This window comes from Bombina bombina, chromosome 1, assembly GCF_027579735.1.
Source record: "Bombina bombina isolate aBomBom1 chromosome 1, aBomBom1.pri, whole genome shotgun sequence".
NCBI classification, from domain to species: Eukaryota; Metazoa; Chordata; class Amphibia; order Anura; family Bombinatoridae; genus Bombina; species Bombina bombina.
The window spans coordinates 488392532-488464620 of record NC_069499.1 but is presented as its reverse complement, the minus strand read 5'-3'; the positions used below and the strand labels follow the sequence as shown (position 1 = coordinate 488464620).

At 37.9% G+C, this 72089-nt stretch overlaps 1 protein-coding gene across 1 annotated transcript; it reads right to left on the bottom strand.

Annotated features, from left to right (window-relative positions):
• Positions 1-17001: 17001 nt before the first annotated feature.
• Positions 17002-62888, bottom strand: CRYGS (crystallin gamma S). The gene is made up of 3 exons (XM_053690235.1): positions 62822-62888; positions 19575-19817; positions 17002-17352 (listed from the first exon to the last, which is right to left on the bottom strand). The coding sequence occupies exons 1-3, from the start codon at positions 62837-62839 to the stop codon at positions 17080-17082; spliced, it is 534 nt and encodes a 177-aa protein (XP_053546210.1). The 5' UTR covers positions 62840-62888; the 3' UTR covers positions 17002-17079.
• Between the last annotated feature and the right edge of the window lie 9201 nt (positions 62889-72089).

Sequence of the window (72089 nt, the reverse complement as noted above, 5' to 3'; positions counted from 1 at the left end):
AGTTCAATCCGATTGGCTGATCCAATCAGCCAATCAGATTGAGCTCGCATTCTATTGGCTGTTCCGATCAGCCAATAGAATGCGAGCTCAATCTGATTGGCTGATTGGATCAGCCAATCGGATTGAACTTGATTCTGATTGGCTGATTCCATCAGCCAATCAGAATATTCCTACCTTAATTCCGATTGGCTGATAGAATCCTATCAGCCAATTGGAATTCGAGGGACGCCATCTTGGATGACGTCCCTTAAAGGAACCGTCATTCGTCGGGAGACGCCGGAAGAAGAGGATGGATCCGCGTCGGCTGATTCAAGATGGACCCGCTCCGCACCGGATGGAAGAAGATCGAAGATGCCGCTTGGAGAAGATGTTTGCCGGTCCGGATGTCCTCTTCTTGCCGGATAGGAGGAAGACTTTGGACCCTCTTCTGGACCTCTTCAGCACCGGATGCCAGGACGGATCGGTGATACCTGGATGGTGAAGACAAGGTAGGAAGATCTTCAGGGGCTTAGTGTTAGATTTATTTAAGGGGGGGTTTGGGTTAGATTAGGGGTATGTGGGTGGTGGGTTGTAATGTTGGGGGGGGGTATTGTATGTTTTTTTTTACAGGCAAAAGAGCCGAACTTCTTGGGGCATGCCCCGCAAAGGGCCCTGTTCAGGGCTGGTAAGGTAAAAGAGCTTTTACATTTATTAATTTAGAATAGGGTAGGGAATTTTTTATTTTGGGGGTCTTTGTTATTTTATTAGGGGGCTTAGAGTAGGTGTAATTAGTTTAAAATTGTTGTAATATTTTTCTTATGTTTGTAAATATTTTTTTATTTTTTGTAACTTAGTTCTTTTTTATTTTTTGTACTTTAGTTAGTTTATGTAATTGTAGTTATTTGTAGCAATTGTATTTAATTTATTTATTGATAGTGTAGTGTTAGGTTAATTGTAGGTAATTGTAGGTATTTTATTTAATTAATTTATTGATAGGGTAGTGTTAGGTTTAATTATAACTTAGGTTAGGACTTATTTTACAGGTAATTTTGTTATTATTTTAACTAGGTAACTATTAAATAGTTCTTAACTATTTAATAGCTATTGTACCTGGTTAAAATAATTACCAAGTTGCCTGTAAAATAAATATTAATCCTAAAATAGCTACAATATAATTATAATTTATATTGTAGCTATATTAGGATGTATTTTACAGGTAAGTATTTATCTTTAAATAGGAATAATTTATTTAATAAGAGTTAATTAATTTCGTTAGATTTAAATTATATTTAAGTTAGGGGGGTGTTAGTGTTAGGGTTAGACTTAGCTTTAGGGGTTAATCCATTTATTAGAGTAGCGGTGAGCTCCGGTCGTCAGATTAGGGGTTAATAATTGAAGTTAGGTGTCGGCGATGTTAGGGAGGGCAGATTAGGGGTTAATACTATTTATGATAGGGTTAGTGAGGTGGATTAGGGGTTAATAACTTTATTATAGTAGCGCTCAGGTCCGCTCGGCAGATTAGGGGTTAATAAGTGTAGGCAGGTGTCGGCGACGTTGAGGGGGGCAGATTAGGGGTTAATAAATATAATATAGGGGTTGGCGGTGTTAGGGGCAGCAGATTAGGGGTACATAAGGATAACGTAGGTGGCGGCGCTTTGCGGTCGGCAGATTAGGGGTTAATTATTGTAAGTAGCTGGCGGCGACGTTGTGGGGGGCAGGTTAGGGGTTAATAAATGTAATACAGGGGTCGGCGGGGTTAGGGGCAGCAGATTAGGGGTACATAAGTATAACGTAGGTGGCGGTCGGCAGATTAGGGGTTAAAAAATTTTAATCGAGTGGCGGCGATGTGGGGGGACCTCGGTTTAGGGGTACATAGGTAGTTTATGGGTGTTAGTGTACTTTAGGGTACAGTAGTTAAGAGCTTTATGAACCGGCGTTAGCCCAGAAAGCTCTTAACTCCTGCTTTTTTACGGCGGCTGGAGTTTTTGTCGTTAGAGCTCTAACGCTCACTTCAGAAACGACTCTAAATACCGGCGTTAGAAAGATCCCATTGAAAAGATAGGATACGCAATTGACGTAAGGGGATCTGCGGTATGGAAAAGTCGCGGCTGAAAAGTGAGCGTTAGACCCTTTATTCACTGATTCCAAATACCGGCGGTAGCCTAAAACCAGCGTTAGGAGCCTCTAACGCTGGTTTTCACGGCTACCGCCAAACTCTAAATCTAGCCGTAAGAGAATCTCACATGAGGCTTATGAATAGATCATACTTGACGCCAAGGACAATGGCTAAATGGTCTGGGGGGGAGGTGAAAGTATGCCCGAAGTGTAGAGCTCCTGCAGCGGACCTTATACACGTATTCTGGTCCTGTCCAAGACTTCAGAAGTTCTGGCACCAAGTTGTATTTTGGTTAAATAAGTTTTTAGTATCCAAATTAAATTTAAAGGATTTTCATATTTTCTTTCTGGTTACAGAGAGTTCAGTGCAGAATAAATCTCTAATCAATACAGCTATTCTTATAGCCAGACAATTGATCTTAAGGAAATGGAAAGATAGAAGGTCACCGGGTTGAGCTAAATTTATTCAGAATATGCTATACCAAATAACTATTGATCAATACGACCCATTTATTAATACGGAAGGGAAAATGAGAGCTTTTCTTACAAAATGGAAAGGGTATCATGTCACTTTATCTACTCAAGAACAGATTCTCTCACCCTTTCGTTCCTCTCCTCTCTTTTTGTTGCTTATTCAATCAGATTCTTACCCTCTACATTGGAGACAAATAGTATACTAAAAGTATAAGGATGGGTTTTTTTTTCGTTTTTTTTCTTTTCTGTTGTTGTCGTTCTTGTTTTGGTTGTTGTCTGTCATGTTTTATTTAAAAATATACCCCAATAGCGTATAAGTATAAATTACAGGTATTGGCTCTTTACAGAGATCCCTTGTGAATAGCCTTTTAGGTATTTTTTGGTGATAAATGGTTAATCAAGGATTTATTTGATTAGTGTGCATTTGTATTTTGCTCTTTGATTCTGTATCAAATATGCTTGATTCTTGCTGTACCTGTATAATGATATGCATAATTTCTGCTTACATTTTTGTTTTTATTGTGAATGACACCCTGTGTGGTGTGGGGGAAAAAGAAAAAGGCATATGCTTTTTTTCTCTTCTGTTCATTTCTTTATGCTGTTGGATTATCAATAAAAATATATTATAAAAAAAAGAAAATATTTTGGATTCTTTTAGAAGAATGGACTATTTCCCTTGATTATTATGTTCTACCTGTCTGTTATAAGCGCACTAAGGATAATATATTTTTGGTGAAAATAAGAAATTATTAGGATTTCTAAGGAATTTTTTTGTATTTTTTTTGCAATTATATATATGATCAATTATATATATTTTTTTGTATATACCACCTTAAGTATATAAGTATATAAGAAATTTGATTATACCACCTTAAGAAGGATTTGAAAAATACCTAAGTAGGTTTATAATCCCAAGGACTCAGAAGCTGCATTTGTTTGAGAATACTACCTACAACATTCAACCAATGAAATATCAGCAGCAGGTTTTTAAACTTGTTTCCAGGAACAGCTGCTATCTTGAAAAAGCCCACCATTACAGGTGAAACGCGTAGAAGCTGAGCTGTTGTCCTGCATTTATTTATTTCCACTAGGTACCTAGTGACCTGCGCATGACACACGCTAAGAGCGGGCTGTTTCGTTTTATCAAGTATTGGACTGCAAACATTATAGCTGCTGGGTCCTCTTTCGGCAATCACATGCACCGGAACTGTGAGTTTCAACCTAGAATCAGAAGCCGTTACTTGGAGGAAGAGGGGTGAGTGAGATTGCTCCAACTGTCTCCAGAAAGCGAGCAGTGTTCCAATTTCTATCAAGTTGCTAACCAGAGAGCACTTGGATCCGGTGTGGTGTAATATAAGACTGTCTCAAGAAGGATATATTTATCTCCCTAATGGAGTTATTCTGTATCACGTAAAACTAGGCACATACGATACAATCTTCACTCAGCTGATTATTTGCTACCTTGTGGCCATATTAACACTCTGATGATATTCGTGGTAATATCTCTTGTCTCAAGTTACGGACATTTTTTGTTTTGGAAGTTATCTTTACTCAGCGTAATATATCTGCTACATTGTGGCCATATTAACATTCTTGATATTTGTGATAATATCTCCTGTCTGGATTTAGGGACATTTTTTTATTTTGAAGCTTAAATTGTCTCCTTGGAACAAAAGTTGAGGACACGTTTATTACAGAAAGTATTCTGGCATTTTTCATCTATTTTTGCCATCTATTTTTCTCTTAAGGTGGTATATTTAATAATGAATTTTAAATAATTTTTGAAAACATTTTTTTCTATATTTTTACTTACTCGTTTTTTCATATTTGCTACGCTTGTTTTTGTATATTTTGCGTATGTATATTCTGTAATTTGTATTTTAGAACATAGGGAGACGTCCCTTATATTAAATATTGTATGATCAGATAAACATTCGAATATTGGGAATTTTATTTTGCAAGTAATCCTCTTACATTTTATTATATACATGTTGACTAGATGTGCAAAGAATAAATGTGTTTGTTACTTCTAGCTTTTTGGCGCCCTCTTGTTTAACTCTTTTTTGTAATTTTCTCCATGTTACACTTTTATGGAGATGGTTTAGGAGTGGCAATTTGTAACTTTAGGCTCAGCGCTTCGTTTAAATCTCTTTCGCCTAGATTACGAGTCTTGCGTTAGCCTTAAAAAGCAGCATTGAGAGGTCCCAACGCTGCTTTTTAACACCCGCTGGTATTACGAGTCTTGCAGATACAATTGTACCGCTCACTTTTTTTCCGCGACTCGAGCATACCGCAAATCCATTTACGTAAATTGCGTATCCTATCTTTTTAATGGGATTTGCCTAATGCCAGTATTACGAGCCTTGGAAAAAGTGAGCGGTACACCCTCTCCTGTTAAGACTCCTACCGCATTTAAAAGTCAGTAGTAAAGAGTTTTATGGGCTAACGCCGTAACATAAAACTCTTAACTAAAGTGCTAAAAAGTACACTAACACCCATAAACTACCTATTAACCCCTAAACCGAGGCCCCCCACATCGCAAACACTTAAATACATTTTTTAACCCCTAATCTGCCAACCGGACATCACCCTCACTTTAATAAATGTATTAACCCCTAAACCGCCACACTCCAGCCTCGCAAACACTAGTTAAATTTTATTAACCCCTAATCTGACTTTCCTAACATCGCCGACACCTACCTACATTTATTAACCCCTAATCTGCCGCCCCCAACGTCGCCGCAACTATGCAACTATATTAAATTTATTAACCCCAAAATCTAAGTCTAACCCTAACCCTAACACCCGCCTTTACTTAAATATAATTTAAATAAATCAAAATAAAATTACTACAATTAAATAAATTATTCCTATTTAAAACTAAATACTTACCTATAAAATAAACCCTAAAATAGCTACAATATAACTAATAGTTGCATTGTAGCCATCTTAGGATTTATTTTTATTTTACAGGCAAGTTTGTATTTATTTTAACTAGGTACAATAGTTATTAAATAGTTATTAACTATTTAATAACTTCCTAGCTAAAATAAGTACAAATTTACTTGTGAAATAAACCCTAACCTAAGTTACAATTACACCTAACACTACACTATAATTAAATTAATTACCTAAACTAACTACAATTAATTACAATTAAATTAAATAAACTAAAGTACGAAACCCCCCCCCCCACTAAATTACAGAAAATAATAAAAGAATTACAATTTTTTTAAACTAATTACACCTTATCCCCCTAATAAAATAAAAAAGCCCCCCAAAATAAAAAAAATCCCTTCCCTATACTAAATTACAAATAGCCCTTAAAAGGGCCTTTTGCAGGGCATTGCCCCAAAGTAATCAGCTCTTTTACCTGTAAAAAATAATACAATACCCCCCAACATTACAACCCACCACCCACACACCCAACCCTACCCTAAAACCCACCCAATCCCCCCTTAATAAAACCTAACACTAACCCCTTGAAGATCACCCTACCTTGAGATGTCTTCACCCAACCGGGCAAAAGTGGTCCTCCAGACGGGCAGAAGTCTTCATCCAGGCGGCATCTTCTATCTTCATCCATCCGGAGCGGGTCCATCTTCAAGCCATCCGACGCGGCGCATCCTCTTCCATCCGACGACTAACACTAAATGACGGTACCTTTAAGTGACGTCATCCAAGATGGCGTTCCTTCAATTCCGATTGGCTGATAGAATTCTATCAGCCAATCAGAATTAAGGTAGAAAAAATCCTATTGGCTGATGCAATCAGCCAATAGGATTGAAGTTCAATCCTATTGGCTGATCCAATCAGCCAATAGGATTGAGTTCGCATTCTATTGGCTGATTGGAACAGCCAATAGAATGCGAGCTCAATCCTATTGGCTGATTGGATCAGCCAATAGGATTTTTTCTACCTTAATTCCGATTGGCTGATAGAATTCTATCAGCCAATCAGAATTGAAGGGACGCCATCTTGGATGACATCACTTAAAGGTACCGTCATTTAGTGTTAGTCTTCGGATGGAAGAGGATGCTCTGCGTCGGATGGCTTGAAGATGGACCCACTCCGGATGGATGAAGACAGAAGATGCCGCCTGGATGAAGACTTCTGTCCATCTGGAGATCCTCTTCTGCCCGGATCGGATGAAGACTTCTGGCCGTCTGGAGGACCACTTCAGCCCGGTTGGGTGAAGACGTCTCAAGGTAGAGTGATCTTCAAGAGGTTAGTGTTAGGTTTTATTAAGTGTGGATTGGGTGGGTTTTAGAGTAGGGTTGGGTGTTTGGGTGGTGGGTTGTAATGTTGAGGGGGGTATTGTATTTTTTTTACAGGTAAAAGAGCTAATTACTTTGGGGCAATGCCCCGCAAAAGGCCCTTTTAAGGGCTATTTGTAATTTAGTATAGGGTAGGGATTTTTTTTTATTTTGGGGGGCTTTTTTATTTTATTAGGGGGATTAGATTAGGTGTAATTAGTTTAATTCTGTAATTTAGTGTTTGTTTTCGTACTTTTGTTTATTTAACATAGAAACATAGAAACATAGATATTGACGGCAGATAAGAGCCATAGGCCCAGCAAGTCTGCCCGACCTTACCTAACAGTATAAACTTATCTAGTTCGTAGGATAGCCCTATGCTTGTCCCATGCATTTAATTTAATTGTAGTTAGTTTAGGTAATTAATTTAATTATAGTGTAGTGTTAGGTGTAATTTTAACTTAGGTTAGGGTTTATTTTACAGGTAAATTTGTACTTATTTTTACTAGGAAGTTATTAAATAGTTAATAACTATTTAATAACTATTTTACCTAGTTAAAATAAATACAAACTTGCCTGTAAAATAAAAATAAATCCTAAGATGGCTACAATGTAACTATTAGTTATATTTTAGCTATTTTGGGGTTTATTTTATAGGTAAGTATTTAGTTTTAAATATGAATAATTTAGTTAATAATAGTAATTTTATTTAGATGTATTTAAATTATATTTAAGTTAGGGGGGTGTTAAGGTTAGGGTTAGACTTAGATTTAGGGGTTAATAACTTTATTATAGTGGTGGCGGTGTCCAGAGCGGCAGATTAGGGGTTAATAATATTATGCAAGTGGCGACAATGTCGGGGACGGCAGATTAGGGGTTAATAAGTGTAAGATTAGGGTTGTTTAGACTCGGGGTTCATGTTAGAGTGTTAGGTGTAGACATAAAAAGTATTTTCCCATAGGAATCAATGGAGCTGCGTTAGAAGCTGAACGCTGCTTTTTTGCAGGTGTTAGACTTTTTTTCAGCCGATTCTCCCCCATTGATTCCTATGGGGAAATCGTGCACGAGCACGTTTAGCCAGCTCACCGCTACCGTAAGCAGCGCTGGTATTGAGGTGAGATGTGGAGCTAAATGTTGCTCTCCACTCACTTTTTTACGGCTAACGCCGGGTTTGTAAAAGCCTGTAATACCAGCGTTGTCTTAAATGAGCGGTGAGAAAAAAATGCTTGTTAGCACCGCACACCATTACCGACAAAAACTTGTAATCTAGCCTTTTGTCTCTAATAACAGAGGTAAAACAGTGTTGGTTGTGCAAAACTGGGGAATGGGTAATAAAGGAATTATCTATCTTTTTAAACAATAACAATTTTGGAGTTGACTGTCCCTTTAAAATTTCTTATAATCTCTCATCTGTCCCTTCTCTAACGTCCCTTCTCTAACACTCTCCTCTTTTACTCTGCATTCTTTACTCTTTCTCTCCCCTCTCTTTTCTCTCTTTTCCTATTTCTCTCCTCCTGTATTGTCCCCTCATTTATATCTTTACTATTTCCCTCCCTTCTCTTTTTTCCCTCTTACTCTCTCCCTTGTCTTCTCTCTTTTCCTAGTCTCTACCTCTCCTCTCTCTCTCTTTCAACTCTATTTCTCCTTCCTTTTTTTCTCCCTTTTCTCACTGTTTATCTTTTTTTTTTCTTGTGCTTCCTTCTATTTTTCTCTCCACTCTCTCTGCATTTTGTCTCCAAGACTAAACTCTGTCTTCTCTCTCTCCCTATACAACAAAGTGTACAGTACAGGGACATTCTTAGCTCCAGATTACAAGTGGAGCGCTAATTAGCACTCCTGATTGAGTTAATTGTGTTAGAAGTAAGATTCTTGCACTTGGCGGGTTGCACTCCTATTATAAGTTGAAAGTAAACTGTTTTCACTTGCGCGCTAACCCGACAAGTGCAAAAAGCCAAAATTAGAATATCGAGTGCATATTCAACTATTCCCCCATAGAAGTCAATGGAGAAAAAAGTGAAAACACCCCACTCTCTCGCAAACCCGATCGCATATTCTCATGTGCACTAACCTGACATAAAAATATGAATATTTCACATTCCAAGGTTCTGCACATAACATAGTATGTTCTATTTATTCATAAACAGCAAAGGGATTCAATGCGCTGCAGAATCTGTTGGCGCTCTACAAATAACCGATAATTCTAAGAATAATAATGCACTTATATATATATACATACGTATTTATGTGTTTATATGTGTATATATGTCTGTAAATATATCAGTTAGGTACCGAAACGTCATGGGACTTTTTACTATTTGATATGCTCCAATAAAAGCTAAGTTTTATACAGAATATCCAGTGAGTGCTGTTTTTCTATGCAAGACTTTCTGTAAATATATATATACATACATACGTATTTATGTGTTTATATGTGTATATATGTCTGTAAATACATATATACACATATAAATACATAGGTACACATATACATACAGCTTTAGACATGTATATGTATGTATCTAAATGTTTGAGCCCTTTGCCTGCCTTTTTGTTTTCTAACACCTGAGATCTCATATCTTTGAGCCCTTATAACTTTTGTGTGCAGTATTTTTTTTAAAATAATTGTTATTAGATAGTGTTATTATGAATGTAACTATACTTTGTAGTGTATTTTTGATGTGTTCTGTGCAACCTTTAGGTTTCACGAAAGTGACAAAACAGTTAACTAGCGCTCTGAAGTCGGGGTAATTATTCTAGCATAAATCGCGACTGCGCTCAAGCGATCATGTTTACTTTCAACTCATAATACAGGCGGTAAAGCCTGACAAGCACAAGCTACACGATAATCCCCTTATCGCATGTGTGCAAATGTTTGTGCTCCACTCGTAATCTGGCTCTTAATAGATAATACAAATTAAACATACGAGAAGCCTCACATTTAAATTTTGCCTCACCAACTCTAGAGCCGACTCTGCTTCAAATTATGCATATGTCTATTAAGTTTCATTGTACATTCACTAGATTAGTTACACTGGGAAATATCACCACTGAAAGCAGGCGAGACTGGAGGACAGTGTTTTGAATATTAGAAACCCACAGCGATGTTTCCCCATTCAAATAGAGTTTACTTCCATAGAACACCCTTGAAACTCCTATGAAACGCCTATATTTTCATCATGTCTGTGATCTACTTTGTCAATAAAGATAAAACTTTCTATTAAACTATAGGAGCTGGTGATGTGGTGTATAAAATATGTATATGCATTGTTTAATGTATATGTATTGTTTAGAATAGTGTTAGAATATGTATGTAAACTTTAGGCATAATTGTAAAAACTTGTATTTAGTTTTTTTACTTATTTTAAGAATTCGATTACGCGTTAGGAGTATTCATATTTCATAATATTGAGATTGCACAATTGTGTTTTACTTATAATATTACAATCGCACTGTAGCAAACATGTTCTATATTAATATTAATATATATCTATATCTCAAACTATAAATACAATACACATTCAGTGAAGAGCTCCAAGTACACTATCTTAATAATCGACACATTATACACATTATAAAGAATATAAATACTAATCCCCAACTTGGACAAAAATCTCAGTCTCTTTCATGCTGTGCAGCTCCTAAACAAGAATCTTTTCGAAAAAAAATAATAATATGGAGTGCACCAAGCACCAATCTGAGTGTAGTATTAAAGGTACATTTATTTATTAATAAAAAACAAATAAATGTGTCCCCGTAAGTCTGAAGGAATCCTCCTCTTGTACCATCTCCCTGAGTATCTGTGTACTGTGTGTTGGAAAAACACAATCTCAACCCTTGAAAAACCAGCACAGTAAAACTTCTAGTGGGATCTTTAAACTCCCAGATGGTCTCTTGGGTGAAACGATTCTTCCAGCACAGCGTCTCTGTAAAGCAGAGTTTCCGCTTCGGCAATCGTGTCTACGTCACTGTGACACAACGTGGTCATTTTCCAACACACAATACACAGATACTCAGGGAGACGGTACAAGAGGAGGGATTCCTTCAGACTTACGAGGACACCTGTAACACGAACCTGTTATATACCTCGTAACATTGAGGTTAATATTGTGAGTGTAAATGTATTTGTTTTTTATTATTAAACAAACAGGGTCAAGTCCTACAAAAAAAGTGTGGTAACTCACCAAGACTTCCACCCCCCCTCACAATTAATATTGTTTTATATATACAAACACACACATACACACACTGTATTTATATGTCTATCTATACACTTGAGTTAATGAAAACAAATTAAATCCAAAAAGGGTTGAATGGTTGCCTCTGGGCCTAAGAATCCTCTTCTGTCACAGAGTCTCACACGTAAGGTGCAATAGTCCTATTTCTGCTGAGGGGAGCTAAATAACCCCAGAACAAGCCACACAGAAATGTAATCACAATGTGTTCCACACAGTGCAGGGGATCACACAGCAGGACCACTGACAGGCTTGCATTTAGTGTATTGTAGGAAATGTTACTGTCCATTACTAGAGGATCTCACTATCCCTCTAACCCACTGGTTTTCAAACCTGTCCTCAGGCCTCCTTGAATGAGATTACCTTCAATGAGAGCAAGTAAAATAACCAGGTTTCCTAATCAGCTGATTATTTTACCTGTGCTGTAGTACAGGGATCCACAAAATGTGGCCGGTTAGGGAGGCCTGAGGACAGGTTGGAAAACCAGGGCTCTAACCAAACTTCTTCTAGCACCTCCCATCAGCAGCAGCAGTGTTTACTGAAGCATTCCTGTTATCTGTCCAAAGGGAACTTAGTTCCTTAAGCAAAAATAGTGCAGGAACTACATTCCCATGCGTTCCTGCTTGACTTGACCCCTGTAAACAAATGTACCTTTAATACTACACTCAGATTGGTGCTTGGTGCGCTCCATATTTTCTTTTTTGAATATATCGATCTATATATAGATATATATTAATATTAATTTAAAACACGTTTGCTAGAGTGCGATAGCAAATAAAGTAAAACACTATCGTGCAATCTCAATATTATGAAACTAGTACTAAAGCCCGTGTACACGGGCCATTTTTTGCAGTACAGCGGTCCTACCCCTTGCTCTCTCCCCCCTCTCTTTTGCTCTCTCCCCCCCCCCCTCTCTTTTGCTTTCTCTCCCCCCTCTCTTTTGTGCTCTCTCTCCCCTCTTTTGCTCTCTCTCTCCCCTCTTTGGTTCTCTCCCCCCCTCTTTGGCTCTCTCCCCCTCTATTTGGCTCTCCCCCCCCCCTCTATTTGGCTCTCTCCCTCCCTCTTTGGCCCTTCCCCCCCCTCTCTCTTGCTCCCTCTCTGGCTCTGTCTTTCAAACCCTTTGCCTCTCTGGCCACGCCCCCATCGAGGCACCCCGCCCGGCCATGCCCCATCGCGATGACACCCACCCGGCCATGCCCCTTGTCGCGCCCGGCCACGCCCCTCGCCGCACCCGGTCACATCTCCATTGCGACGCTCCCGTCGGCCACGCCCCCAGACACTCCACTTCAGCCTTGCTCTGTGCTGAGTGTCAGGATCCAAATGGCCAGGTATGTTTGTCATGTGCAGTCTCTACTGCGCATGACTGCATCTGACAAACATACTTGGCCATTTATTATATAGGATATGAATATTGCTAATGCGCTATCACATTATTATGAAATATTGCGAATGCATAATCGCATTCTTAAAAAAAGGAAAAAAACTTGCTTAAAGTAAATGTCAACTTTCACGAATGAAAGCCCTGTTTTTAAAAATACTATTAAAAACAGGGGCACTTTAATTCATGAAAGTTTACATTGAAGCCGTTCTTTTAAAATACTTACCTTTTATTCCTAGCAAGCATGGAACACCGGAGCAGTGATTCCTCCGCACCAGGACGTCTCTTCTTACTTCAGAAATGATGAATCCGGCTTCCTCCAATCACAGCGTGGCCTCAGGCAATGTTTACTCTGGGGAGGAAGCCAGATTCATCATTTCTGATGTAAGAAGAGACGATCTGGAGGCGGGGGAATCGCTGCTCTGGTGTTCCACGCTTGGTAGGAATTAAAGGTAAGCATTTTAAAAGAACGGCTTCAATGTAAACTTTCATGAATGAAAGTGCCTCTGTTTTTAATAGTATTTTTAAAAACAGGACTTTCATTCGTGGAAGTTGACATTCACTTTAAGGACTATCAATGCACTATTTTAAACTTCACAAACTCTCCTTTTCCTCTTTCTGACCATCATCTCCTCACTTGCAACATCTCATCCCTCCCTACAACTCTCCCTCCTTCTACCCCTCACACCAAACTTCATAGAAGTATTATGTCATTAGATTAGCAACAGCTTGATAATTCCCTCGAACCTTTCCTCTCATCCATCTCCTCCTTTTCCTGCCCTGACCAATCTTTCTGCCACTATAATTCCACCCTTACATCGGTCCTTGTCAATCTGGCCCCTCTTACCATATCTCGGAAATCACACACTCATCCTCAGCCCCGGCATACTCCTCTGACACGGTACCTACACAGATGTTCCCATACTGCTGAGCGGCACTGGAGAAAATCTCGGAGTTCAGCTGATTTTCTTCATTAGTTCGTCTTGAACTCCTACTATTCTACCCTTAATCTCTATAAGCAACATTACTTCTCTACTCTTATCTCTACTCTTTCTTCAATCCCAAAACGTCTGTTCTCCATTTTCAATACTCTTCCCTGCCCATCCCCACCTCCTAATACAACTTCTCTGTCAGCTCAAGACTTTGCCAGCCACTTCAATAACAAAATTGACTCCATTCGAAACTAAATCATCTCTCAACATACTTCCATTATCTCACCCCCTCAAACACTCGCAATCAACCACAACCCACATAGCCATAAATTTAGCTCTTTCTCCCCTCTTACTGAGCAAGAAGTTTTTGCACTTATACTGTGCTCTCACCTCACTACCTGTCCCCTTCACCCTATCCCCTCACAGCTACTCCCCTCCCTCTCTTCCTCCCTTACCCATATAAATACACACATTTTCAACCTCATCTTTAGCACTGGTATATTTCCCTTATCTCTGAAACATGCACTGGTCACACCTATCCTCAAAAAACCTTCTCTCGATCCAACCTCCCCATCCAACTACCGCCCTATTCCCTACTCCCTCTTGCCTAAAAGCTTCTCGAAAAACTAGTATATGCACGCCTATCCCATTTCCTTACATTAAACTCCCTCCTTGACCCACTGCAATCTAAATTTCGTCCCCATCACTCCACAGAGACAGCAATCGTTAAGGTTACCTACGACCCACTTACAGCAAAATCAAAAGGCCACTTCTCTCTGCTTATCCTCCTTGATCTGTCCACAGCCTTTGATACTGTTGACCACCCTCTTGTGCTCCAAACTCTCCAATCCTTCTGCATTTGTGACACAGCCCTCTCGTGGTTCTCTTCCTACCTGTCAAACCGTACCTTTAGTGTAGCCTTCTCTGGGGCCTCCTCTGCCCCGTAACCACTTTCTCTCAGGGTACTGCAAGGCTCTGTCCTCGGTCCCCTTCTCTTCTCAATCTACATGTCATCATTAGGTTTCCTAATAAAGTCCCACTGGTTCCAATATCATTTGTATGCCGACAACACCCAACTCTACTTCTCTGCACCAGATCTATCTCCTTCCTTGCTAACCCGTGTCACTTACTGTCTTTCTCACATCTCTTCCTGGATGTCCTCTTACTACCTCAAGCTAAATCTCTCCAAAACTGATCTCCTTATTTCCCCCCCCCCCCTTCCAAAATCTCCACCCCCAATCTCTCTATAACTGTTGACAACTCCATCATTACCCCTACCCCGCATGCCCAATGTCTTGGGGTCACACTTGACTCAGATCTTTCTTTCATTCCTCCCATTCAGTCCTTGACTAAATCCTGCTGCTTCCACCTTAAAAACATCTCTAAAATTAGACATTTCCTTACACAAGACAAAACTAAGATTTTTATCTACTCTCTCATCCATTCTTTTCAGCCTCGATTACTGCAACTCTGTCCTCTCTGGTCTCCCCAGCTGCCTGCCTAGCTCCTTTACAATCCATAAAGAATGCCTCAGCCAGGCTCATCTTCCTTACACGTTGCTCTTCATCAGCTGCACCTCTCTGCCAATCCCTTCACTGGCTTCCTTTTGCCTCCAGGATTAAACACAAAAGTCTCATTCTGACATACAAAGCCCTCAAATTCACTGCTCCTTCCCTATATCTCAAACTTTATTTCCAGATACTCTCCTCCTCTCTTGTTACCTCCTCACATTCCCATTTACATGACTTCTCCAGACTGGCTCCCATCTTGTGGAAGTCTCTGCCTTGCTCCACAAGACTCTCCACTAGTTTTGAAAGCTTCAAGCGTTCCCTAAAGACTCTATTGTTCAGGGATGCATACAATCTACACTAACCTTTCTTTATACCAGTTCCTCTCCTCCATTGCTATACCCTTGAACCCCCTTTGCATGTAAGCCTAAGAGTCCAGCTGTTTGTAGATCACCTTCTTAAGAGCTGACTACAACAGTGCGACTCATGGCAGGGCCCTCTATCTGTTTGATCCCTATAAATGTCTCCTTGTATTCCCCCTATGTTTACAGCGCTGTGGAATCTGTTGGCGCTCTACAAATAATCGATAATAATAATAAGGACAAAATAAAAGTTTTTCACATTCACGCTTAAAGTTTACATAAATATTCTTCACTATACTATACATATACATTAAACATTGTAGATAAATATATCATATACCCCCAATCCCACTGCTCCTATAGGTATATTATTGATATCACTATTGTATTATAAGAACATGGGCTGAGTTTCTGTTGACACATGTAAATTGTATTGTCATACAGTACTGTGTAAAGGAATAATTTACATTACATCTTTTATGTAGGTGGCAATGCTGCTTTGAAAATGTTGTCAGTATCATTGAAGCATTGGTACCCACTGAAATGTATGGTAAAACACCTCTTTGTGATGCTGCCTTTAAACAGTACTGTCAGCCCCTTTTGAATATTTCACTGGCTTTCGGAAAATCACAACAGATCCCTTTTAACGATTTCGCTGCCTTGTGGCACTTTTGATCATCAGGGCCTCAGAAAGATGCATGCAGTTTTGAATTTTTTTTCCAATTTACTTCTATTATCTCATTTGTTTTGTTCTCTTGGTATCTGTTGTTGAAAAGCATACCTAAGTAGGCTCAGGAGCTGCTGATTGGTGGCTGCACATATATGTCTCATGTTATTAGCTCACCCATGTGCATTGCTGTTTCTTCAACAGATACCAAGAGAATGAGGAAAATTAGATAATAGAATTTAGGCATTTGTTATGATCCAAATGCGGAACAATCCACAAGAGCTGTATTCCTTCTTGTGAATGTGCAACACACTATGATCTGTGCAAATCCAGATCCTAGTGTGTAGCACTTTCACGGCTGCCACCTTCTTCCATATTCGGATCATTCAGATCATCACAAATTATTTGAATGCACTTACCTAACAAAAGTAAATTGCAATTGATTCTCTATCTTAGGGAGTTTAAAAGTCTTAAGAGGTTGGCCTCTCCTCTGACAAAATTTATAAGACAGTGCCCCCCCCCTCGCTGCTTCCCGGTGGTACTGAAGCTTCACCTGTCTGCACTACACCACTATGCCCTGGCATCCATTTCAGTTATTCCCAGACACAGATAACAGCCTTGGCTGCAGCATCAAGAACACCATGGCTTTTGAGTGTGAGTGCCCACAGTCATGTTCACCGAAGGCTGGGCTGGGCAGAGTGGGCAGGGACATCATGTGGGGAGGTGATTGCGGACTGCACAGGACGTGTCAGTTCTCAAATAAATTACAGGAACCTGTGTATGCTTTGGTCACCCTGGGCACCAATACTGGGTAAACACACAGTACCCATGCACCAATACAGGGCAACACTTATCCTTTTCACATTATATAATAATGCCTAATAATATGCAGGAAACAGATAATATTATAGATGAATGGATAGATAGATGAATGGGTAAGAATGGGTAAGCTTGTTGGTAGGCAGGGTATTCAATAAATAGTCTCAAATCCAATGAGGGCCAAACAGCTCTAGCATAGAGAAATAGTTAAACACATTTTTATTAGATGCCTATGTTTACTAAACAAAAACGTGAAAAAATACCAGACAAAGATGCAAATTATTTTTACCACACAAGTTTTTATTGTTATCGTGCCATTTACAATAAATAAATTACACCAGCTTGGATATTTTTTTCTTACTCCACAATGCGACGAAGAGATTGAACCCCTGGGCAGACTGCTCCCCATTCAGCTGGTTTATGGAATTCTCTTTTTTCTATAAGGTACTGTCTACCTTTGTAGTTTGGGTGCTCATAAAATACCCACACCCCATCCAACACTTTGCAGGAGTGAATCTCTCTGATATGGAATTTTTGCATTACAGCTGGACAGTCTTCTGTACATTCAAACATCTGGCCTTCAAAGTCATTCCTATCAAATATTTGTATCTTGTACTGTGCTCCTGCAGGCTAGAAAAGATTGAAAGCAGATTACATTTTTACATTCTTTTAAGTAAATTACAGTAAAAGATTAAAAAAACAATTGTTTTTATGAAAATGCAGGTTTTATATTTACATTTTATTCAAAGATGTTAAAGACACATGCAACTGAAAATAGGAATAGAGCAATTTGGTTCCAACAAAATGTCTATATAAAAAATATGCTTTATATTATAACCCCATATTCTGTCGCTTTGCAATGTAGTTGGTTTTGGAGGTAGCATACAGAGACTCAGATTGGTAAACATGTATCATGCACATATTTCATTAAACTTAAAATAAAACAAAAATCAAAATCAAAATTTCTTTTGAGGATCTTGAATACAAGTTTAATTTGGTAAATACAGACTTTGCTTATCTACAAGTTAGACACTAGTTTCTAAAAGTTACTAAAATTTTTAATTTTGAATGGGAGCATATAGGGATCAAAACAGGTCTTATAAGATATAAGGCAGGTAACCACTTAAATTTTGGTATAACTTGCGTCTACAATCATCAATTTTTTTGCAAAAAATAGTAGACAATTGGCAACAAGACGTAGAAACTCTGGATACTAAAGATCTTATGCAGAGTATGCAAAAGCGACAATTGCAACCGCTAGCCGGGATTCACATCTTAAACTAATTAATCGTTTCTACATCACCTAAATGCTAAAATTAATAGTTTTTATATGCAGCAAGTTATTAATTGTCCACAATGTAATTCTCCCATGGCTGATCTCAGTCAAGTTTTGGAACTGTCCAAAAATATAGAAGTTCTGGCATAGAGATAGTTATTGGGAAATAAGATCTTAAAAGACAGAATTATCCTTGAGAAAATTTTATTTTTCTTCTTTTTGGAGACAAATGTAGACAAGATAAGGGGGTCTATTTATGAAGCTGCGGATGCTGCTTCCGACCCTCTCCGTTTCAGTACCGACTGAAGCGGAAGTTAAGAAGCAGCGGTCCTAAGACCGCTGCCCCTTAACTTGTCCACCACCTCTGAGATGGCGGACAGCAATCAGCCCGATCGAATACAATTGGGTTACTTGACACCCCCCGCTAGCAGACGATTGGCCGCAAATCTTCAGGGGGCGATATTGCACCAGCAGTTTACCAGAACTGCTGGTACAATGATAAATGCAGACAGCGTATGCTGTCTGCATTTATTAATGTGCGGTGGACATGTTTCTCTATAGCGGATCATGTCTGTCTGCACCTACATAAATAGACCCCTATGAGTAGAGAATTAAGTCTTACAAATGGAAATGTCATAGAGAAGCAAGTACTACACAACTTATACAACTAATGCATAAACTGGCTATTATAGAACAATATGATGCTAGTATGTCTACAGAAAATAATCTTAAGAAATTCTGTAAAAAATGGTTTTCCTTTATTAAAAAACCATCAAAAGCATTTTTTGGCCCTGTTATATAAGTCTCAGTTTATTAACCATATTTTTTAACACAGTATAAAATATATTTTAAGTGTAAATGGGTGGAGGAAAAGAGAGAGAGTATTTAGTTTGGGGTCACATCCCCTTCCTTTTTCCCCCTCTTGTGCTCTCCTCGAAGGAGTGTTAACCAGTGAGAGGTTGGGTTTTTTACCTTAATGAAAGTTAAGGTATATCTCATTTTCGTTAAGAATAATTTTTGGAAGAAATTTTAAGTTAGTATATATTATTTTGTGATACATGTAATATTAAGACATATTACACTGTACTATCACAAAAGTTTAAATATATAAAGCAATTAGAATAATGTGATTGCTTTTTTATAATTCCAAGGTCTCTGTTATAATGTTGCCTCTCTTTTGTTATATTATTTCATTGGTAGTTAGTATTGGATATGTTTCACTGTTTTGTAATTTTATCTTTTCACAATTAGAGTTGTACTATCAATGTTATGTATTGCAAATGCTACAAAATGGATATACCATGTTGAATTCAACTATGTATGCGAAGACCCAAACTTTGTTTGCTTGTCATAATGTAATTTTTCTGATATTGCAATAAAATAAAAAAAATAAAAAACAGAGAGTGCAGCGTTTTCCTCTTTTTCTATAGCCATAATTATGATTTACCTCTTGTGTGCCTAAATATTTTATGATCTAAATATTACTAGTTTACTGCTTTTTCTTCTATACCTTGTAAATACACTTATTTGTATCACATAAAAAGATAAATTATAAAACTAATATTTGAATACTTACTACATGGATAGCCTTGCAGGAACTGATGCGATCATTAAGACCCATCCATTTCTGGTAGTTTGGATAATCCCCCGAAGTCAACACATACATGATGCCACTATAATTGGGGCGCTCATATATAACCCATGGTCCACCTTCCACTTTGACAGAGTTGCAACCAGTTAAATAAGTGTGAAAGTCAGGGCATTCACCATTACACTCATAGTGACGACCTTGAAAATTCTTATCTTCATAGAAAGTGATCTAAAATATAAACTCAACATTAACATAAAACTTGAATATGACAGTGAAAATTAAATGGCTTGCTTTGGAACAATAGCATTTCACAAATATAAGCATTTTTATAACTTTTTTCATTTTGATTTTTATAAATCAAAATGAAATAGTGAATCATTTTTTTTAACATTTCAAGAAAATTATTTAATAATTCTTAAAATGTGTTGTGGGGAGTACATACAAACCCAATGTACAACAGTTTTTGGACTTCAATTGATTTAGCATCAGAATAAAATATGATAATTTTTTTAAATCACTCACAACACTCACCATATTAAAACATACTTACTACTGGACTTGACTACTGGATCATGGGTTTATTTAATGGGATTGAAAGACAACTTGTAAATGCATAGTTAAATTACTTTGTGGCCTTTTCTAATATCCAAGACAAAATAATCAAGATCCAAGGAGCGCCTAATAAACAAGGCTAAGGATATATACTTAAAATTGTGACATTTATTTAACCAACAAATAGACACAGTTAAAAATAGATACAATTAAAAATACATTAGTAAATGAATACAATTAAATAAAATTAAAAACATGGATCCATGTAATTAATAACTAGTTGGGACAATACAATATGTTAATCCTGTATGTTCAAATGTTAAATTAGTAGTCCAATTGAGACTGTCCGATTAAAGATTTTCTTCCTAATCCAATGTGAAGGGATAGATGACAATAAATCCTTGAGGGATAGTGAGTTCCTTTCCAAAGTTAGTGAAAAATTTGAAAACATGTGGGATAGTTGTGGATAAATAAAAAATAAAAAAAATAAAAATTATTAATGGTGTGAAAAATATATCCATAAAAAATTATCCATAAAAAACTGTAATACGTGAAGGAAAAAATTGTGTATTGAAAAATTGTGTTTTTGAAAATATCTATATAAGGGGGTATTCTGTCAGTAAAAACCAAAAGTTAATCAATCGATAATGTAGTAGTCCTTTGTTGTGATGAATCCTCAAAGTGTGATTGTTTAAAAAGCTGGGAAACACAATTGGAGAGAAGATCCGGTTTTATCCAAAATCTATCCCCTAAGGTATTTATAGTATTAATCCTGTGACTAGATAAGACACAACATAGTACAATAAGCTAAAATAATGTGGAAATAATTAATACTATAAATACCTTAGGGGATAGATTTTGGATAAAACCGGATCTTCTCTCCAATTGTGTTTCCCAGCTTTTTAAACAATCACACTTTGAGGATTCATCACCAAGAAGGACTACTACATTATCGATTGATTAATTTTTGGTTTTTACTGACACATACCCCTTATATACATATTTTCAAAAACACAATTTTTCAAAACACAATTGTTTGCTTCACGTATTACACAGTTTTTTATGAATATTTGTTTATGGATATATTTTTCACACCATTAATAATTTTTTAATTTTTTATTTTTCCACAACTATCCCACACGTTTTAAAAAAAAAATTAAAAAATGTTTTCAATTTTTCACTAACTTTGGAAAGGAACTCACTATCCCTCAAGGATTTATTGTCATCTATCCCTTCACATTGAATTAGGAAGAAAATCTTTAATCGGACAGTCTCAACTGGACTACTAATTTAACATTTGAACATACAGGATTAACATATTGTATTGTCCCAACTAGTTATTAATTACATGGTTCCATGTTTTTAATTGTATTTAATTGTATTCATTTACTAATGCTTTTTTAATTGTATCTATTTTTAACTGTGTCTATTTGTTGGTTAAATAAATGTCACCATTTTAAGTATGTATCCTTAGTCTTGTTTATTAGGCGCTCCTTGGATATTGATTATTTTCACTTTATATGTTTAGGGCCAGCTAGGTTCCCTCACCCCAAGGAGCTTAAGGAATCCCATTAGATGAAGCGCTGTGAGATAATTGGTTTTTAATATCCAAGACAGTCAAAACATCATCTTAAAATGTAATAGTTTGATTCTTATAAATCAGTTTCACACAAACTATGGCCCATGGGCCACCTATGGCCACTGAGATTTTGCCTTTTTAGCAGATAAATTAAAATAAAAAATCATGCTTTTTTTGTAAATTTGAGATGTACATACAGTTATATTAAAGGGACAAAAAACCTCAAAAGTGTATTTCACGATTTGGATAGAACATACAATTTTAAAAAACTTTCCAATTTACTTCCATTATCAAATATGTTTCATTATCTTGTTATCCTTTGCTGAAGGAACAGTATTGCACTACTGGCAGCTAGCTGAACTCAACTGCACCTTCGTCACGAAAATCGTTTCGTTTTAAAGGGACAGTCTACACCAGAATTTTTATTGTTTTAAAAGATAGATAATCCCTTTATTACCCATTCCCCAGTTTTGCATAACCAACACAGTTATATTAATATACTTTTAACCTCTGTGATTATCTTGTATCTAAGCCTCTGCAAACTGCCCCTTTATTTCAGTTCTTTTGACAGACTTGCAGTTTAGCCAATCAGTGCTTGCTCCCAGATAACTTTACGTGCACGAGCACAGTGTTATCTATATGAAACACATGAACTAACACCCTCTAGTGGTGAAAAACTGTTAAAGTGCATTCTGAAAAGAAGTGGCCTTCAAGATCTAAGAAATTAGCATATGAACCTCCTAGGTTAAGCTTTCAACTAAGAATATCAAGAGAACATAGCAAAATTGGTGATAAAAGTAAATTGAAAAATTGTTTAAAATTACATGCCCTATCTGAATCATGAAAGTTTTTTTGGGCCTAGACTGTCCCTTTAACCTCTTAACGACCAAGGACGTACGCCACACATCCTCAAAAAAATACAGTTAATGACCGAGGACGTGTGGCGTACGTCCTTGGTCTGGAAAGCAGCTGGAAGCGATCCTGCTCGCTTCCAGCTGCTTTCCGGTTATTGCAGTGATGCCTCGATATGGAGGCATCCTGCAATAACCCCCCTTGGCCATCCGATGCAGAGAGAGCCACTCTGTGGCCCTCTCTGCACCGGACATCGATGGCCGGTATCGTTGGTGGGTGGGAGCTTACGTGGGTGGCGGGTGGGCGGCCGGCCATCGATGCTCTGTGTGGAGTGGAGGGGGACGGGATCGTGGGCGGGACCTACAGGGGCGGGTGGGAACCGCTACACTACAGAAAAAAAATAAAGTTAAAAGTAAAAAAACTAATAATTTTTTAAGCAAAATTGAATCTAAGGGATCTGGAAGTTTTTTTTTTTACTAAACTGGGTACTGGCAGACAGCTGCCAGTACCCAAGATGGCGCCCATTAAGGCAGAGGGGAAGGGTTAGAGAGCTGTTTGGTGGGAGATCAGTGAGGTTGGGGTCTAAGGGGGATCCTACACATCAGCATATGTAAATATGCTTTTTTTAAAAAAAAGGCCAAATACCTTTTATTTTAGTACTGGCAGAGTTTCTGCCAGTACTTAAGATGGCTGGGGGTAATTGTGGGGTGGGGGAGGGAAGAGAGCTGTTTGGGAGGGATCAGGGGGTCTGATGTTTCAGGAGGCTGAGCTCTACACTAAAGATAAAATTAACCCTGCAAGCTCCCTACAAGCTACATAATTAACCCCTTCACTGCTAGCCATAATACACGTGTGATGCGCAGCGGCATTTAGAGGCCTTCTAATCAGGGCCCCCTCCTTTGACATGTGCAATTTTTGACCAAGTGACTAAAACGTATATGCACTTTATTCTTAATTGTCCATTTAAACTTGGAAATGTTGTAAAGGTAGTAACATACACACACACAGACACACTCATACACTAAAACACACAAACACACTCACACATAAGGATTCACATATAGATACTCTAGCAGACACGCAAAGAAACACACTCAGACACAGAAACCCAAACAGACACTTAGCACTTGTTTACATTGACCTGACAAGTAATGAGGTAAACTACAGTTTTGTAAAAAAAGGAGATTTAGAAAACAAAATATGGAGTTCTGATTATCTTTTTGTAAAGGAAGATGACAACTAAATTATGACAACAGCATGCAGTGGCTGAAAGGAAGGGCCCTGAACTGCCTAAACAATAATTTAAAGGTTACATGGTGGAGTGGTTACTTCCAGAAAGGTCTTGTTAGTCTCAAAGTCTGTAGAAAGATGTGAATAATTAGTAGTAAGGTCAAAATGTCCTAAAAAGGAACAGACAATGGACACACACACACAAACTCAAACTTGCACATACACCCAAGGAAACACCGACAGAGACAGCCTCAGAAAACACACAAAGACATATACACACATACACACACACACAGAGACACCCACAGAAAACACACAAAGACATACACACACACACAGAGAGACAACCACATGAAAAACACAGAAAGACATACATACAAACACCCTCACTGAGACATCCACAGAAAACACACAAAGACATACACACACCCTCACAGAGACACCCACAGAAAACACATACATACATACATACACACAAACACCCTCACAGAAACACCCATAGAAAAAGCTCAAAGACATATGCACACACCCTCACAGACATCCACAGAAAATGCACAAAGACATACACACCCACCCTCACAGAGAGACCCAAGGATAAAAAATACATACACATAGACACACAAACCACAGCACAAAGACATAAACACATACACCCACAGAAACACTCACAGGAGGAAACATTTATGCACCTTGTATCCCCTAAATCAACAGTGTGTGACATGCATGATAAAAAAAAATGCAGAAATTAAGAGATCACTTTTTAAAGAATCATATTTGTAAATGTGCAAACAAAAATAATTCTGTGAATTCAAAATTGTACATTAATGAGCTGGGTAGATGGCTAGATGAAGAAAAGTACCTTTAAAAGGTTGACATGTTTGTTTGCTTTTTTCCCATTTTCCCCAACCAAGAGCACCACTTAAAATATAGTGTACAAATTTTCCCATCTGTCAGCTGTACTTATGGATTTTGAAAATGCTGTACTCTATGTGGTCTTGGTGGGACCATAAGCTGTGGTACTCATACCATTAGATCTGGTTAAATGCAGGATTTAGGCTTGTTGGTATGTATTTCAAAACTAAGTCAGCTGTAGTGTAAACTGAACAGTTTTAAGTTAAACTGTCTCATTTCAAACACTGAGCAATCTTAGTCTGAGAGTATAAAATTTTATGCAGATGTAAAAATCTTAGATAAAATGCCTCCTTGCATCTGGAAAGACCTTGCATAAAGGGGCAGTAAACTGGAATGTAATATATATATATATATAAAATGCATATCTGCCAAAAGGGCATCTACCATTTGTGTATTGAGGAGGAAACATTTCTGCATGGTTTTCAATATAGAATTTCTACAGCATTGTCAAATAATCATAAATACACTGCTGCTAAAAAAATGTGTTTTTATGGACCCCTAGCCCCACCATACAACTACTACCACACTGAAGTTACAATCCAAAATTGCACAAAGAAATAAAAAACATTTGCTAAGTAAGTCCTACCTCCTCTTCAAATGAAAGTGATCTGTCGTCTGACTCAGGCACACACTGTACAAAGTGCCAAGTCTGTCTCACACTGAGCATACTGGTTTAGTGCACACTAAGAAATACTCCTTGTAATAACATTTCCCATGCTCAATTAGCACTCTGCTGTAGAACCCACTGGTGGCTGCTAAAATTTAAAAAAAAAAAAAAAATCTTTTTTTTTTTTTAGTTCTTGCCTCATGGGGCCCCCCTGGCTCATTGGGCCCCTGACAGGAGTCACCCCTGTCACCCCCTGATGGCGGCCCTGCTTCTAATTACCAAAAAGCAATGCCAAAGCCATATATGTCTGCTATTTCTGAACAAAGGGGATCCCAGAGAAGCATTTACAACCATTTATGCCATAATTGCACAAGCTGTTTGTAAATAATTTAAGTTAGAAACCAAAAGTTTGTGAAAAAATTTGTGAAAAAGTGAACGATTTTTTGTATTTGATCGCATTTGGCGGTGAAATGGTGGCATGAAATATACCAAAATGGGCCTAGATCAATACTTGGGGTTGTCTACTACACTACACTAAAGCTAAAACTACCCCAAAATGCTCCCTACATGCTCCCTAATTAACCCCTTCACTGCTGGGCATAATACACGTGTGGTGCGCAGTGGCATTTAGCGGCCTTCTAATTACCAAAAAGCAACGCCAAAGTCATATATGTCTGCTATTTCTGAACAAAGGGGATCCCAGAGAAGAATTTACAACCATTTATGCCATAATTGCACAAGCTGTTTGTAAATAATTTAAGTTAGAAACCAAAATTTGTGAAAAAATTTGTGAAAAAGTGAACATTTTTTTGTATTTGATCGCATTTGGCCGTGAAATGGTGGCATGAAATATACCAAAATGGGCCTAGATCAATACTTTGGGTTGTCTACTAAAAAAAAAATATATACATGTCAATGGATATTCAGAGATTCCTGAAAGATATCAGTGTTCTAATGTAACTAGCGCTAATTTTGAAAAGAAATGGTTTGGAAATAGCAAAGTGCTACTTGTATTTATGGCCCTATAGTTTACAAAAAAAAGCAAAGAACATGTAAACATTGGGTATTTCTAAACTCAGGACAAAATTTAGAAACTATTTAGCATGGGTGTTTTTTGGTGGTTATAGATATGTAACAGATTTGGGGGGTCTTTTGGGGGGTTTTCTCCATTTTTCCCCATATTTTATAAAAAAATTATAGTAAATTATAAGATATGATGATAATAATGGTATCTTTAGAAAGTCCATTTAATGGCGAGAAAAACGGTATATAATATGTGTGGGTACAGTAAATGAGTAAGAGGAAAATTACAGCTAAACACAAACACCTCAAAAATGTAAAAATAGCCTTGGTCCCAAACGGACAGAAAATGGAAAAGCGCTGTGGTCATTAAGGGGTTAACTAAACAAAATTCCGAATGAATGCACCAACGAAAATAAAGAAAATGAAAAAATGCTGACAAAAATCATCAGTATTCATTTGTCTCCTTTATTATTTTTTAGCGCTTAATATTACCTTAGTGTGCTCTCCGTGTAGCTCTAAAACATTTACATTTAAATGTAAATGTTTTAACGAAAATTTGATTTTTGTTTTGTTTTAATCATATCGAAAATCCAATAGAGCAGCCAATGAATATTTGGGGAAATGAATTTCTCAGAATATCCGAAACAACACATCTCTATTAGTTAGCCAATCACAAGAGACAATATTGTGAAGGCAACAATCAGCAGCTAGCTCCCACTAGTGTAGGATATGAACGTATTCTTTTTCAACAAGCTACCAAGAGAACAAAGCACATTTGAAAATAGAAATACATTTAAAAGTGTCTTAAAAATACATTCTCTATCTGAATCATGAAGCTTAATTTTGACTTTCCTATCCCTTAGTTAATTTATAGTAACCATTTTCCTCTGTAAGTGAAATGTTATAATGATCTAATTTTATAAAGGGCTTATATTTATCATGTTAGTGTTACTATAATGTTCTGTGTATCTCACCCATTCTTTCTATGAGTGAAAGACTTTCCATAGAGACAGTAAACACCTTGTAAATACAACATTGTAGGCAGCATTCTAACAGATTAAAATATAAACAGTCTGAGCCTTATTAGAATAGATTAACACCTTGTTTGATGCACTTGTTTTCAATAGCCACACTACACTTTCCTTATTTGTAGGAGCCAATGACTGGACTTGTCACACTCTCCATTTTGTTGGTTCAGTAGAAATGATAAGATAAACTGAAAACTAGGGAGCGTTATTGTGAAGTCTTAATTTACAGGAAAGGGGCAAAATACATAAAGGGACAGTCTATACCAGAATTTGTATTGTTTTAAAAGATAGATAATCCCTTTATTACCCATCCCCAGTTTTGCATAACCAACACAGTTATATTAATATACTTTTAACCTCTGTGATTATCTTCTATCTAAGCCTCTGCAAACTGCCTCTTTATTTCAGTTCTTTTGACAGACTTGCAGTTTAGCCAATCAGTGCCTGCTCCCAGATAACTTCACGTGCACAAGCACAGTGTTATCTATATGAAATACATGAACTAACACCCTCTAGTGGTGAAAAACTGTTAAAATGCATTCTGAAAAGAGGTGGCCTTCAAGGTCTAAGAAATTAGCATATGAACCTCCTAGGTTAAGCTTTCAACTAAGCATACCAAGAGAACAAAGCAAAATTGGTGATAAAAGTAAATTGGAAAATTGTTTAAAATGACATGCTCTATCTGAATCATGAAAGTTTTTTTTGGCCTAGACTGTCCCTTTAATTAAAGTATATGGCAAAGTTGTTATACTTTGATATTATACTATATATTGCTTAATTATGCAAAGTGTTTACTTTCTCTTTAAGGAGCTGTGGGTTTCACCTTTATCCAATGTAGATAAAAACTATGTGCCCATATATTGGCAACATCTTTATACAATATTGCTAAATAATGTACTTCTAATCACCTGATGATCTGGTCTTAAAGGGGTATTAAAAGCTTCTTGCAAACTCTGTAACCAATTTTCATAAAAATGCTGCAAATTGCCTAAACAAGCTACTTAACTTGCAGCATTTGCAGGTTACAGAATTTAACTTTTGACCTCCTAGAAAGTGTGGGACAGGCACATTTTTTTCTTTTACTAAATCCAGAGTGTTCAGTGGCTAAATAAAGAAGATCTCTTATTTAGTATGGTGATTAGCTTCTGGAGGGTTTTGATTTTTATCACTGCAGTGCATAATTAGATACAAATGGCTAAAGTACGAGTGGTGCTCTAACTATTGTGCGTGTGTGATAAGGGGTTGATCACAGCTCTTTGTGTGTGTCGAAAGTAGCATTCGTATTACAAGTTGAAAGTAAATGCGTTCGTTCAAGCACAATTTAATTGAACGCGCGTCGGGATGGAGCAACCTCAGAGCTCTGTTTAACTGTGACACTGGACAAAAAAGTTGAACAAAGCTCATCAAACATAGATTTAAAAGTACAGTTACACTCATAATAACTCGATCTAAGATTATTATTTTTTTTTTTTAAATGATCATAAAAAGTTATAAGGGCTCAAAAATATGAGGTCTCAGGTGTTAGAAAAAAAGGACTTCAAAGGGCTTTAAAGGGACTGTCTACTCCAGAATTTTTATTATTTAAAGAGATAGATAATCTCTTTATTACCCCAGTTTTGCATAACCAACACAGTTATATTAATATACTTTTTACCTCTGTGAATACCTTGTATCTAAGTCTCTGCAGACTGCCCCCTTATTTCAGTTCTTTTGACAGACTTGCATTTTAGCCAATAAGACTCATAAATAATTGGAATGCGAAATATTCGTATTTCATGTTGGCTTAGTGCACTTGGTTAAACATGATTGGGTTAGCGCAACATTTTGGGTGTTAGGCTATTTTTCCACTTTTCGTGCTTCATTGAAGTCTATGAGGGAATACGTTAACGCAGTTGTTATATTCTAACTTTTGCTTTCGGCGTGCATCGGGTTAGTGCGCGAACAAAAACTTTTTACTTTCAACTTGTAATATATGCGCAACACGACATGTACAGAAAGCTTAATTCTAGCGGAGGCAACACACGAGCGGGAGCTATAAATAGCACTCCACTTGTAATATAGCCCATAAGCCCATAGTCATTATCATTTTATGCATTTTGAAAATAACAAACATTTTTTCTATTATTGCTCAGAGATGATTTATTTGAGCATTACACAGTTCTCTTATAATAATGTAAAGCATGAAGAAACTTTTCCGCTCTAATTAAACTACAATTCTTTTAGCTATTTGTTTTAGCAAAAAATGTACATTTCACATTTAATATTAAGTTGCATATTTATGTGTTTCTATAGCAACATCATCTAAACATAATGCTTATAATATAATATGCTCATCTCAAAATATTGCAACTTCACAATCACAATCAAATGTATCATTAATACTATTAACAAGATTTAAATGCTATACTACTTTGGCAAAACTTTAATGTATAAATTATAAACTAAAATAAAGCTGATTTCAATTCAAATGATTTGAGTTAACCTTACCTTTTTCAGCCCCGACATTTTTCTATGCTTTATATGTTAAAGAGTTCCAGAAACAAGTGCTCTGAATGCACCATTGATTCCCTCTTTTATAGAGCTCTGTTTTACAGCTTAACTGCTTTGTCATGAGAACGAGATCCAAAAATGAGTCAGTGATTTTAACAGAATTGTCAGTTTCCAGAAAAATAAGGCAGATTATAGAATGAAAGACTCGTTTGCAGTTTTATTCACTATTAACTCTGGGATGTTCATTACTTTACAATTGATTGATCTTTTGATTTGCTGAGTCCATCAGCTTTCATATCAGTAGTAGAAATGTGTAACAGAAAAAGATACACATCTGCACTAATAATAGAAAATACTACAAGTCTGAATAAAGATTACACAATTATTGTAGATCAGTTCTGTCTAATTAAAGACCATTTTTCACTCTTACAAGGTTAAAACTGTGAATTTGATTGTTGTATACTTAACAATGGGGTTTTTTTGTATAGTGCTAAGCAATACCTTATAACCGCCATTTATCAAAGGTGTCAACTGCCAAAAAGAAAGGTAATTTTGTGAAAATGAGGATTTAAATAAGTCATATAAATGATAAATAAATAAATGAAAAAGATGACCTCCCCCCCCCCACAATCTGCAGCTATGGTACCACCTCACAAATATTACAAAACACCACTTGATTCCTTCTAACCATATTAGTTAGTGGGTTTTTTAAGGACAAAATTATATGCTAATGAGGTATATTCTAACACTACAAAGAGGTATACTCTAACCCAACAATAGAGTATACTATAAACCAGTTATGAGCTATTCTGTAATCCTTTAGAAAAGTCTGTGAAGACTACTCAAATCGTCATTATAGTCTGCAGGATTTGTTTTTTTAGATAAATGATAAGCTTTGCTAAAAGAATTAAATACACTAAAATTAGATCTTTTCTAATTAATTGTATTTATTTTTGCAGAGATTTCAAATTAAATTCACGGCAATTCCAATACATAAAAAAACATTATGCATAATGATATAAAATTGATGAGTGCACACGTCATATGTTCTTGATTATATTATTTGTAATTCTGATGGAATTATGCAATTCTGGTTGAATTATTTTCTGTGCAGTAGAAAAAAACCTTGTAGTATAATTGTATTATTTATTTTGCCCACTTTTATTGTTATATAACTTTGGGTTTTTCAATTCTGAGAAATGTAAGTGCACACTGGATATTTCACAAGCCTAAACCTACTACATATCTGTACCTAATTTGCTTCAGCAAAGGCAATAAGATACTGCAAAAAAAAAGTTTTGTTAACAAACTCTCTGTGACTAGTCGTATCTACTCCTGAAACCATTCTTGATTGGCTCCTCTAAAAAGGAAAGTGGTGGGGGAGTTATGCTATTTAAAACCATTTTTGGTAAGTTAATGAGATTGAAATATCATACCACAAAATAAATGTAAAAAAAAGTTGAATAGAAAGCTGTTGCATAGCAATTTAAAACTCAAAATGCATTTAATTTTCGGCCGGAATGTCCCTTGAATTATGTTCTACATTTCTTTTCTGTATTGGAAAAACTTTTTGAGAGCAATCTGATTTAAGATTCCCCCCCCTTTTTTTCTTAAATAGTGTTTTGTAAATGATACAAAGCTGTGTAAGGTGATTAGCTAAGTGTAGGACAAGGATTTTCTAACCTGTCCCCAGGCTTCCCTAACAGGCCAGATGTTCAGGATATCTGAACTGGAGCTCAGTTGAAATAATCAGCTGATTAGTAAACATGGGTATTAACCTGTTTTCATCCAAGGTAATTCTGAAAATCTGGCCTTTTAGTGGGGCCTGAGGACAGGTTTGAAAACCACTGGTATAGACCTGATTTTCACATAGGAAGGGAAGGGTTCCCTCCTCCCCTTTTTTGTTTTGTGTTTTTTTTTTGTGTTACTTTGTATGCGCTAGGGGCATACTCTTAAAAAACCAAGAGACCTGATTTTCACATAGGAAGGGTAAGGTTCCCTCCTCCCCTTTTTTGTTTTGTGTGTGTGTTTTTTTTCTTCACTTTGTATGCGCTAGGGGCATACTCCTAAAAAACCAAGAGACCTGATTTTCACATAGGAAGGGAAGGGTTTCCTCCCTTTTCCTTTTTTTTTCTTCTCACGTGTGTTTTTTGGCACATTCACTTATCACGTAAAAAATTATGGATACATTTTTATCACAGGGGAAATCCTCTTCATCCAAAATGCCGAGTAAAATTAAAGATAAAAGAACTAAAGTCCCCGAGTATAGTTTAGATACTTCGGCAGTGGGCAACATGGCTGATACTCATTCATTAATTACACAATTGTCTGATTTATTCTGACTGATTTATTCTGACCTCAATTTGATGTGATCAAAAAAGGAGTTGGGTTCTATTTCTTTGGAAATTACTGCTTTGTCTTTAGAAGTAAGGCAGTTTTCACATAGAATGCAAGAGGCGGAAAATAGGATTTCCGACTTGGAAGATCAAGTCAGTACTCAAGAAAGTATAATTTCTCAACAGGATTCTAAAATTATTAAGATCGGGCAAGACACAATAACATCAGAATTGTGGGTCTCCCGGAATCTGCAGAATTTGATGATCTATTAAAATTCACTTCTGTATTACTACCGCAGAGGCTGGGTGTCCCACAATCAAGGTTACCCATTATGATCGAGAGAGCCCATAGAATTGGTCCTAAAAAAACTGCAGATACAGGACAAGGCAGAAGTAGAATGTGTATATGTAAGGTTTTAAATTTCCAGAACAAAATTGAAATGATGAAATTGTTTAAAAAATTAAGTGAACCACTATTGTTTGGTAATAGTAAAGTTTTACTGTTTCAGGATTTTTCAGTTGAAACCACGCTGAAAAGGAGAATGATGGCTCCCCTCTGTACCCAAATTATTAACAAAGGAATTAAGGCTTGGATGATTTATCCTGCCAAAATAATAGTTGAATACAGTGGGTAGCATCTGGTCCTCTCTAAGGTGGGGGAAGTGAAAGATTTTCTTAAAGATAAATAAAAACTATGTTATTATTTTTTGCCCTATGATGTATATTGTTGGATTGTATCTTAAATTGTGGATTCAGGGGTTATTTAACACTTCAGCAGGTAAACTAGCTAGGTTGTTTGTTAAAAGTCAAGTGGTGATTATGGTTTTACTATTGTCACAGTATAAGACAAAATTGTTCTCATACGTGTTCACTACCTTTTCCCCTCCTTGGCCTCCCCCCGTTTTTTTCATTTTTTTTTTTTCTTCCCCTCCCCCCCCCAGGATCTTTAGGATATTTACTATATACTAGGTCATGGAGCTTAAAATAACTTCATGGAACGTGGGAGGGATTTCCTCCCCCTCGAAACGCAAATTGGTCATCAAATTCCTAGCTAGAAGCAAACCTGACATTTATTTTCTTCAGGAAACACATCTTTCAGAACAGGAAGCTAGAAAACTTAAGATCAAATGGCAAGTAATTGTAAATAGACTTACAAATAAGAATAGGTAACTTAAATCTGTGAGAAAAATTTCACCAACTGAGCCCTATCAGAGTCAGAGCTAGATTTTTGCTCTTAACTTTAAATCTGTGGCAGGAGGCATTAGTGGTTAGGAGATTATAAAACTCAAATTTGGCTATTTGCCTTTAACCACTAACCTCTTGTATATATTATACTCTGCCCTACCCCCACCCACTCTTACTCTAAATTAAGATCAAATGGGTAGGCGAGGTAGTCGCGTCTTCAGCTAGAAGTAGAAAATGTGGGGTAGCAATCCTTATAAATAAGGCCCTAGATCACAAGATTATCCAGGTAGAGTCAGATCCGGAAGCTAGATTTATTATTTTGCATATTTACATAAACAATATAAAATTAGTTTTTTGTAATATTTATGGCCCTAATAAATTCGATCGGGAATTTTGGGAGAAAATTAAGTTCAAATTGTTCCCATTGGTGAAAGAGAACCTAGTAATAGGGGGCGATTTTAACATGACATTAGATCCGGAATTAGATAGATTTTCAGGGAAGAATATCCTAGAAAATAGGAGAAGCTCAAAGTACTTTCTGAGATTCTGCCAGAAACTCCAGGTCCATGACATGTGGCGCAGGTTAAACCCTGATATACAGAAGTTTACCTGTGAATCTAAAGCGCACAGAAAGTTTTCTCGTATAGATTTATTTTTAGTCGCAGAGTCGCTGTTTGCTGATAAAATGGAAGCGGGGATTGATGAGATCTTGATTTCGGACCACGCAATTATCTCTTTAGCGTTCTTCTGTCAGGATAGATGTAATGTCAAAATGCCTAGATTTTTCTATCCGAGATTTCTTTATAATGATCCTAGGTTTTTGTCCTGGATAAAACATAGGTGGAGTATTGTATGTTTAATTCTGTATACCTCCATAAAATGGAGGTCTTTTGGGAGGCGGCCAAAGCAGTTCTAAGGGGAGACATTAAGGGATATATGGTTGTACGGAATAGGAAGAGCCGGGCTAGGGATGTACAATTATCCAATCAAGTCCGTAATGCTTTCAAAAAATATTGTAGGGATCGATCAAGGGCTAATTGGACTATATATTTAGTCTGTAGGAAGGAAAGAGATGCCTTCCTACTTCAAAAACATCAGGAAGAGGAATCCAAAATTAATTTGCGGTTTAGGCATATTCATGGTAGCTCTGCTAAACATCTGGCCAGATTGGTCAAAGCTAGGAAGAAGAATAATCTTATTTCGGTGATTCAGACAGAAGGTGGACGCACCTCTGATGTGGATGAGATATCAGGAACCTTTTTCAAATTTTATCAGCAATTATACACAGTAGGGGAGTTTAATCAAGATAATCAGACGAAGTTCTGGTCATTGATTTCTGTCCCTAAAATCCAAAAGGAAGAATTGGATATGTTAAATGCGCCTATTTCTGTGGAAGAAAAAAGTAAGGCTATAGCACGGGCCAAACTTAATAAAGCAGCTGGCCCAGATGGATTACCATCAGAATTTTATAAAAGTTCAGCTGATCAAGTTATACCAATATTGGAAAGATTATATAATAGTTACTATTTACTGGGTAATTCAATTTCTTCCCTCTTTTCAGTGGCTAATATCTCTTTGATCCTAAAAAAGGAAAAAATCCGGAGGACCCGGCCTCCTATAGGCCTATTTCAGTCCTTAATATGTACTATAAAATTCTAGTTTCTATTATAGCTCAGAGATTAGTTTCTTGTTTGGATAAGTTGATTCACCCAGACCAGGTGGGTTTCATGTCGTCGCAGAGCTCCTAAAAAAATATAAGGAAGTTAACAACTCTAGTTGACTTTATTTGGAACTCAGAGCAGCTGATAGAGAGGAATGACCTTAAGGATATAGCGGTCCTTACTTTAGACGTGGTCAAAGTGTTCGACTGCATCTCATGGAGACATCTATTCTCTACACTAATTGAATTTGGCTTTTTGGGCAGTTTTTTTTATTTTGGCCAAAGAATATATCAGAACCCGGTGTCATATCTCCTGGTAAACGGAAGGGCATCTCCTAGGATATTATTGCAGAGAGGTACAAGGCAGGGTTGCCCCCTTTCTCCTCTTCTTTTTAATATTGTTTTGGAACCCCTGGCGACTAAACTGCGAGAGGTCCTGCCGGGGATTCTCTTGGGTGTTCAAAACCTGAAAATATTGCTTTATGCTGATGATATTTTATTATTCCTGAATAAAACAGCTGTAATGATCCCAAAAGTGGTTGATACGATAAATTTATTCAGCACATTTGCGGGCTATAAAATTAATATGGAGAAGAGCGATTTGATGTGGCTCGGGCAGCAGGTTGTAGATTACCCCTATACAATATTCCACAAAGTTAATGCGATTAAATATCTCGGACTAGAGATCAATAGAAACCCGAAACTGTGGTATCAGGCAAATTTTGGACTGCTTTTCCTCTCTCGCTGACAGCCTCTATTAATTTAATTAAGACTATAGTTTTCCCTAAAATTCTTTATTATCTTCAAAATTTACCTCTTTTGATTTTAAATAAGGATTTGAAGAATTTGGCTTCTTGGTTTTCAAAATTTTTATGGAAAGCCAAAAAGCCGAGAATATCGATAAATAGGCTGTCTCAGAAATATTCGGATGCAGGTCTGGCTCTACCAAGCATCAGATTATACAATTCGGCATCATTGATTAAAATTGCTATTGACTGGATTGCACAGTCCAATTTGGTCTCTACATATGAGCTTGAATCTTATATGGTCAAACCGTGGTCCTTAAAAGCCCTTTTACATTGCCCTCTGCATTCCTTGCCCTTTAGGATATCCTCTCTTATCTCAGTTAGGAATATAGTAGTGATTTGGCACAAGTTTTGTAAGCTTCTTAAAATAAATCCTTCCTTTTCTGACTATTTACCCATTAGGGGGAACCCCTTATTTTCACCAGGAGTGGACCAAAAATGCTTCCAGTATTGGCAGGTTGAGGGACTGGAATATGTGTATCAATTAGTCAACAATGATTTACAGATACTCCCATGGGAGTCTATTAGGGAACAGTTTTCTCTTCCCAGGTCAAACCGGTTTGCTTATTTTCAAATTCGTCATTTTGTTAGTACTCAAAACTGGTATGCGACTAGGAGAGGTGAGTGGTCCGAGGTTAAGAGTTGTATCAGGAAATTCAATGGTGGTGATGCATCAATCTCTTTAATCTATGACATTATGCTGACCAAACAAGGTATACTAGAGGATGATAAAATAATTAAATTTTGGTTGTCTTATATTCCCTCTATAGATCGCGAGAAAATATCTAATAGTCTTGCAACAGTGGCTAGATATTCTGTACCAGTGAGTTGGAAAGAATCTCATTTAAAACTATTAAATAATTATTATTTTTCTCCAGCACTACTGGCTAAATATTTTCCTGATAAAATCTTTATGTGTGAACGTTGTTCGTATACTCGGGCTGATCTCCTCCATATCTTGTGGGCCTGTCCTAAAATCTCTCAATTGTGGCAGAAGGTACAATTTTGGTATAATAGAGTCTTTGAAAGTGCTTTCTCCTTCTCTTTGGAAGATATAGTGTTACTTTTCCCAGATGCGAGAGGTGGTGTGAGTCTGCGCACGTTAAACACAATTATTTTAACGGTAAGATATAATATCTTTAAAAAGTGGATATCTAAGACCCCCCTAGTCTATCTCTAGTTTTGAGGGACATCCAAGCTCTGATTATCTTTGAATCTTTCCACTTACAACAGCTTTCTGAGAAAAGAATTAGAAAATTCTTGGAAGGATGGGCCCCGGTTATTAAGTTATATCCTATGTGCGTGCAGAGACAGATATTATTACCCTTTGTAGCCTCGGTAAGTTTTGCTGAGCTGGTTATACTTCAGGTATTCCCAGATACCTGGATAAGTAGTAGCAGTGATATAGACTAAAATAGACTAAAATAAGGGGAAGATTAGATAGGTTTTGACGGTATAGAGTTTCATATATAATTCAGTGGGGGGGGGGGGGGTTCCCCCAATCTGTGTGGTTGTGTTTTTTTTTTTGTTTTTTTTTTGGTCTTGTTTTGTTTTGTTGTTTTTATAGGTTTGTTTTTGTTAATGTATATATTTGAAAATTAGCCACTATAATTATGTCCTTTTCGGGGAAACTGGATAAGGACAATTTAAAAGTATTCTATCTTGTAATTTGTTTATGTATCTATTTTGATATACTGTTTGTCCTGCGTGACATTGATTATGTTGAGATTATGATATTTTTCTTTGTTTGGTGTGGCTAAGCTAATAAAAAAAGTTAAAAAAAAAAGAATGTAATTGCTTTGCAAAGGAATTTACAAAAATCTGAGGAATGGGCTGGTAAAGGACAAATGAGATTTAAGATTGGTAAAGGTTCGACATTTTGAAACTAAAAATATGCAGGTTATCTATTATTTAAATAGGACTAGATTTAGCAAAATAGAGGAAAATTATTTAGCTGTACTTATAGATGACTAGGGGTTAATAACATTATGTATTAAAAGAGGCATAGATGCAAGTGAAGAAAACATCATTTTGTTGCTGTATAAATCTTTGGTAAGACCTTGAGTATGGAGTGCAGATCTAGGGGCCAATTCATTTTAGAGAAAAATGTGTCCAAAATACCGGAGAATTTGTAGCATTTTGTTATCACTCAATTTAAACAGAAATAGAGCCTTGCTTTTTTAATTTTTTTATTTACCTATCAAAACTATATATATTTTTTTTAGTTGACAACCCAAGGTAATGATCTAGGCCCATTTTGGTATTATTCATGCCACCTTTTTGACGTCAATATGTGATTCTATTAAAACAAATCGTTAACTCTAACAAACTTTGGGTTTCTCACTTAAATTATTTACATACCGCTTGTGCAGTCATAACACAAATGGTTGTGAAAGCTTCTCTGTTATCCTTTGTTCAGAAATAGCAGACATGAATGGCTTAGCCATTGCTTTTTGGAAATTAGAAGGCCGCTAATTGCAGCTGTGCACCACACTTCTAATAGTCCTGGGAGTGAAGGGGGTTAATTAGTTGGCTCGTAAGGGTAATAGTATTGTAATGTAGGAACTACCCTCCTACCTGACACCTCCCTGATCCCTCCCAAGCAGCTCTTCCCACACTCCTCAGCACCATCTTAGGCACTGGCAGACAGTCTGCCAGTATGGATGAAGTTTAGGGCTTTTTTTTTAAATTATTTTTTTTCCCTGTAGTGTAGGGATCCCCTAAACTCTCTCATCTCCCTAATCCTTCCTAAACAGCCCTTTAACCCTCCCCCTTCCCACTAGAAGCAGCCATTTTGAATACTGGCAGCTGACTGCCAGTACCAAGTTTATAGTTATTTTTTATTTTATTTATATATTAATATTTTTTTCTGTAGTGTAAGAGTCCCCCTCACCCATCCCACCTCCCCGCAATCGCTATGTAAGCACCCCCTCTGATTTTCCCTTTTTCTGTAGTGTAGCGACCCATCTTTCCCTTCAAAACTTATTTTCTGCAGTGTAGGGTCCCACCCCTACCCCCCACTAGACTGCCCACCTGCCTCCTGCCTTTCCTCCCACAACTCCCACCGGGATCAACGGATGATCATTACAGACAGTGACACAGATAGTGTCATTGTCTGTAAAGATCTGGCAATCTGACATCATATGGTAACAGAGCATTGATTGTGCTCCATTACCATATGAAGGCTGATGTTGGAAGCCCACAAACAGCAAGTCTTGTTTTTCACTTGACAACCGAGACTGCTTTGCTTCCCGCATGACATAGATTTACGTCCGATTGGGCAAAGGTGTTAAAAAGCCACATTCCAGAATTAGAAAAAATTCAAAGAAGGCCACAAAACTATTAAGATGGATGAAGGATTTAAATGATAAACAGAGGTTAGCCAATTGACTTCTGTCTTCTTTCATCCACATCTGCTATGTTACTATCAGCTAGATTAAGAGTTGAGCGTAATTACTCAAATAACAGCGTTATGGGCCATAACGCATCATTTTCCCTAATGCAGCCATTCCGAGTCTTGTCGGTATAGGTGTACCACAAGCCTTTTAGCCTGTAACGCAACGTCAGTACCGCACTCGTAAAGATGACATTTTTTTCATGGGATTCCCATAGCGCTGGTATTCCGAGTTTTGCGTTCTGGCTAAAAAAACAGTGTTACAGCCTAAAACGACAAGATCCGTAACGCCATCTAAAGTCAGTAGTTATGAGTGTTACGCTACAAATCTGTAACATAAAACTCATAATTAAACTGCTCCAAAGTACACTAAACACCCATAAACTACCTCTTAACCCCTAAACCGAGGCCCTCCCACATCACAAACACTATATTAAAGTTTTTATACACTGAAGTTGCCACTTGGGAGCCTTGTCAAAAGGAAATTGCTTATTGGTAGGCTAACTCAAATGGTTGTGTATAGGCATCTAAATATCAAATTTTAACAACAAAACATCCCTAGAGTGGGATGAAAAAAAGAGATGCCACTAAACACAAAGGATACGAGTATAGAATGATGATTGGAATTGAAATATAACTTTTAATGTAAACATATAAAAAGACAGCCACATGCAGGTAGATGCCTAGTTAGCTGCCCGCACACACAAATATTAAAAACACTTAATTCTGGTAAGATTCTATATGCTAGAATCCAAGTACATGCATTATGATTTAAAGTATGTGGGAGAGTGCTTGGTGTATACTTGGTTGAATAACTTCCCTCCTTAGCAAAACCCCCTATTCACTATTGCTTCCTCAGAGGAAGCGATAGGGAAACGCGTCCAAGTTAGGGGGTTTTGCTTTTGTTTTCATTAGCTCAATTCTAGTTAAATATAACAATAGCTCGAATCCATCCAAACATTTTAACTTATTTAAGGACTTGTGTCCAGTAATATTTCCATATACTTACATCTCTAGCGGTAACTTGTGACATGCAAATTGTGTTGCCTATCCTTACTTGCTAACTATCGATATGCAAATATAATCTTTGGTGGTTTAAAAATCACATGTTATTTAGGTTGAGCCGTTTGCTTTCTTAATTTTCATACAGTGGTTTATAATCTACTTACTAGTGGCAAGCGGATTGTGCTACTAAACTTACATACATACATTTTTGAACCGCTGCAGTTATTCAGCATTTAAAGCCCACAATTACTCACAGCATCAACTTTTGACATGCAAATAGTACAATTAATCCTACTCTGTTAAGTATATAATTGTGCTATCTAGTACACTAGATTTATAATATTTGCTGTTTTAAAAAAACTCCACAACAGATACTAAGACCGCCTTCATTTTCAATATTAATACATAAGCAGTGTATAATTTGGGTATAGTCGGTAAGCAAATTGTGCTACGAGACTTATAGACACAACTGATTGCAAACCGCTTAATGTATATATAACTTATAATATATACCCAGACCTATCAGGCCAATGGATCATTCAGTGGAGTAAACCGTAGATGGTCACGGACCCAGTCCTATAGTATTTAATTGTTAGTGGGGCATGATATACTTGATACTTAATGGACATTAAAGGAATAGTCTAGTCAAAATTAAACTTTCATGATTCAGATAGCGCATGCAATTTTAAGCAACTTTACAATTTACTCCTATTATCAATGTTTCTTCATTCCTTTGCTATCTTTAATTGAAAAATAAAGACTGTAAGCTTAAGGGCCAGCCCATTTTTGGTTCAGCACCTGGGTAGTGCTTGCTGATTGGTGGCTACATTTAGACACCAATCAGCAAGTGCCACCCAGGTGCTGAACCAAAAATGGGCTGGCTCCTAAGCTTACTTTGCTTCTTTTTCAAATAAAGATACCAAGAGAATGAAGAATAATTGATAATAGGAGTAAATTAAAAAGTTGCTTAAAATTGCATGCTCTATCTGAATCACGAAAGTTTAATTTTGACTAGACTATTCTTTAACCCTCCTATTTAAATGGAAACCTGTGTTTTAGTAACAATCTAAATACAAAGGCAGACAATACTACTAATCAACATATTGATACAATACTTTGAACCCTCAGTTCTGTTACAATCTAGCAACTTTACTTAGTGAATCTTGGAACTCAATTTGTAGATTGCTAAATATCAGCCTGTAGAGCTGTGATGACTGCAATCAGATAGTCCAATCAAAATTGTTGTTAAAAATACTTTCCCGTTTTCAAGATTAATTCGATATAGCAGGTAGTCAGTTCTCTGGGCTCCCTAAGGAGGGAAGTTATTCAACCGAGTATACACCAAGCACTCTCCCACGTACATTAAATCATAATACATGTACTTGGATTCTAGCATATAGAATCTTAACAGAAGTATGTGTTTTTAATATTTGTGTGTGCGGGCAGCTAACTAGGCATCTACCTGCATGTGGCTGTCTTTTTATATGTTTACATTAAAAGTTATTTTTTAATTCCAATCGTCATTCTATACTCATATCCTTTGTGTATCTCTTTTTTTCATCCCTCTCTAGGGATGTTTTGCTGTTAAAACTATATTAAACTTATTAACCACTAATCTGCCGCTCCCGACATTGCCGCCACAATTCTTTTTTATTAAGCCCTACAGGGAGTGCAGAATTATTAGGCAAATGAGTATTTTGACCACATCATCCTCTTTATGCATGTTGTCTTACTCCAAGCTGTATAGGCTCGAAAGCTTACTACCAATTAAGCATATTAGGTGATGTGCATCTCTGTAATGAGAAGGGGTGTGGTCTAATGACATCAACACCCTATATCAGGTGTGCATAATTATTAGGCAACTTCCTTTCCTTTGGCAAAATGGGTCAAAAGAAGGACTTGACAGGCTCAGAAAAGTCAAAAATAGTGAGATATCTTGCAGAGGGATGCAGCACTCTTAAAATTGCAAAGCTTCTGAAGCATGATCATCGAACAATCAAGCGTTTCATTCAAAATAGTCAACAGGGTCGCAAGAAGTGTGTGGAAAAACCAAGGCGCAAAATAACTGCCCATGAACTGAGAAAAGTCAAGCGTGCAGCTGCCAAGATGCCACTTGCCACCAGTTTGGCCATATTTCAGAGCTGCAACATCACTGGAGTGCCCAAAAGCACAAGGTGTGCAATACTCAGAGACATGGCCAAGGTAAGAAAGGCTGAAAGACGACCACCACTGAACAAGACACACAAGCTGAAACGTCAAGACTGGGCCAAGAAATATCTCAAGACTGATTTTTCTAAGGTTTTATGGACTGATGAAATGAGAGTGAGTCTTGATGGGCCAGATGGATGGGCCCGTGGCTGGATTGGTAAAGGGCAGAGAGCTCCAGTCCGACTCAGACGCCAGCAAGTTGGAGGTGGAGTACTGGTTTGGGCTGGTATCATCAAAGATGAGCTTGTGGGGCCTTTTCGGGTTGAGGATGGAGTCAAGCTCAACTCCCAGTCCTACTGCCAGTTTCTGGAAGACACCTTCTTCAAGCAGTGGTACAGGAAGAAGTCTGCATCCTTCAAGAAAAACATGATTTTCATGCAGGACAATGCTCCATCACACGCGTCCAAGTACTCCACAGCGTGGCTGGCAAGAAAGGGTATAAAAGAAGAAAATCTAATGACATGGCCTCCTTGTTCACCTGATCTGAACCCCATTGAGAACCTGTGGTCCATCATCAAATGTGAGATTTACAAGGAGGGAAAACAGTACACCTCTCTGAACAGTGTCTGGGAGGCTGTGGTTGCTGCTGCACGCAATGTTGATGGTGAACAGATCAAAACACTGACAGAATCCATGGATGGCAGGCTTTTGAGTGTCCTTGCAAAGAAAGGTGGCTATATTGGTCACTGATTTGTTTTTGCTTTGTTTTTGAATGTCAGAAATGTATATTTGTGAATGTTGAGATGTTATATTGGTTTCACTGGTAAAAATAAATAATTGAAATGGGTATATATTTGTTTTTTGTTAAGTTGCCTAATAATTATGCACAGTAATAGTCACCTGCACACACAGATATCCCCCTAAAATAGCTATAACTAAAAACAAACTAAAAACTACTTCCAAAACTATTCAGCTTTGATATTAATGAGTTTTTTGGGTTCATTGAGAACATGGTTGTTGTTCAATAATAAAATTAATCCTCAAAAATACAACTTGCCTAATAATTCTGCACTCCCTGTATTACTATTAAATTAAAACTTTCCTGTCAAATTAAAAAAGCTAAGTTTAAACTAAAATTAAACTAATATAATTATTAAACTAAAATTAAACTAACTACCAATTAAATAAAACTAAACTACACATTAAAAAAATCCTAACACTACTGTAAAAATTACAAATGATCTAAATACAAAAAATAAAAAAGACTAAATTACAAAAAATAACAAACACTAAATTACGAAAAATAAACAACGAAATTATCAAAAATAAAAAAGAATTACACCTCATCTAATAGCCCTATCAAAATACAAAAGCCCACCCAAAATAAAAAAAACCCTAGACTACAATAAACTACCAATAGACCTTAAAAGGGCCTTTTGTGGGGCATTGCCCCAAAGATAATAGCTCTTTTGCCTAAAAAAAAATACAAAGACCCCCAACAGTAAAACCCACCACCCAACCAACCCCCCAAAATAAAAAACCTAACTCTAAAAAAACCTAAGCCACCCATTGCCCTGAGAAGGGCATTTGGATGGGCATCCCTTAAAAGGGCATTTAGTTCTTTTACATGCCCAAACCCTAAACTAAAAATAAAACCCACCCAAAAAAAACCTTAAAAAAACCTAACACTAACCCCCGAAGATCCACTTACAGTTTTTGAAGTTCCGCTTGAACGATCTTAATTCAGGTGGCGAGAAGTCTTCATCCAGGCGGCCTCTTCAATCTTCATCCCGGCGGCGAAGTCCTCATCCATGTGGCGAGAAGTCTTCATCCAGACGGCCTCTTCAATCTTCATCAAGGTGGCATCTTCTATCTTGATCCCGGCAGCACGGAGCGGGTTCATCCTGAAGACATCCGGCGTGGAGCATCCTCTTTATACGGTTGCTGCCGTACACTGAATCTTCAATGCAAGGTACGAAATTCAAGATGGCGTCCCTTGCATTCCTATTGGCTGAAAAATTTGAATCAGCCAATATAATGAGAGCTGCTAAAATCCTATTGGCTGTTCAAATCAGCCAATAGGATTTAAGCAGCTCTCATTCTATTTTTTTTTTTTTTATAAATAATCTTTTATTGAGATTCTTGAGACAAACAAAAATCAGCAAAATATTATAACAAGTACTATAAATGAACAAGGTAGGCAGTTACCACACAGTGGATACACAATTAACCCTTAAATCACCTATAACAACAAGTGACAATTGTATAATACTTAGTTATTTATAACTTGAGAATCTCGTTTTATAACATATTGAATAGCATTTAACAGTGGTTAATTCGATGGCTACTCATGAGCCAATTGATATAGGAAACAATACGACACCTAGAGTGATAACCACAAAAATTATACATTTCCAATGATATATTTTAGAATGAGAACATTGCACTAATGTACGAGACAATCTGTAAATGTTTGGCACCTTCATCTCAAAACATTTGGGTGTTCCTCAGGGAGGAGAATAGTAAAAGGAATGAAAAAATAAATAAAATAGTTAATGTCTAAGCCCTCTGTCCTTATTTCTGATAAAAAGGTATCTTCGTTTGACCAGCATCAGCGGGTAAACACCGCTTGGTAGCAGTCAAAAAAAGAGACAAGAGAAGTAAAGAGGTGTCAAGGTTCTAATGTAGCAATGTTTTATGCATGCAGTAAACAGTATGGGGGGGGCGGAGCTAGATAATGTAACTGTTTGGTAAAGTTTTTGGTCTCTAGGCTTTTGTGTATAAAATGATTAAGGGTAATTCCTGATAAAGTTATGCTCAAGAGGGGTTATTAATATGTATGTAATATAAAATATAGGGGGCTTCTGGATGAACTCCCCTCCTGGGGAATTGCCAACTATAGGCGATGTGGGAAAAAGGAGTAGGGGTATGACCCGCAGGCAACAAGTACCGGTGGGAAAGGGAGGAGAGGAGCCCAACAGGAATATATGATTTGCTCCAAGAATAAAATCAGCATAGGGAGCACCCTTATCTAAGATAAGGCTGACAATGTATCTCTCACATGCCACTATAGTATATACAAGAAGGGAGTCATAAATAGGAATAACATAACAATTGAAAAGAAATACAAACTGTCTCTGTAAGGCCTTGGATGGCATGATATTAACTAATCTAAGCAATATACACCACCTATAACCATAGTATAACAATAATTGAAGAATTAATATTTATGAACAGTACAGTGCCCGGGCCTTAAAATAATATTGTTTTAAATAACTAAAGATATAGGCACCATCTAAGATACTAATGTCACCAAAATATAATAATATAACATATCATGCTGAAAGCAGTATATATTGGCTCTAAATAAAGATGACAAGTATGCAGATGATATCACAACCATGAAGAAGTATAATAGCCTATGAAATATTTATATGAATAACGTATAGTGATAATATCACATACACACTGGCAGTGAGTGAAAATGTGGATCGGGTTATCAATTATTGCGAAGAAATAAATGGAGTTCTGTAATAGCAAATGCAAATTGAAATGTTAATATAGCTTATAGACATGGCTCAGTACCCATTAGTTTTTATAGCTAACCCATATAATGGGGGGGGGGGGGAAGAGGTGCAAATTATAGAAAAACATTCAATAATGTCTGAACATCTATACTATCCCCTGTAAATATTAAATCCTTGGCCCACAACAACATTTGGCAGAAAGAATGAGAAGAAAGGGTTTTTAGATAGTGATCAGGTTTCTTGCATCTACTGGGAGCACAACATTAAAGTAGGAGTAAAAGGGCTGTAGGGGGGAATTCAGCTCTTGCATAGAAAGGGATCACAAACTGGAATCCAGACTTATAGAACTATAGCTTAGTGTCTCTGAGCTCTGCCACAATACCACTATATATATTGATAAACATGGAATATAAGTCCAAGCAGCCTATCTAGCTTAACAAATATAGTAACCGCAGAGCAGATTGTAGCCCTATCTTGAAATATTAAGGATCCTCTGACAAACTGAAGAGGTGGGAGATTGGAGTAATATAGCGATGGGAATAGGGATACTAAGGCCTAGATTTAGAGTTTGGTGGTAGTCGTCAAAACCAGCGTTAGAGGCTCCTAACGCTGGTTTTAGGCTACCGCCGGTATTTGGAGTCAGTCAGGAAAGGGTCTAACGCTCACTTTCCAGCCGCGACTTTTCCATACTGCAGATCCCCTTACGTCAATTGTGTATCCTATCTTTTCAATGGGATCTTTCTAACTCCGGTATTTAGAGTCGTGTCTGAAGTGAGCGTTAGAATTCTAACGACAAAACTCCAGCCGCAGAAAAAAGTCAGTAGTTAAGAGCTTTCTGGGCTAACGCCGGTTTATAAAGCTCTTAACTACTGTGCTCTAAAGTACACTAACACCCATAAACTACCTATGTACCCCTAAACCAGGGTCCCCCCACATCGCCGCCACTCGATTCATTTTTTTTAACCCCTAATCTGCCGACCGCCACCTACGTTATACTTATGTACCCCTAATCTGCTGCCCCTAACACCGCCGACCCCTATATTATATTTATTAACCCCTAACCTGCCCCCCACAACGTCGCCGCCAGCTACCTACAATAATTAACCCCTAATCTGCCGACCGCAAAGTGCCGCCAGCTACATTATAGCTATGTACCCCTAATCTGCTGCCCCTAACACCGCCGACCCCTATATTATATTTATTAACCCCTAATCTGCCCCCCTCAATGTCGCCTCCACCTGCCTACATTTATTAACCCCTAATCTGCCGAGCGGATCTCACCGCTACTATAATAAAGTTATTAACCCCTAATCCGCCTCACTCCCGCCTCAATAACCCTATAATAAATAGTATTAACCCCTAATCTGCCCTCCCTAACATCGCCGACACCTAACTTCAAGTATTAACCCCTAATCTGCCGATCGGAGCTCACCGCTACTGTAATAAATTTTTTAACCCCTAAAGCTAATTTTAACCCTAACCCTAACACCCCCCTAAGTTAAATATAATTTTATTCTAACGAAATAAATTAACTCTTATTAAATAAATTATTCCTATTTAAATCTAAATACTTACCTGTAAAATAAATCCTAATATAGCTACAATATAAATTATAATTATATTATAGCTATTTTAGGATTAATATTTATTTTACAGGCAACTTTGTATTTATTTTAACCAGGTACAATAGCTATTAAATAGTTAAGAACTATTTAATAGCTAAAATAGTTAAAATAATTACAAAATTACCTGTAAAATAAATCCTAACCTAAGTTACAATTAAACCTAACACTACACTATCAATAAATTAATTAAATACAATATCTACAATTATCTACAATTAAACCTAACACTACACTATCAATAAATAAATTAAATAAAATACCTACAATTACCTACAATTAAACCTAACACTACACTATCAATAAATGAATTAAATACAATACCTACAAAAAACTACAATGAAATAAACTAACTAAAGTACAAAAAATAAAAAAGAACTAAGTTACAAAAAATAAAAAAATATTTACAAACATTAGAAAAATATTACAACAATTTTAAACTAATTACACCTACTCTAAGCCCCCTAATAAAATAACAAAGCCCCCCAAAATAAAAAAATGCCCTACCCTATTCTAAATTAAAAAAGTTCAAAGCTCTTTTACCTTACCAGCCCTGAACAGGGCCCTTTGTGGGGCATGCCCCAAAGAATTCAGCTCTTTTGCCTGTAAAAAAAACACATACAATACCCCCCCCAACATTACAACCCACCACCCACATACCCCTAATCTAACCCAAACCCCCCTTAAATAAACCTAACACTAAGCCCCTGAAGATCTTCCTACCTTATCTTCACCATACCAGGGGGGCTGAAGAGTGACGTCCATCCTCGGGCTGAAGTCTGGATCCAAGCGGCGGCTGAAGAAATCCATCATCGGGCCGAAGTCGGAACTTCGGAAGTCCATCATCGGGATGAAGTCTTCTATCAAGCCGCATCTTCAATCTTCTTTCTTCTGGAGCAGAGCGGAGCCATCTTCTTCCAAGCTGATGCGGAACATCCTCTTCAACCGATGCCTACTAGCCGAATGACGGTTCCTTTAAATTACGTCATCCAAGATGGCGTCCCTCGAATTCCGATTGGCTGATAGGATTCTATCAGCCAATCGGAATTAAGGTAGGAATATTCTGATTGGCTGATGGAATCATCCAATCAGAATCAAGTTCAATCCGATTGGCTGATCCGATCAGCCAATCATATTGAGCTCGCATTCTATTGGCTGTTCCGATCAGCCAATAGAATGCGAGCTCAATCTGATTGGCTGATCGGATCGGCCAATCGGATTGAACTTGATTCTGATTGGCTGATTCCATCAGCCAATCAGAATATTCCTACATTAATTCCGATTGGCTGATAGAATCCTATCAGCCAATCGGAATTCGAGGGACGCCATCTTGGATGATGTCATTTAAAGGAACCGTCATTCGGCTAGTAGGCGTCGGTTGAAGAGGATGTTCCGCGTCGGCTTGGAAGAAGATGGCTCTGCTCCGCTCCAGAAGAAAGAAGATTGAAGATGCGGCTTGATAGAAGACTTCATCCCGATGATGGACTTCCGACTTCGGCCCGATGATGGATTTCTTCAGCCGCCGCTTGGATCCAGACTTCAGCCAGAGGATGGACGTCACTCTTCAGCCCCTTGCTTGGGCTTGGATCAACACTTCCGAGGACCGATCGGTGAACCTGGTATGGTGAAGATAAGGTAGGAAGATCTTCAGGGGCTTAGTGTTAGGTTTATTTAAGGGGGGTTTGGGTTAGATTAGGGGTATGTGGGTGGTGGGTTGTAATGTTGGGGGGGGTATTGTATGTGTTTTTTTTACAGGCAAAAGAGCTGAATTCTTTGGGGCATGCCCCGCAAAGGGCCCTGTTCAGGGCTGGTAAGGTAAAAGAGCTTTGAAATTTTTTAATTTAGAATAGGGTAGGGCATTTTTTTATTTTGGGGGGCTTTGTTATTTTATTAGGGGGCTTAGAGTAGGTGTAATTAGTTTAAAATTGTTGTAATATTTTTCTAATGTTTGTAAATATTTTTTTATTTTTTGTAACTTAGTTCTTTTTTATTTTTTGTACTTTAGTTAGTTTATTTCATTGTAGTTTTTTGTAGGTATTGTATTTAATTCATTTATTGATAGTGTAGTGTTAGGTTTAATTGTAGGTAATTGTAGGTATTTTATTTAATTTATTTATTGATAGTGTAGTGTTAGGTTTAATTGTAGATAATTGTAGATATTGTATTTAATTAATTTATTGATAGTGTAGTGTTAGGTTTAATTGTAACTTAGGTTAGGATTTATTTTACAGGTAATTTTGTAATTATTTTAACTATTTTAGCTATTAAATAGTTCTTAACTATTTAATAGCTATTGTACCTGGTTAAAATAAATACAAAGTTACCTGTAAAATAAATATTAATCCTAAAATAGTTATAATATAAATATAATTTATATTGTAGCTATATTAGGATTTATTTTACAGGTAAGTATTTAGCTTTAAATAGGAATCATTTATTTAATAGGAGTTAATTTATTTCGTTATATTTAAATTATATTTAATTTAGGGGGGTGTTAGAGTTAGACTTAGCTTTAGGAGTTAATAAATTTATTAGAGTAGCGGTGAGCTCCTGTCGGTAGATTAGGGGTTAATACTTGAAGTTAGGTGTCGGCAATGAAGGCTCAGTAAGCACTGCAGGAGAGGGTAAGTCGCCATCTTTAGAATTAAGGTTGTGGCCCGGGCCCCATAGCAGAGAGAAATATGCCATGATAGCTGGGTGATGTGGGCCTCCATTTTGTCACTCAGGCCTTTTATGAGCTTAAGTAGCGTGGCCTCCATGTCTTACCCACAGGATACCGCAGCAGATGGTAAATGGGGGAGGTAAAAAAAAAGCTTCACTGTCTTTGTGCTTACTGCTCTGCGTGTTCGCCGTAGTTCCACACCATGCGGCTCTTGGTTGAAAGTGGTGTAGGGGGTGAGCAATTAAGTCGGGTTAGAAGGAGATCACCATCCACTACTACACCATATTTTCTCTTGATGTGGTTACTAGATGCTGTCACCGTTAGATGTAAGTTTTTGAGTATAATATTCAACTGTTTCGTCGCTTTTCTAATATTCTTGGCACGGAGCTCTATAACTTTGCGGCCATACTTGTCTGCCGCTGACTCCGCCCCCTGCTCTCATTCTATTTTAAGGGCCCTTGGTAGTTTATTCTGGATTAGGCTTTTTTATTTTGGGGTGTTTTTTTTTAAAAAGGGTATTACAATAGGAATCATTTTTATTTTTTGGATAATTTCATGCGTTTTTTTGTAATGGTATGTTTTTTTATTTTTTTGTAATGGTAGTTTTTTTTTGTTTGTAATTTTAAGTTTTAGTGTAAGGTAGCTTAGGTTTTATTTCACAGGTAATTTTGTATTTATTTTAACTAGGTAGTTATTAAATAGTTAATAACTATTTATTAACTAGTCTACCTAGTTAAAATAAATAGACTTACCTGTGAAATAAAAATAAAACCTAAGCTAGCTACAATATAACTATTAGTTATATTGTAGCTAGATTAGGTTTTATTTTACAGGTATTTATTTAGTTTTATCTAGTTAATAATTGTAAATTTAATTTAGATCTATTTTAATTATGTTAACGTTAGGGGGTGTTAGGGTTATGGTTACATTAGGGTTAGGTTTAGGGGTAGGGTTAGGTTGAGGGGTAGGTGTAGGGGTTAATAGCTGAATTTAGGTTGTTGCAATGTGTGGGGCGGTCGGTTTAGGGTTTAATAGGTTTATTTAGTGGTAGTGATGTGGGAGGCCAGAGGTTTAGGGGTTATTAACTTTATTTACTTGCGGCGATGTCGGGGAGCGGCGGAATACGGGTTAATAACTTTAATATAGTAGCGGCAATGTTGGGGTGCGACGGTATAGTTGTTAATAACTTTAGTATAGTGGCGGCAATATCGGGAGTGGCAGATTAGGGGTTAATACCTTTATTTAGGTGGTGGCGATATCGGGATCGGCAGATTAGGGGTTAATAACATTATGTAGGTGTTGGCGATGTCGGGGGCAGCAGTTTAGGGCTGTTTAGACATGGGGTTTATGTTAGGGTGTTAGGTTTAAACGTTAGTTTATTTTTCCACATAGACATCAAAGGGGCTGTGTTACAGAGCTTTTCTTTCCGCGATCGAAGGTGTTAGACTTTTATGTTACCCGCTCTCCCCATTGATGTCTATAGGGAAAGCGTGCACAAGCACATCAAAACAGAGCTTGTATTTGGTGTGGTATGGAGCTTAAAAGCACCATATTGCCCGCACAAGCCAGTTTTTTTTTTAAACTTGTAATGGCAGCGCTATAGGGGATTAAATAACGCCACTTTTGTTGCGTTCGTTAATTTCCCTATAGTGCTCAAAACTCATAATCTAGGCGTATGTTCTCTCAATTATTATTGCTCTATAAAAACATTTTCTAAAGAATTATACAACCAATTTATTCATGTATAAGCTTGTGCCAATGTACATATTCTAAGGTTTTCAAATAAACATCCCTTTTTCATTCTCAGATTTCCCACAACAAAATCATGTTCATAATAAGAAATAGATCGCTACAAACTTAAAATAAGGGTTCTCCCCTTTGAGAAGTTTAGCTCAGATCCATCTTCTACTTTAATCCCCAATCCAAGCTATCTTTCCTGCCCCTCTCCATTATTATGATTTTAAGATAAAGATTTCTAGTCCACGCAAAGAACTTAATCTTATAGAACTGCATTATCTTCAGAAGCCAAGGAAGAGCTCACTTGGTTGTTGACCCAAATAGAGACATGGGATAGAAGAGCAGTATTTGGCAGATCTCAAGACTTGGTAATAGAATCCAACACATACAGATCTGCTTTAGTAGTAGAGTAGTAGAGGTTTCATATAAGCTGCTTGGAACTTCTGTCTTTCTATGGCCAATATTTTGGTTGTATAATATTTCAATCATTTGCAAGTACAAAATGACAAGATAAATGCATCATAATCAAAGATTTTATTCAGAAATATTTGAACAGAAACAAAATTGTCCAACACAGGTGAAATAGGGGTTCACAGCACCCACACAATCTCTGTGTTCTTTCAATCCCCTCTGCTCTGATGTCCATTTATATTTAGTAGTAGAACATGTTACTACTTTCCAATTTAGTTTTACATCAAATTTGCTTTGTTTTATTTGTATTCTTTGTTTAAAGCTAAACCTAGGTAAGCTCATATGCTAATTTATAAGCCGTTGAATGCCGCCTCTTATCTCAGTGCATTTTGACAGTTTTTCCCAGTTACACATTGCTAGTTCATGTGTGCCATATAGATAACATTGTACTCACTCATGTTGAATTATTTAGGAGTCAGCACTGATTGGCTAAAATGCAAATCTGTCAAAAGAACTGAAATAAGGGGGCAGTCTGCAGAGGCTTAGATACAAGGCAATAACAGAGGTAGAAAGTATATTAATATAACTGTGTTGCTTATACAACACTGGAGAATTGGTAATAAAGGGATTATCTATCATTTTAAACAATACAAATTCTAGAGTAGACTGTCCCTTTAACTGATTTTACAGATTTAGATTTTTCAAGTGATACCAAGATCCATAAATGGGCAACTCAGGGAGCATATACGCCCCCCTTCTCTCTTGATATATCGTTCTGACTTCCCATTTTTCTTTTCCTAATCCCAAACCTGACAACAAAGAAGACATCACAACCTAGTTACCCAGGAATCTTGTTGCCTTGTGCAGATGGCAGAGATGGTGCTTGGAAATAGGTCAGGATCACTTTTCAGCTCTTTTAAAAAAGATCATTCATTATTTTTTCCACCTTTTTTAGCTTATGCGGCTGCCTAGTTTACACACCTAGAAAATGACTTAGACCAGCTATATTGGAGGGTGCCTTTTAACAGAGGATTTTCAAGTTGATCCTCAATGTCAGATAAGCAGAGTGATGCAGCACAATGTATTTAAAAACATCCCTTATCTCTTGTTACTCTTTAGTCTGTAATTATTAAACTACTAAATATTTTGCCTTAAAGGTGTCATTTTGCATTAAAGGGACACTGAACCCATTTTTTTTCTTTTGTGATTCATATAGAGCATTCAATTTTAAGCAGCTTTCTAATTTACTCCTATTATACATTTTTTCTTCGTTACCTTGCTATCTTTATTTGAAAAAGAAGGCATCTAAGGAGCCAGCCAATTGTTGGTTCAGAACCCTGGAGAGCACTTGTTTATTGGTGCTGTCCAATCAGCAAGGACAATCCAGGTTGTTCACCAAAAATGGGCAGGCATCTAAACTTACATTCTTGCTTTTCAAATAAAGATACAAAGAGAATTAAGAAAATTTGATAGTAGGAGTAAATTAGAAAGTTGCTTAACCCCTTAAGGACACGGCCATTTTTAAATTTCTTTCCCTTAAGGACCAGGGCTATTTTTACATTTCTGCGGTGTTTGTGTTTAGCTGTAATTTTCCTCTTACTCGTTTACTGTACCCACACATATTATATACCGTTTTTCTCGCCACTAAATGGACTTTCTAAAGATACCATTATTTTCATCATATCTTATAATTTACTATTAAAAATATTATAAAATATGAGGAAAAAATGGAAAAAAACACACTTTTTCTAACTTTGACCCCCAAAATCTGTTACACATCTACAACCACCAAAAAACAACCATGCTAAATAGTTTCTAAAATTTGTCCTGAGTTTAGAAATACCCAATGTTTACATATTCTTTGCTTTTTTTGCAAGTTATAGGGCCATAAATACAAGTAGCACTTTGCTATTTCAAAACCACTTTTTTTCAAAATGAGCGCTAGTTACATTGGAACCCTGATATCTGTCAGGAATACCTAAATATCCCTTGACATGTATATATTTTTTTTTAGAAGACATCCCAAAGTATTGATCTAGGCCCATTTTGGTATATTTCATGCCACCATTTCACCGCCAAATGCGATCAAATAAAAAAAAATGTTCACTTTTTCACAAACTTTAGGTTTCTCACAGAAATTATTTACAAACAACTTGTGCAATTATGGCATAAATGGTTGTAAGTGCTTCTCTGGGATCCCCTTTGTTCAGAAATAGCAGACTTATATGGCTTTGGCGTTGCTTTTTGGTAATTAGAAGGCTGCTAAATGCCACTGCGCGCCACACGTGTTTTATGCCCAGCAGTGAAGGGGTTAATTAGGGAGCATGTAGGGAGCTTGTAGAGTTAATTTTAGCTTTAGTGTAGTGTAGTAGACAACCCAAAGTATTGATCTAGGCCCATTTTGGTAAATTTAATGCCACCATTTCACCGCCAAATGCGATCAAATTAAAAAAAAACGTAATTTTTTTCGCAATTTTAGTTTTCTCACTGAAATTATTTACAAACAGCTTGTGCAATTATAGCACAAATGGTTGTAAATGCTTCTCTGGTATCCCCTTTGTTCAGAAATAGCAGACATATATGGCTTTGGCAATGCTTTTTGGTAATTAGAAGGCTGCTAAATGCCGCTGCACATCACACGTGTATTATGGCTAGCAGTGAAGGGGTTAATTAGGGATCTTGTAGGGAGCTTGCAGGGTTAATTTTAGCTTTAGTGTAGAGATCAGCCTCCCACCTGACACATCAGACCCACTGATCCCTCCCAAACAGCTCTCTTCCCTCCCCCACCCCACAATTGTCCCCGCCATCTTAAGTACTGGCAGAAAGTCTGCCAGTACTAAAATAAAAGGTATCTTTTTTTTTTTTCTTTTTTTTTTTGGGAGCATATTTACATATGCTGCTGTGTAGGATCCCTCTTAGCCCCAAACCTCCCTGATCCCCCCCCAAACAGCTCTCTAACCCTCCCCCTCTACATTATTGGGAGCCATCTTGGGTACTGGCAGCTGTCTGCCAGTACCCAGTTTACAAAAAAAATATATTTTTTTTTAAAGTATATTTTTTAATTTTTCCCCACTTTTCTGTAGTGTAGCTTCCCCCCCCCCCCAAGACTAAACCCCCACCCCCTCCCAGATCCCTTTGATTAACATATTTATCCCCCCTCTCTCCCTCTAAATATAAACCACTGTTCCATAGTGTAACGGTTCCCACCCGCTCCCTCCCCGTGCACGCGCCCGCCCGCCTCCCCTGTGCACGCGCGCGCGTCCGTGCGCGCCCCCCAGCAATCCCGCCCACGATCCCGCCCACGATCCCGCCCACCGGTCATCATCGATCGCCGCCCACCCGCCTCCCACGTCTGCTCCCACCCACCAACGATCGCGGCATCGATGTCCGGTGCAGAGAGGGCCACAGAGTGGCTCTCTCTGCATCGGATGGGGAAAAATGTTATTGCAGTGATGCCTCGATATCGAGGCATCACTACAATAACCGGAAAGCGGCTGGAAGCGATCAGGATCGCTTCCAGCCGCTTTCAACCCCAACGTCGTACAGGGTACGTCGCTGGTCTTTAAAGACCAGTTTGTGCAAGACGTACCCTGTACGACGCGTGTCGTTAAGGGGTTAAAATTACATGGTCTATCTGAATCATTTGGGTTCAGTGTCCCTTTAAGTATCGAAAGCTGCTAATTGGTCTTTAGATTCTTCTTTTTTACAACATTTAACTTTGCAAAACTTAATTCTCTACTCAGATCTATTATGTTTTAGGTCTTTATTTTTGTTCATTTTTTAATTTGTTTATGCTTTTTCATATGGATATTCTATGATATGTTTATGTTTCTGGTTTTACAAATGGCAAGGCAAATATATTAGTTTCTGTATCTTTAAAATTCAAAACTGAGCTGTTAATCATATTTATGCTTTTTCAAGCACAATGCCGAATCTGTTGGTGCTCTACAAATAACCGATAACCAATGTAACCCACATGATGGTACCTTAAGTTCTTCTGCATACTACTACCTCCTCTCTGCTAGCTGTAGTATTGTATTTGGTCTACTCGCCTCTGCACTTTTTTATTTCTGCAGAAACTTCTGTTGTTGTTACTCACCCTGGATTATGGTGCAATTGCATTCAGTTGCATGAAATCATGAATACTTTTAATTTATTGCATATCTGTAAATATTATACTACATCTTTTTTTTAATTTTTTTAATAAATCATAGTAATTTGGTACTGGGGTCCCAACATTACCACAACACCTGTATCATAAATCAGTGATGACCAACTTTCTAACACTTGGGGGCCGCAGATCAATTTTTTAAAAAGCCTTAAGGGCTGAAAATCATTACCTAACAAGCCTAAAGGGCCACATATAAATTGTCTATTAAACACACAAATAATAATATATTTCCTTGGCTGCCCAAAGAAATTAAAAATCGTTTTGTAGGAAAATAACAAAACAATGTACAGTTTATACCTTTAGGGCCAGACTACAAGTGGTGTGCTATTTAGCACTTTTGCTAGAGCATAAACTTTGCTATAAGTAAACTTTTTGCGCGCATCGGATAGCACACGTATTGTAAGTTAAAAGTAAAATGTTTGCACGCAAGCTAAAACTGATGCAAGCTAACCAAAGGACTTTGTGATATTATGACCTCGTTAACGTATTTTCCCCATAGAAGTCACTTCATATTTCACATTCCAATGTTCTTCACTTACAAAATAATGTACTTTTTATTGTAAATACATATTTATATATATATCTGTATATACCTATACCTGTATATCTATTTCTATAAATATATAGGTATATATATTTATTTTACATGAACATTATCAGATATATATAGAAATATATATTTAATAACAAAAATTAAAAAAAATTCTAAGTGAAGAACATAGGAATGTAAAATATGCATAATATGCTTCGCGTTTTATGATTTAGGTCAATGCGGTATTGGGTTGCTAATCTCAATGTGCGCTATTTAATTATTAAATATAAAATACTTTTTACTATTTTACATTCCTATGTTCTTCACATAGATTTTTTTTTTCATTTTTATTATTAAATATATATTTCTATATATATCTGATAATGTGAATATAAAATAGATTTCTATAACTATAAATCTATAGGAATAAATATAAAGGTATAAGAATATATCAGTATAGAAATGTAAGAACACTGGATTGTAAAATATGTGCAGTACATATACAGTAAAACACATAAATATATATATACACACACAATATAGCCCTTTGCAGTCAAACACCTTGGGGTCCAATTATCATTGTGAGGACGGACATAATCCGCTATAGTAAACCATGTCCGCCGCACATCAACATGGTTTGGCGCAATACCACCCCCTGCAGATTCGAGGCCATTCGGCCGATAGCAGGGGGTGTCAATCAACCCGATCGTATTCGTATTGATTTCTGTCCGCCGCCTCAGAGCAGACGGACAGGTTATGGAGCAGCGATCTTTAGACCGCTGCTTCATAACTTGTGTTTCTGGCGAGCCTCCATTCAGAGCTTGATAAATAGACCCCCTTGTCATATACCATATAACTTTTAACCCTTATTATTTTTTATATTTGTATGAATAATTTTTATCAGATAGTGTTTATATGAGTGTAACTGTAATTTTAAATGTATTTGTGTTGTGTTTAGCGCAACTTTTTTTAACGCACAGTTTCAGTTGCGCTAACCTGATAAGCATAAAATGCAATTGTGCTCTGCCTTTAAACTTATAATTTTCAACTTGTAATATGCAGACTATTTCCGACGCATGCAAAAACATGATATTGCTTGCGTACAATTGTAATCTAGTCCTTAATAGGTAACAAATAGTAGATATAGTTGCAGACTTTCAGCACACTGAGATCCCTTCTTCATATATTCTCTCAGTGTCTTGAAAGCTTGCAACTGTATTCACTATTAGTTGCCTATTAAATGTATCACTTGTACATTGTTATTTTCTTACAAAAGGTTTTTTACTTGAATGGGGCCGATGTTCGGTCAGTTTGCCATCCTAGTAAAAGAATAAGAGATGTAATGAAACAAAACTACCAATAGATGGCAGAATAATCATACTGGAAAAAAAGCCTTGGGACAGTCAAGTCCAAAAATAACTTTCATGATTCAAATAGGGCATGTAATTTTAAACAACTTTCCAAATTACTTTTATCACCAATTTTGCTTTGCTCTCTTGGTATTCTTAGTTGAAAGCTAAACCTAGGAGGTTCATATCCTAATTTCTTAGACCTTGAAGGCCGCCTCTAATCTAAATGCATTTTGACAGTTTTTCACCACTAGAGGGCATTAATTCATGTGTTTTATATAGATAACATTGAGCTCATGCATGTGAATTTACAGTGGAGTGAGCACTGATTGGCTAAAATGCAAGTCTGTCAAAAGAACTGAAATAAGGGGGCAGTCTGCTGAGGCTTAGATACAAGGTAATTACATAGGTAACATGTGTATAATTATAACTGTGTTGGTTATGCAAAACTGGGGAATGGGTAATTAAAGAATTATATATCTTTTAAAACAACAACAATTCTGGTGTTGACTGTCCCTTTAAAGTTACTTATGAACTTCATTTAGTTGTAAACTTTGTAATCAATATATTATGTTTCTGGCATAACATTTCTTGCATGACATCCTTACCACCAAGATTAAGGCTTCTTTATTTAAACTGAATAATAGTGATGTGCAAAATGTATTTATTACAGACATTTTTATTTGCAGAAAATCCAATGATTACAGTTATTTATATATTACCAATGTTTAAAGGGACATGAAAACAAAATGTTTTCTTTGATGATTTAGAAAGAGCATGCCATTTTAAACAACTTTCCAATTTACTTCTATTATCTAATTGGCTTAATTCTCTTGATATCCTTTTTTTTAAAAGAATATCTGAATATGCTCAGTACGTGCTAATTGGTGGCTGCACATAGATGCCTTGTGTGTCTGACTCACCCATGTGCATTGCTATTTCTTCAAAAAAGGATTTCTAAGGAATTAAGCAAATTAGATAATAGAAGTCAATTGGAAAGTTGTTTAAAATTGCATTCTGAATCATGAAAGAACATTTTGGGTTTCATGTCCCTTTAACCAGTCATGGTAGGCTAGTTATTTTGGTTATAGGCTTTATCCTGTAGTCATTTTCTACAAATAAATAATTCTACTGATTTATTGAATGTCTTAAGAAAGTTAGAGGTATTTAAAACCTTTTAATGATACAGACAGAACAGAACATTTTAAACAACCTTCTAATTTACTTCTATTATCAAAAGTTCTTTGTTCTCTTGGTATCTTTTGCTAAAAAGCAGGGACATAAGCTCAGAAACTGGCCCATTCTGGAGCACTATATGGCAGCAGTTTTGCAAGAATGTGATCCATTTGTAACATCACTAGATGGCAGCACTATTTCCTGCCATACATCTACCTAGGTATCCCTTCTACATGGGAACAATGCAGATTTGATAATAGAAGTAAATTGGAACTTTTTTAAAATTGTGTAATCTGTCTGAATCACAAAAGAAAGATTTTGGGTTTCATATCCCTTTAATATTGAAACGAGCATTCCAAACGAATATGGAACTTCTTAATCAGCTTTTCAGCAATGGTTCGGCCTGCGGAGTCCAGTTGTGTGAGTTATTATGCTTTATTCTAGGTAATAATGACAAATATTACAATTAGATGGTAAAGCCACGGGGCTTACAATGTCCAGTTGTGTGCACATATATGTGGTATTGCAGACATACATTTTATCTGCTATGAGAATATTTCACATATATTAAAGGGTTGTGTGATTTAGAGATGATCCGTTTATGATTTGGCAGGACCTGAACAAGATATGACATAAAGGCACAATAAACTCAACCTGTAATCTTCTCGTAAAATGTTCATTTAAGGGAAATATTTTGTTTAACATAAGTTGCCTCCCTGAGCTACACAACCATGTAAAATGTGCTAACTCAATGGCAATGTTAAATGATTTAAAACCTTTTTTAAAATTATTCTTTTACACATTTTATTACTATTATTATTATTTTAAATGCAGTGTTTCAATGTCCCTTTTAATTCTTTACCATCACTGTAACGCAGGGGCGTATTATAGCCTAGGCCAACAAGGCCGGTGCCTAGTGCAGCAGATTTGGGAGGGGCAGCACATCTGCCCTATCCTCTCTCTAAAAGCCAGCACACAGTACAGTGAGCGATAAAGTGCAGGCTTTTACAGAGAAGACAAGGCACGTGTGCTGATTAAGTTCGCTCTTCACAGACAGTGCTCCTTTAAACCGTTGCTTCATTTAGAGCCGCCGGCATTTTTGCAGTGGAAGCATTCTTGGTGACAAACTTGACCAGGGATATGCTTACAAGGTGCGGCTGGAGGAGAAGACCTTGTGCCGATATGCTGCCTCCCCTTGTCAGCTGTGGTGGGTCTGCGAGCGCAGTGCTTGTGCAGGTCTTAGTAACTAACAGACTGGATGCGTCTGTGCACTGCTTAGATCAGCTTATGATGTCTAATCATAAACTCTCAGCGCTAATGAATGTTAGCTACTAATAGCTAGCTTTCTCTGCATTCATGAACCCACGGAGTAAATAGTAAACGGACACTTAAAAAGTCTAATTACTTGAATGATGGTAATTACTGTATGTTGTTGCATGTAAAGGGCAGTGATTGTTTCAAAGTGTATTCTTCTTTCCCTCCCTTCCTCTCTCCCTTCTTTTCCTTTCTCCCTGCCTTCCTCCCTCAACTCCCTCCCTCCCTCAACTCCCTCTCTTCTGTCTTTCCCTCCCTTCTTTCCCTTCCTCCCTTGCTACCTTCTTTCACTCCTTTCTTTCCCTCCCCCCTTTTCTCCTCTCCCTCCCCACTTCTCTCTCTCTCTATCCCTCCCTTCATTCATTTCTCTTCCTTTTATCTTCTCCCCTTCTTTTCTCTCCCTTCTCTCAGGGAGAAAATGGTATGAGATGCATGCAATTCAACCCACCTGTAAGCAAGTGTCTTGCTAGCCCATTTTCAGTTGATTCTTAAAAAGGGAAAAGAGGGATAGAACCTCTGGGGGGGGGGGGGCAGCAGAATTTTGAGTGCACAGGGCAGCACAAAACCTAAATACGCCACTTCTGTAACGTTAAATTAAAGTTGGAGTTCTATTTCCAAGAATGTACCATGCATAGTAACAGTCCAAAACAGCAGCACCGTGTGTCTAGAGGTGTGGATACAATGCACCAACCAGAGCAACAGTGTGGGAGGGCTGTAAGTAGTCCTGTCATGCCAGCTGCTGTCAGTCACAGAGCCAGAGGAATCTGATAGGTCAGGGGGGCGTGTCCCTATGTGGTTTGCAATAGGAGGAAAGATATATATACTGTTCAACCATTAAACTCTCTAGTGGAACAGTGTCAGTACAACAGGCTGCAATCAATGGGAAAGATATACAGTTGAAGTGAATAGTACATTGACACTTTGTACGTACAGTATATATCTTTCCTCCTATTGCAAACCACATAGGGGCGTGCCCCCTGACCTATCAGATTCCTCTGGCTCGGTGACTGACAGCAGCTGGCGTGACAGGACTACTTACAGCCCTCCCACACTGTTGCTCTGGTTGGTGCATTGTATCCACACCTCTAGACACACGGTGCTGCTGTTTTGGACTGTTACTATGCATGGTACGTTCTTGGGAATAGCGCTCTGCTGTGTGATCAGGGTTATAGATGTGTTAGGGGAGATAGACATTTCTGCAATCTACACTGATGTTGCTTTATTGGGCTTAATGCTGGATATAGATGTTACCTTGTTTCATTGTCCTCAGGGCCACAAATATTATTAGCATGTTTATCGCATCCTGCATGTTTATTTGATCCTACTTTATGCAGTATGTCTCACTCTCCAATTGATTAAGTGCCAATTGATTCAGTGCACATTATATTGTATTTCCTATTTGCTGCACATTATGTTGTATTTCCTATTTGCTGCACTGCTATTCCTCTGGTCACATTATAAATTGGCATGTATATATATTTATATTTATATCATGATGTATATTTAGATTGCCGCTATGCTTTTATCATTGCTATGTCATTTCTCCCTTTTTCTTTTTTTTCTTTATTTTCTCTCTTGCTTGCAGCAACTTATGTCCCTGACTTTGTCTTATAATTTGTACTTTTTAATGTTATATGTTCACTTAGATTGAGGTGGATGTTCTGGGATAGATTGGGTACATTGTATCTGATACTAATTAACTTGTATCTGTGTGTGTATGTATTTTGGTGTAAACAGTCTATGGTTGCCTTGACAACCATTTTTGGCGCAATTTCTGTTCACTGGGGAGGGTCTTAGAGGGTATAAATGTTTGCTTGTCACATTTTATTGTTGGTCTGATGAAGGGGAGCTGTCCCTGAAACGTCACGTAAATAAAAGCTTCTATTGCTTATCCTTAAGTCCAGCGAGTGCTGTCTTCTATTACCTTTATCTCTACCTGCATTCAGCACCCTGGCAACTGGACACCTGTTTGTGCGAGTGCACCAGCCTCTGTGAAAAAAAAATAAAAAATATATATATATATATAAATAAAAAGAAGTGTAAATAACAGCGCCTTGAGGGTATTGTAAATTCTTTTATAAATAATACTAGTACTAAAGCCTGTGTACACGGGCCATTTTTTGCAGTACAGCGGTCCCACCCCTTGCTCTCTCCCCCCTCTCTTTTGCTCTCTCTCCCCCCTCTCTTTTGCTTTCTCTCGACCCTCTTCTTTGCGCTCTCTCTCCCCCCTCTTTGGCTCTCTCCCCCCTCTTTTGCTCTCTCTCTCCCCTCTTTGGCTCTCTCCCCCCTTTCTTTTGCTCTCTCTGCCCCCTCTTTTGTTCTCTCTCCCCCCTCTTTGGCTCTCTCCCCCTTTTCTTTTGCTCTCTCTCCCCCCTCTTTTGCTCTCTTTCCCCCCTCTTTAGCTCCCTCCCCTTTTTTGCTCTCTCTCCTCTTTGGCTCTCTTTCTTCTTTTGCTCTCTCTCTCCCCCCTCTTTGGCTCTCTCTCTCCCCTCTTTGGCACTCTCCCCCCTCTATTTGGCTCTCTCCCCCCTCTTTGGCTCTCTCTCACCCCTCTTTGGCCCTCTCCCCCCTCATTGGCCCTTCTCCCCCCCTCTTTGGCCCTCTCCCCCCCTCTTTGGCCTTTCTCCCCCCCTCTTTGGCCCTCTCCCCCCCTCTTTGGCTCTCTCCCCCCTCTATTTGGCTCTCTCCCCCCTTTCTTTTGCTCTCCCCCCTCTCTGGCTCTGTCTTTCAAACCCTTTGACTCTCTGGCCACGCCCCCATCGTGACACCCCACCTGGCCACGCCCCATCGTGACGGCACCCACCCGCCAAGGCCCTCGCCGCGCCCGGTTATGCCCCTCGCAGCGCCTGGCCACGCCCCATGACACTCCGCTTCAGCCTTGCTCTGTGCTGAGTGTCAGGATCCAAACGGCCAGGTATGTTTGTCATCTGCAGTCTCTACTGCGCATGTCTGCATCTGACAAACATACTTGGCCATTTATTATATAGGATAGTAATAAGCTCTGTGATGCTGCCTATATTACTTGACTAAGTAACTCTAGCAGCCCCCGCCACCAAGAGTACAGAGTCAATTAGCACAAAATAGATTAAAAAAAATGGTTTACAGGCGCAAAATAGTGCTTAAAGCTGAAAGTTATTCAGTTAACATTCATGAGGTCAGTTGATCAATAAATAAATTGGTACAAATTGATGCATAAAATTGCACAAAGAGTTAATGCAATACAAATTGAATACAAACTTGAATAAAAACTTTAAAACATGTATATCTCTATATCAGTGATGTGCGGTGACTTCAGAGGCTGGTAAGGCAGTGGCTAGCAATCGGATACGCCTTCATTCATTAGATATCCTTTGTTGAAGAAATATCAATGCACATGGGCGAGCCAATTGCATGAGGTATCTATATGCAGCCACCAATCAGTATCTACTGAGCATATTTAGATATTATTTTCAACAAAGGATATCAGATTTTCTTCATTCTTTTGATATCCTTTGTTGAAAAGCATATCTAAATATGCTTAGTGGCTACTGAGCATATCTAGATATGCTTTTCAACAAAGGATATCAAAAGAATGAAGAAAATCAGATATCCTTTGTTGAAATCATATCTAAATATGCTCAGTAGCTATGAGCATATTTAGATATGCTTTTCAACAAAGGATATCAAAAGAATGAAGAAACTCAGATCTAAATAGGCTCATTAGCTACTGAGCATATTTAGATATGATTTTCAACAAAGGATATCTGATTTTCTGCATTCTTTTGATATCCTTTGTTGAAAAGCATATCTAAATTATCTTAGTAGCTACTGAGCGTATTTAGATATGCTTTTCAACAAAGGATATCAAAAGAATGAGGAAAATCAGATATCCTTTGTTGGAAAAAATATCTAAATATGCTCAGTAGCTAATGAGCATATTTAGATCTGATTTTCAACAAACATACCATAGCATAGCAACTTGCAAGTTTTGCTTAATAAATGTATTTTGTGTATGACCTGGTCAGTGTTGTAAGTTACATTTATTAAGCAAATAAGCACAAAATCACAATATGGCTGCTCATTAAAATATATTTCTTATTTAAATATATTTAGTAAGTTACAATACTGACCTTGTCAAACACAAAATACATGTATTAAGCAAATAAAAGCACTAAATCACAAGATGGCTGCAAGATGGCTGCTCATTTTAACATATATTTATTAAGCTGCCAGAGAAGTTGGGAAGTGGACTGTGGAACATACCATAGCATAGCCAGCAACTTGCAAGTTTTGCTTAATAAATGTATTTTGTGTATGACCTGGTCAGTGTTGTAAGTACTGACCGGGTCATACACAAAATACATTTACTAAGCAAATAAGCAGAGAAGAGGATCAGACTGCGTCACAAGTTCCTAGTCCCAACACACACAGGCAATTCAAATTTAAGCAGAGGGGGGGCACCCACTACCTGGTCCCATATTAACTTACAAGTACAAGTTACAACCCCAACCAAGCCTCACAATAAAAAATATATAATTATCATGATATTACAATACAGGCTGTACTGCACGATCATCACCCTTAACTTACAAGTACAAGTTACAACCCCAACCAAGCCTCACAATAAAAAATATATAATTATCATGATATTACAATACAGGCTGTACTGCACGATCATCACACTATCACACGGCATGGCTTGTCATTCTGATGATGACTTACTTGTGTGACAGACAGTGTGACGGACTGTGTGCACTTGGAATCGGGCTCCTTCCTTCAGGTGAGGTCACAGGTGGGTGACAGCCAACAAGTCACGGTCAGGCAGGACCAGGGCAGGGGCCGGGCAGCAGCTGCGATATGCGGTGCAACGTGCGAGTCTCATAGATCAGGGCGGCAGCCTCCTCCTCCACTCCACGCTACTTGGCTCAGGCTGAGGTGTCACTGTCAGGCAGGAATGAGTGGCACTGGCTGTTGTTCCCGCCGCCACCGCCGCGCTGCTCCTTACTTGCGCATGCGCAGACACTCATTCAGTAGGGCTAAGCAGAGCCAGGGAGTCAACACCGGTGTTGATTGGATGAGCCGGTCTCCCAGGGAACAGTCGAGGCCTCATGAGAGATGCCTCATATAGCAATTTTGTCAGCCGCACTGCTCCTGCAAATCACCACCGGGTGATGCGGCAGAGCAGCTAGATATAAAAATACACTGCAAATATTGCGCAATAGAGAAACACCAGAACCCAGTGCCTCTCTATTGCGCAATATTACAGTTTGACATGTAAAAAAAAAAAAAAAAAAATTTAACTTTTTTTTTTTAAATAAAATTGTCTATTTGTTTTTCTTTTGGCCCAAATGGCAGGTGCGGCACTGCCTCACCTGCCTCCAATGAGTGCATGTCACTGCACTATATATATATATATATATATATATTATATTGTATTATAGTATAAGTCCAAATAGCTGTAGTCCAGAAACAAATGACTAGATACATAAGTTCCCACGTGAGATGAATCAGATGGAACAAACTTAAGGTAAATTGGTGTGCCCACAGAAACCAATATTAGTAAATAGACTTCCTACTTACAAGAAATTACCTCAATCAAAATGAGGTAAGTGCCGCACAGGTTGTTAAGTAGTTGGTTATCTCTAGTCGTAGGCTCCTTGTATGTGTGTATAAATCCACTTCTTTCAAAACCCCAGAAAGAGATTGTATCCTTCTTGTTTGTGCACTCAGATGAATCACAATGCCATTTGCAATCAATCGGTTTTGTGAGAGACTTTTCATCTTACAGGAGCTAGTTAAGATAGCCAGGAGGGAGCAGAGGATCTGACTGCTTCAGTGTAAGTTTTGTTGGGAGATTCCAGTATTTCAGCAAGCAAAAGTGCCCCAGGAAGTATAGATTCCTTATTGTGAATTATTCCTCAGTGAATAATGGAACTGTAGGTTATACACAAGGAGTACTCTGTGTAGCAAGAGAAAAAGTTTAAAAGAGAATCTTTCCCCAGTGAAGTAGCTTTTCCAGTAGTAATTGCAATCCAAATAGGTTTGACTTCAGCACACACACACACACACACACACACACACACACACATATATATATATATATATATATATATATATATATACAGTATATATATATTCATCATGTATAACTGGTGCTCTTTCATATAAATGATAGATGTAACTTTCCTTTTGACAATTGCATCAGGGATATAGGATAACTTATGTTAAATAATATGTCCCTTTAATACAGACAGGAGTCAGATATCTCATTTCAGATTGTTTGATTACTATTTAATATTGCTTAATAGATTAATGCTAAAAAATAATTTATACTTGAATTTCTGGCTAAGCGGAACTATGTAACTTAATGAGTGGGATTTACCACTTACCAGCACTAACTAATCAGACATCTGCATGAAAAGCTTTTCAAATGTATCTGATCATACAGGAAAGTTCACTATTACTACTAATGTTTGTTTATTTGTTTTTAATTTGCGTTACATTTATATATTTTATTGTAGATGTATTTGATAGAAAAGGATTTCTTACAGGAATTCTTAATTATTTTAGGGTAAATGGGGTAATTCTGGAGCTGTGACAAACTTTTTAGGGATGGTTTTACAGAGAGTCTGGCTAAAGCATTTTGACAAGGGACATGAACAAATACAGTTAAGAGACAAACCTAAGAGATAAGATTATGTAAATGCTTCTAATGATTGATATGGTCATCCTCTGTATGATAACTGTGAGCATTTCCTAGTATTTTGCTTATACTCAGGAATCTTATGGAGGTTTTTCCTGGGGATGGCTCTGTCAAATTGTGACTGATAGCACATGATCTAAAAAACAATAAGGCATTTGAAGAATGGTGGCCATGGGTGGTGAGAAGAATAAAACCTTGCATTTTAAATTATAATGATCCTTTGCAAATTCAAATTTTGAGAATGAATCTAACCAGTAACCACAATACAGAGGGTAAACAACCATTAAATACAGTAAAATTGCATAATAACCAACATCTTAATAAAAAGATATGACTACACATTTCAGAATTCTTCCCTAATAATTCAATTTCAGTTGCTTGAGATGGCAGGTCCAACATTTCAGTCTAGAATCATACCCAGAACAAACTCATGATTCATCTGTTTAAGATCATTCTTCTGGAGAAACAAAGGATCTCCGAGTTTGTGTAGCCTTTTCCCTAATGAAGAAATTCTATTATAATTTAGGGTCTAACGGTATCCACCCAATAGGGGATTCATTATGGGTTTTTTAACATGAGGCCACAGTTTTGAAACATTTGTCACAGAATATTCATCTCTGGACATTAGTTTTATCAGAAGTTCAGTTTCTCCATTATCATTCTGAAATTTACAGCTAGGAGTCGCAATAGTAGGAGACGAGACACTAAGGGCTCGATGATAGAAAGGTCATTTGTAAAATGATATGATGTAAAGATGTTCGCACTGGAGTGCGAATATAATATCATAATCATTGAAAGTGTTCGAAATTGGATTGCGTGTATGTATTCGAAATGGGCGTGTTTTCTTCATTCTTCATGTGTAATTCTGTATTCGTAACTTTTTTCGAAAGTGTCTATTAATCAATTGTAACTTAGAAATTCAAATGTGTATATTATAAATATTAAATGTCCAAACTCGTGTATTATTTATGACTTACTAGTACTAAAGCCCGTGTACACGGGCCATTTGCGCTCTCTCTCCTCTCTTTTGTTCTCTCTCTCCCCTCTTTTGCTCTCTCTCTCCCCTCTTTTGCTCTCTCTCCCCTCTTTGGCTCTCTCCCCCCTTTCTTTTGCTCTCTCTCCCCCCTCTTTTATTCTCTCCCCCCTCTTTTGTTCTCTCCCCCCTCTTTGGCTCTCTCCCCCCCCCCCTCTTTGGCTCTCTCTCTCCCCTCTTTGGCTCTCTCTCCCCCCTCTTTGGCTCTCTCCCCTCTTTTGCTCTCTCTCCTCTTTGCCTATCTCCCCTTTTTGGCTCTCTTTCCTCTTTGGCTCTCTCTCTCCCCCCTCTTTGGCTTCCCCCCCTTTGGCTCTCCCCCCTCCCTTTGGCTCTCCCCCCTCCCTTTGGCTCTCCCCCCCCTTTGGCTCTCTCCCCCCCTTTGGCTCTCCCCCCCCCTTTGGCTCTCCCCCCCCCTCTTTGGCTCTCTTCCCCCTATTTGGCTCTCTCTCCCCCCTCTTTGGCTCTCCCTCCCCCCTCTTTGGCTCTCTCCCCTCTTTTGCTCTCTCTCCTCTTTGTCTCTCTTTCCTCTTTGGCTCTCTCTCTCCCCCCTCTTTGGCTCTCCTCCCCCTTTGGCTCTCCCCCCCCTTTGGCTCTCTCCCCCCCCCCCTTTGGTTCTCTCCCCCCCCTCTTTGGCTCTCTCTCCCCCCTCTTTGGCTCTCTCCCCTCTTTTGCTCGCTCTCCTCTTTGGATCTCTCTCCTCTTTGGCTCTTTTTCCTCTTTGGCTCTCTCTCTCCCCCCTCTTTGGCTCTCCCCCCCCACCCTTTGGCTCTCTCCCCCCTCTTTGGCCCTTCTCACCCCCTCTCCTGCTCCCTCTCTGGCTCTGTCTTAATTGAAAGCCTTTGCCTCTCTGGCCACGCCCCCACCGCGGCACAACACCTGGCCACGCCCCATCACGGTGACACCCGTCTGACCATGCCCCTCGTGACGCTCGGCCATGCCCCTCATGACACCCTGCCACGCCCCTTGCGACGTCCGGTCACGCCCCCATCACTGCACTCCCGTCGGCCACGCTCCCTGACACTCCGTTTTCTTCATTCTTCATGTGTAATTCTGTATTCGTAACTTTTTTCGAAAGTGTCTATTAATCAATTGTATTATCAACCTTGAACTTAGAAATTCAAATGTGTATATTATAAATATTAAATGTCCAAACTCGTGTATTATTTATGACTTACTAGTACTAAAGCCCGTGTACACGGGCCATTTGCCCTCTCTCTCCTCTCTTTTGTTCTCTCTCTCCCCTCTTTTGCTCTCTCTCTCCCCTCTTTTGCTCTCTCTCCCCTCCCCTCTTTGGCTCTCTCCCCCCTTTATTTTGCTCTCTCTCCCCCCTCTTTTATTCTCTCCCCCCTCTTTTGTTCTCTCCCCCCTCTTTGGCTCTCTCCCCCCCCCTCTTTGGCTCTCTCTCCCCCCTCTTTGGCTCTCTCTCCCCCCTCTTTGGCTCTCTCCCCTCTTTTGCTCTCTCTCCTCTTTGCCTATCTCCCCTTTTTGGCTCTCTTTCCTCTTTGGCTCTCTCTCTCCCCCCTCTTTGGCTTCCCCCCCTTTGGCTCTCCCCCCTCCCTTTGGCTCTCCCCCTCCCTTTGGCTCTCCCCCCCCTTTGGCTCTCTCCCCCCCTTTGGCTCTCCCCCCTTTGGCTCTCCCCCCCCCTCTTTGGCTCTCTTCCCCCTATTTGGCTCTCTCTCCCCCCTCTTTGGCTCTCCCTCCCCCCTCTTTGGCTCTCTCCCCTCTTTTGCTCTCTCTCCTCTTTGTCTCTCTCTCCTCTTTGGCTCTCTTTCCTCTTTGGCTCTCTCTCTCCCCCCTCTTTGGCTCTCCTCCCCCTTTGGCTCTCCCCCCCCTTTGGCTCTCTCTCCCCCCCCCCCTTTGGTTCTCTCCCCCCCCCCTCTTTGGCTCTCTCTCCCCCCTCTTTGGCTCTCTCCCCTCTTTTGCTCGCTCTCCTCTTTGGCTCTCTCTCCTCTTTGGCTCTTTTTCCTCTTTGGCTCTCTCTCTCCCCCCTCTTTGGCTCCCCCCCCACCCTTTGGCTCTCTCCCCCCCTCTTTGGCCCTTCTCACCCCCTCTCCTGCTCCCTCTCTGGCTCTGTCTTAATTGAAAGCCTTTGCCTCTCTGGCCACGCCCCCACCTCGGCACCCCACCTGGCCACGCCCCATCACGGTGACACCCGTCCGACCATGCCCCTCGTGACGCTCGGCCATGCCCCTCATGACACCCTGCCACGCCCCTTGCGACGTCCGGTCACGCCCCCATCACTGCACTCCCGTCGGCCACGCTCCCTGACACTTCGCTTCAGCCTTGCTCTGTGCTGAGTGTCAGTATCCAAACGGCCAGGTATGTTTGTCACGTGCAGTCTCTACTGCGCATGACTGCATCTGACAAACATACTTGGCCATTTATTATATAGGATGTTTATTTTTAAATAAAAACAAAATTAATACAATTGTATTCATAAGTAAAGCAATGCAATGCAATGTAAATATACATTTTTAAATAAAAAATAATTATTAATCATGTGTTCCCTCACACTGGTGTTTACAGCAAGGTCCTGTGAAGAAAATTTGTTTTGAATTATTTCATGTTCATAATCATAATCTACAACAATATCTAGATTATTTTCAATGGCTAAATTATGAAGCATACAACACAAAGTTATAATGTCTGCAGCCTTTGTCGGTTGATATTCTAATGCTCCTCCAGTTTTATCTATACAATGGAATCTACTCTTAAGAAGTCCAAATGTACGTTCAATAGCTGATCTTGCTTTTGAGTGTGTGTCATTGAACTTCATTTCTTTTCTGTTTGCTGGTTTGGAGACAGGTGTGATTAACCATTTGTAACATGGGTATCCTGCATCTCCTGTTGGATGTATGATTTATGGTTAGTATTACAAATAATTTATGGTATGTATTAGACAATTAAACATCTTAGTACATAACTTACCAAGTATCAAACCATTTCCACAAATTCCTGCATTCATATCTTCATAAAGGAGTGATTGCTTCAGAATATAAGAATCATGTGCACTCCCTGGAAAAGCTGACAACAGAGAAATAATTTTGTATTTGTGGTCACATACTACTTTAGTGTTTAGAGAGTGCCACCCCTTTCTGTTAAAATATGTTTCTGGATGATTAATTGGTGCACAACTTATATGTATGTGTGTGCAGTCAATACATCCTAGAGTATTTGGTATTCCATAATGTTCATAGAAATATTCCTTACTTATATTTTTCTCATTTTCAGTAATTGGAAATTTAATGAATCTGTCGATATTCTTCTTGAAAACATTAATAACCTGGCTAAGAAATCTGGAAAAAGCACTTTGTGACACATCTCTAATTGAACTGGTGGTATGTTGGAAAGAACCTATTCCCAAAAAATGAAGTGTGGTCAGTAATTTAACAATTCATGGTATTGCTCTATTTCTCCTTGTTCTAGGATGCAAATCAACTTTAAATAATTCATAAAGGTTAAATATAACTGATTTGT

Coding starts and splice junctions, on each gene's coding strand:
- CRYGS (XM_053690235.1), bottom strand. Junction 17,353..19,574: donor CCTGCAAGGCTATCCATGTA/GTAAGTATTCAA, acceptor AATCTTTTCTAG/CCTGCAGGAGCACAGTACAA.